This window comes from Silurus aristotelis, assembly GCF_946808225.1.
Source record: "Silurus aristotelis genome assembly, chromosome: 16".
Lineage (NCBI taxonomy): Eukaryota > Metazoa > Chordata > Actinopteri > Siluriformes > Siluridae > Silurus > Silurus aristotelis.
This window is the reverse complement of record NC_139589.1, coordinates 11,576,621-11,648,709: the sequence shown is the minus strand read 5'-3', so window position 1 is coordinate 11,648,709 and position 72,089 is coordinate 11,576,621. Positions and strand designations below refer to the sequence as shown.

The window sequence follows — 72,089 nt, the reverse complement described above, 5'->3', positions numbered from 1 at the left end:
GTTGCAAATTAGATTAGCGAGCAAGAAAGGCAGTAAAATTAGAATGATAATGGTTGATATGGCTGCCTGACAGGCATGACTATTCAAGGATCAATGGGGCACAGAATGAACGGTGAAGCCCACTGCGAGGCCGGGGACCCACGTCAGCCTGCAGATGTGCCTTTTGGAAGCACTTTAAATTAGTTTAATTTGGTAAATGGTAGGGATTTAGAAGCTCTTAGCTGGCCTGAAACAAGACAAGAATACATTGAAACATTTTGCCATTTATTTATTAGCATAAAATGGGATTGAGGTGATTTGCATTCCCTACAAGCCCAACCTTTTTATTCGACATTTTGTCTTGTTGGGTTTTTTTTTAATACATATTCAGAATTTTCATCCATTTCTCAGGCTTTACAATGAACCACTTTTCCCAATCTGCTTTTCATTCTGCTTAATCTATTTAAACTGGGGCTGATTTTATTCAAACTAATCTAGTCAAACACCAATTACAAGGTAATTTTGATTAAAAAGCTATGGTTGAGAAAAAGGCTAAGGGCAGTTCATTGCAACTGCCTGAGATTCTTTGTTTAGCTGCTGCTAGCTCATTTCTGTCCAAACTACTAAAGCTCACAGGAAATAATAAGCAGGGTGGTTTATTAGACATTGAGTTTAGACTGGACAAAAACCCACTAACATTTCTGAACACATAGTGACAGGGTGTGTGAAAACAGATTTTTTTTTCTCTCTATCCTTTGATTTGGAGCCCATTCTTCCTGTAATCTGACATCACTGAGTTAATAAGTTTACTCTCAGAGAAAACAAGCTAACTTAGGCTAATCTGGAAGTGAAAGAGAGGAAAAGATGGTGTGGGGGTCACAGGAAGTGACTTTTAACCGCTTTGCTGGTTCAGCCACTTAAGGAAAGCAAAGAGAAGGATTAGTGAGGTGCACAGTAAGAGGCTGGGGTGGGTGGGTGGCTTGCTCACATTTACCAAAGGCCTTTTTTGTGTGAAACCCGCAAACAAATAACAAAAATGTGTTTGCATGAATAAATACTAAAGAATATGAAACTTGTGGCATTGCTATCTCTTTGGGCATTTTGCTAATTTTGTAAATAAGATTCATTTGACCGAATGAGATTCATTTGACCGAATGGCAGGTAATAAATATGCTGATGCCTATTTACACAATTTTCTAAAATTAATAATATTTCTCAAAACTATGTCTTAGCATAATTGATATCACCTGAAAAGAATAAAATCAGTATTTAGGATGCTAGTAAGTGTTTATAAATTAATAGCAGTAAATGTTTTATTCAGCCAGTAAACATTGTTGCTGCAAATATTACATATTTACAGCCTTTCTAAAACCAAAAGAAGCTGTAAAAATTTTACTTTGTGAACAGACATCACGCTGAGATTTTTTAGTTAATAACCACCAATATTTATTTAAAATATTTTTTCCTCACTCCCTGCATGTGCCATTATTCAAGTGAATATTTTTTTTGGAAACCATTTGCTTGGGGTACAAATCAATGCATTTTAGACACTGGCCAAAGTTTTCCTAACACAAGGTATTTTATTATTTCTTAAGGGAATGGAAACTGGAGGTTATAACTGTATTACTGGTTAGCTATAGTAAATTAATCACACTTGCAAAAAAAAAACCAATTCAAATATTATATACTGTATGTTGTGGCTGACTGAATGAATTTTAATGTATCTACCTTTTAAATTGTTTCATTAAAACAAAATCAAAAATAAAATACACCACATATAGTGCATCAAGTGTCTGAAACTGAGCTGTGTGAAGGTGTTAATGGTGCCGTTGTGCTCAGGTAAAGTGAAAGACCAGCAGAAAGCTAATGAGGATCCTGCAGCCAGTGGATGCTCCATAATTAATCAGCTTTTCTCCTGTGATTATGGTGTCCATCTACAAGAGACACTGCTGTTAACACCTACAAGAGGAAAGACTTCAACTGGACACTGATTTGAAATGTTCAATTGATTGGTCGATTCTTGAGAGTATTACATTCCTCTAAGTAAAAAAGAGATCTTTTAATATAAATGTTAACAGGCCATGGATATAAGTAGAGCTATAATACTCTAAGTAGGTTTGTGGAGTGCTTTCTATCTACTCTTCCTTCCTCTCTCTCTCTTTTTCCTTTCCTCTAGATACTATTTGGCAAGGATGCATGTCCTCGATGGAGCCGGATCAATGGTAAAAAGTGGAATTAGTCATTCTAAATCATGTAGCCGTGGTCGAAGAGATGGCCTCCGAAAATCATTAGGCAATCATGTATTCTTATTGATTTATTCAAAATACCTGGAGGAAAAGCAGATTAAAGAGAGGCTAAAAGGAAGCTAATGCTGATTAAATGGCTCGGAGATGGGAGGTCCTCAGGGTGTGTTTTTGCCCTAATCAGTAGGAAACAATACTGGTGCAATAGCAGGTCCAAACCAGGTCTATTAAGGGCCCTTTACTTGGCATATTTATGTATTTCAAATACTGGGGAGCACATTAAAGCTAGTTCACTCACAGCACCTTCACCATCGAGCTGTAAACATCTGACAAAGTGAGGATGGAGTGAACGGTTCTGCAGCCCCTTGGGCGTCTTTGGGTGGTTTGCAACTTTAATACAAGACATTAGAGCAATGTTTGTAAGGATTGTATCAATCATCAGAAAAACTGTATTTTAATGATGACCATCACTAATTTTTAAATTATATGTTTATCATAGATAGATAGATAGATAGATAGATAGATAGATAGATAGATAGATAGATAGATAGATAGATAGATAGATAGATAGATAGATTACTCATAATGATAATGGCAATAATAATAATAATAATAATAATAATAATAATAATAATAATAATAATAATAATATTGACCTTTAATGACTAAAATGGGCTCTAAATTAAGCACAAAATTACTTAAATAATAATAATAATTATGTAATTTTTTTTTTTTTATCAATTTACTAGATAAATAGTTCATTCATTTGTGGAGAAAAAAAAAATCAGGAATTTCAAAATCCAAAGGCTTTTTTTTTTATTTTAGTGTTTTTAGTTTTATCCTGTGTATACACATAGTGTGTTATACCGAGTCAGAAACTTCCTCAGCATGTCTGTGTGCAGCACATTTACTGGTCAATGCTAAATTAAATGCTATATGCTTCCATTGCATGTTAGCCTTGTCCAGTGTAAAACTTAAAAGCTTTAGACAGCAGACATGTCTTGGCTGATGAACTACACTTTTAAAAGCACTGTAATCAAGATCACCTTAAGGTGCATGCTTAACCATTTACTATTTGAGGAAACACAGACCAATAAGGCCTGGGTTTATTTTTTACATTGTGGTAAAATTACACATTGTACAACACATTGCTGATTCCAATATTAATTCATTTGCCACATAGAAATGGTAATGATAGATTCTTTTCCACACAGATTAAATATTAACAGTCTAAATTGTGCTGTTCAGCAGGACTTTAATATGTGCATGTGTAATGAGGTGCGTTTTATTTACAGCTCAAACACAGTGGCTCCCGGTGAACCCCGCTTTGTTAAATCAGCCTCTTCTTAGTTAAATTTATTGCCATTTAAACATGACAAAAAGGCCATAGAGGTGGTCATTACAATAATCCATCATGTCTACAACTGCTGGCCTGCATGCTCCTAAATTCAATCTAAGAAGGGTCAACAGACTGATTTTTTTTTTCTCCCTAAATCATGCTGCTTTTCCTTCAGTTTTATCAGTTATAAAAAGGGTATTAAACTGTACCTTTTCTTTTCCCTAGGGTGAACACCCGTGTCTTTTACCTAGAAAGATTAAAACCTTTAATGATAAATGGTAATCCTAGTCCAACATTTCCTTCTTTTTAAGAGGTATTAAACAATTAGGGTGTGATCAAAGCTTTAATTAAATTTAAGAATAAATGATTATTATTATGATTATTGTTATTATTATTATTATTATTATTATTATTATTATTATTATTGTTGTTGTTGTTGATGATGCAATTTTCATTGCTTATTTAATTGTGTTTTTTTTGTTGTTGTTTGTGCATAAAGCTATATGTATTTCTCCAGACTATATGTTGTGTAAAACAATAAAATTTCCACTGAATGATTCCCTCATCTTTTTAGAACTGTAAGGAACCTGCAGATGGAGTAAATCAGCAGCTCTCACCCTCTCGCTTCATTGATTATCCACCTAGTAAAGAGCCCAGAGAGCTCAATTCTGCCATCGATGTGGGCTGCGGAGGCGGAGGAGAATCTCAGACCCCCATGAACGAGCTTTTTATTTTGTGTGTTTGTGCTGAAGGCGTATCGATTTCAGTGCGACTCGAGCAGTCGATCTCCAGCATAACCAGGCTGCATCAAATCCTGTTTTTAACGCACACACATTCAGTGACACAATGCTCGAGTTCCACCTCAGTTTTCTTCAAAGTTGAATTGACTTTTACGTGTGTTTTTCTCTGCCTATTCATCAGGGCTTGGTGTGTGAGCTGTGTGAGGTGTGGGAGGGAAACCAGATAAATGACAGCAGCTCGGTGATGAACTGAATTCTCTCACTAAACAAGAGTTTGACAAATGAAATAACTTTTAAAGATAAAAAAACATTATTAGGGAACAAACCAGGCTGTATTTATGTATGCAAGTGCTGGAACAGCTGGGCTACCATAAATACATTAACAAACAGGATTTACAGTTTATCTGTAGCATTTTATTAATTTGTTTTATTGCTACATTAATAGGGCATGCCAGAAAACAGTTCTGCTTTCTCAGCTTAAACAAAATCAAATAAAATTCTCCAAACTTTACTGAAGAGAAACGAAAAGTACTAATGACTGAAAAATATGCAGTTGCTGTAAATGCTATATTATGTAAACTTTTAGTTATTTTACCAACCTGAGTCTTGTGAGCTCATAGAAAATAACTTGAATTCCTGTACTGATATACTCGTTCTATATTAAAAGTAAAGGTGAAACATTTGTATATAACTGATTAGCATATATTTTTTTTTTCTTTCATGGCAGTAATAAAAATGTGCAATGATTACACACTCAACTGGGTGCTTGCATGTAAATATACATTTTGTTCATGTTTCATTTTGCCATGGAGCCAAAATTGATGTTTGCCTGCTAGGATTTTCTCATGTGTATTGTAGTCACATCACAAAATTGCTTTCATTCAATTATTTATTAGAAATTATTCATAATAAGACAGAAAGTAAAAGAAAAAAAAAAAAGATGTCAGTGGAAGTATTTCGCTCAGATGGAGTTGTGTGATTTGGAGCAATAGCCAAACAAATTTGAAGATGGGCCCATGCCAGAGAGAGACACTTGTTGACACACAGCTGTTTAAATATGGAACTGCTTCACCTCTAGTGCACTACTTTTACAATATGGTCTTGCTTGATTTGGTCTATGTTTAACTGTTTAACTGTGTAACTGTTTAACCATGCCAGCCACACCTGTTAAATCATAATTACTGTTATCACTGCTTCATTACAGAGAAATCCATAGAGGACTCTGCTCAGTTACTGATAATTAAGTTAAAACATTTGTATTGATGTGGAAAAATAATATAGGATGAGTTAAATCAGAATTACTGTTTTTAGCCCAAATCTTTAAATAACAGCATGTCTTTAAGTGGTTTAGTCCTTTTATACAACTGCATTTAGTAGCCAGGTAGGAGAGCATATAGTGTTGCTTCTATGTATGATTTGGAATAAAACAGTGGGATTTCTCAACTCTTATTGTAGATATTTATGTGGCATATAATTTTTTTGCGCTTATCTATACACTTACCATTAGCATAGCTTTTAAAGTTTGTCTATGCTACAGTTTATTATGGTCAGCAGTGTCTGGATACCTGACCTTCACAATCAAATGGGGGTCTGCCCCGATCTATTGCCACACATTTGGATTGACAGAATTGTCTCTAATGTCTATCATCCTGTATTATGATTTTACTTTACTGAAACTAAGAGGCCCAAACCTGTTCTACCCTATCAATGCCCCAGTGAGCAATGCAATGTTTATAAAGACATGTTTATGTATAAAAGACATGTATATGTTAAAAAGTTTTTGCAAGGATAGAGTATGAGTGGTACAAACAGAGCAAAGACCCACTGACTGAGATTAATTTACCTTAAATGCTTCACACCAGGTTTTCTTAGCCAACATTAGTGCCTTACTTTATTATTTCTCTTGTGACTGAACAGGTCCAAATCCTCACTGCCTTGTTCCACCATAACAGTAAAGTGGGCTTTACTTTGGAATAGAATGTTCAGCACATATGGGTGTGATTAGTCTATTTTATTAGCAAGATTATGAGAAACTGTGGCACATCTATAACACATGTCTTAAAGCATCTTTCTTCAGAGTTTGCACTCTCATTCTAATGAGTAAATAAGAAATATACATGAAAAGCCAGAAGAAACTTTATAAAAGATCAGATCAGCAGAATGACCCTAAAACAGCAGGAGCAACAATTATACAAAGAACAATAAGCAATAAACTGCATTCCTACAAATATGTCGCTTATTAATTCCCCTATTAATTTTGCATTATACTTTTGTTCATGTTTATGAAGAGAATGTCAAAAGACGTTACATGCGTAAATGTGAGATGTACATACAGTAAGCACATGAAGTATATGAAAACAAAATAAGACAAAAGGATGTGTATTTATGAGCAAAAAGCTGCTGCCAAATCATCCTCTCTTTTTTTATTCTTTAAGTAAAGATGATAAAATAAAGCAGCTTGTCATGTTATGATTTGCTACAAAGTGTTATAATTATGTTATGTCACAAAATGCATTACATTTGTTCTTAATGTTATGAAGTGCTAACACTGTAGACTGTAGACTCCTTTTATAAATGTTACATAAAGGTTTATATAGAAATAGGGTATAGAAAAGGGTATAGAAAACTGCACCATATTAACCATTCCACATATTTTTTATACATTTTTTAAAAAGTTTTGGTTGCTTTTTTAAACGGAAAGGTGAGTGTGGTAGTCCTGTAACTAAATGTTATGTGTAAACCAGACTCTGGAGTTTACCTTGCAACTGCAGCATATTTGCCTTTAGACAATTTGTCACACTATTGAACCCACAGCCTTGCAACAGATGCCTGATATGGGTTTTGTCTTGTGAGAAGCTACACATTTGTGTGTGTTGTTTGAGAGCCTGCTGGTCGATGCTTCCTGTGTGTGCCGAGTTAGGCGCCTCAATCGCTCTTATCTCCACCCTGTTCCTGCACCAGTGATTGAGTAGAACCTCCTCAGAAAGGGTCTTCTCTCACACTCACTTTCTTTCTCACACATACACATGCGCAAATATCCAGAGTAAACACTGTGTTTTGTGTATTGATGTACACTGTATTTTACAAGCATATTATAGCATAACAAAAATGATGCTATAATCCTATAAATAAAATGTATAGAAATAAAAACAGAGTTAAACCACAGTGTGTGTGTGTGTGTGTGTGTGTGTGTGTGTGTGTGTGTGTGTGTGTGTGTGTGTGTATATATATATATATATATATATATATATATATATATATATATATATATATATATATATATATATATATATATATATATTACAGCATTAGGATAAGTCTGAGATTCAGGCAAACAGTCTATAAGGACATGGAAATGAAGTAGCCTATGCCAACACACCAGCACTTTCTCTTTATCATGAATAAATATTAGCAGTTCTCACCATCCAACTTCTCACAAAAGTCCATGGCCAGTGTTGCATTCCTGCTTCCTGTTGCTACACCAAGTGTCTTGAGGCTATAAAAGCCCTGCAGCAGGGATTGAACCATTTTTATCAAAGGACAGGTTAGGTGGTAAATACAAAGTCATTAACCTCTGACCCTGATGCATTGGAGGCCCTAGGAAAATGCTGCCTCTCCATCTGATTGTTTGGGAAAGGAATTCCCAGGAGTCTCAGAGGTGTCAGACAAAAATGGTGTCATTTAATAGATTTCAGAGCCAGACCGACAGTGACAGTTGTTAACCTACACACATCTCCATTACTTATTTCTGATATACTGTGCAGAGCCAATGTGCTTTTTGAATACAAACTCTGATTTAAAGTAGAGATGTGATTTGATTGCATCTGTTGTTGTATTGTCTTCTGAAACACAGGCTATGAACAAATAAAAGTGACTTGCAGTATACAGCAGTAGAACATGTACTAACTCTGCATGTATTGTTAAATGATGACTTTCTTGAAAGTCACTGATTGTAGTCAACTGGTCAAATAAACGCTTTTTCTAGACAAAAGATCCGAACAATCTATAAAAGGTGTGAGAGGGACTATGCTTGACATTTCAGGCCAAAAATGTATTGGGTGGAAGGAAAACTTTGGGTGACAGGAATGCGGTTTCTGTACCAAATAGTGATGCTGTATGTCAGAATGCTCTATATGACACATCTGTTAAAATTGAGAATAAGTGCATGCTTGCTTGGCCTTTTCATTCTTCTTAGGAAGTAGACACAATGTTGTGCCTTCTTCACTAAGAACAAGGTGTTGAGGCAAATGATGTGCTTGCCCAGAACATTTGCTAACACTTTCCACTAGAGGACTGTGATTTGTTTAGGTTCTCTTTGCATAACTTTTGACGACATCAAATGACCTGGTGAGAGAGATTGTTGCCCTTGTAAATAACATACATACTTGATCAAAACATTAGTACGGAATAAATCGTAATGAATTGTTTTTATTGCTTTAAACTGGCAAACTCTATATAATAATCAGACAGACAGACAGACAGACAGGCAGGCAGGCAGGCAGGCAGGCAGGCAGACAGACAGACAGACAGACAGACAGACAGACAGACAGACAGACAGACAGACAGACAGACAGACAGACAGACAGACAGACAGACAGACAGACAGACAGACAGATAGATAGATAGATAGATAGATAGATAGATAGATAGATAGATAGAAAGATAGATAGATAGATAGATACTACTTTTTTATTTAATGGCCACTTTTAACATAATGAATGAAATAAAGGACTAGACCAGGGTAATGTGCTTATTTTATTTAGAGGAGAAAAATATCCTGCATGTTGGGAACAAAAGCAGCAGACAGGAGCGACACGCCATAGTAGAACATGTGGAGACAATAAGCAGCGTGTCTCTGAGATTGGCATTTAGACGTGACCCAAACAGCCAGACATTTCAGGAGCTGATTTGAAGCGGCGTCTCTGGTGCCACAGCAATGTCTCCTTCACGCTCGGCTCTAAATGGTTTCATGGTCGGAGGGAGTGTGTGGTTGGTTGTGTGTGTGTGTGTGTGTGTGTGTGTGTGTGTGTGTGTGTGTGTGTGTGTGTGTGTGTGTGTGTGTGTGTGGGAATAAACTTCACTCTCCAATCCCCTGGCCCATTTAAAGAGCAGATAAAAAGGTGCGGCGACAGGCAATGACATGTTACTCCTCCTTCTTTCGGCTGGTAAACAAAACGGCAAATATCCAGTGCATTTTTTGACACCCACTTTTCGCCTGCCACTCCACATAAAGAGCAGCGTCTGGATTTTCACATGTCCTGAATTTGCTGAGTGATGGACACAGTTTTTCCTTTTTTTCCATGAAAAGGAGCTAACACATGCTCGGAAAGTTATTAGACTAGAAAGGTATTAGGCTGAATTAATTTATTTCTTCTTCTTTTTTTTTTTTTTTTTAATTTGTTTACACTTTGTAATTGTTTTCCTCACGTTGATTTGCCCTTTGCTTTTCCAAGGTCATCTTCTCATATCAACAATACAATGTTGTTATATTGTTATTAATATGCTTGAGTGTATGCTGTGTGTGTTGACTGATCGGCTCTGTTGTTGTTTTGTTTTAAGTTTTAACAAGAAATTAATAAAAAACTTTCTTTTCGGCTTCTCCCGTTAGGGGTCGCCACAGCGGATCCTCCGCACGTTTGATTTGGCACATGTTTTACGCTGGATGCCCTTCCTAACGCAACCCTCCCCAATTTATCCGGGCTTGGGACCGGCACTAAGAGTGGCTGGGGATGGTTCCCTGACCGGGAATCGAACCCGGGTCGCAGCCGTGGGAGCGCTGCATCTTAACCACTAGACCACCAGGGGACCTTTAACAAGAAATTAATAAAAAATATAAATATAAATAAATAAATAAATAAATAAATAAATGGCTGAATGACAGAGTGAAATTTGCATATCCATTTAATCAATTTAATTAATATGCATATCAAAAATGTGTTAAATGAAAAATACAATAGAACAGAACAGAATAAAGTTTAAAAAATAAGAGTTATTAGGAAAAATTAAAAATTACCAAACAAAGATTGAAAAAGCTGCTCAGATGAGTATTGAAACATTTTGATTCAACCAGATAGAAGCCCAATTGACATGACAACTTCCAGATAACTACACCTGGTTCTCTTCTGATTCTCTCAGAATCTTCACAGACTGGCCTAGTTGTTGGGAACATTGTGGAACAGTGTTTTGTCAGTATGAACAACAGTGATCAGTGATTTGTCAATGTGATCCAAAGTTCACATTAAATGAGTCTGAAAGGTTAATAAATATGGTGACAAAGTCAAAGTTGTCAACACTGAACAAAAACACTGGGTCAACCAGTGGTGTGACTTTTCAGCCAATTATGTTATGATTCAAAATCATAGTTAGTAAAAGCCAAAATGTAAAAAAAAAAAAAAAAAGTCAAGTTGTTTGTGACTGGCTGATTGAAATGAATTCAATTCTCTGTTTACTGCAGAATCAGGACTTTTTCACAGCGCACCATTTAATGAGTCATTATTACACACACACACACACACACACACACACACACACACACACACACACACACACACACGATTTATTGCAGTCAACTGATGAAATTTCTTATTGCATTAAAGGAGCAGTAATCATTATAGAACATGATTAAATATGTCTCCATCTATTGACTTTGAACTGTTTATGCATTTCTGCATTTGTTTAGTCAATAGTGTGATGTAAATGATGTAATTAATTATAGATGTTGGTGTCGGCTCATTGATGAGAGAAACGCCTCCAGTGTGACGGATGTTAAAGGGGGGATCAGAGTTGTTCGGGGAATTCAGCTGTGCCCAGATCTATTTATTCATTTACATCACTCACTCGTTCCTCCTCCCTGTTTTTAACTGCTTGCCATCGCGACTGATAGACTTGTGTCAGTGCACTCGTCTCTTCGGTCTGAGAAACACTGACGATGGACAGATATGAGACACAGAGGAGTAAGCAGGTATCGCAGGGGACACAGCTCTCGTTTACAGCCACATAAATGTGAATGTCTTTCAAATGAAGCTCAAATGAGGCCAGACAAATGTTCTGATACGTTTTACTTTGCTAATCTTTTATACAACCATCAGGAAAAATTGACACTGAGAAAGAAAGAAAGAAAGAAAGAAAGAAAGAAAGAAAGAAAGAAAGAAAGAAAGAAAGAAAGAAAGAAAGAAAGAAAGAAAGAAAGAAAGAAAGAAAGAAAGAAAGAAAGAATCTAGAAAATGAAAAGAAGAAAAAGGAAAAATCGAGTCAGAGAGAGGAATGGGCTGAAAGAATAAAAGTTCAAAGTTCTTACTCAAGTCCGCAATTCCCACTGAATACGATTTAAAGCAAGATTGCTGATTGGTCGGCTGCTGTAATACCAATTATAACATCATCAGCTGGCAGTTAAACGTCAAAAGGTCTGTGTATTTTATACTTTAGTGTGAAAAACAGATACTAGTGATAAATACCCACAAAGAAATTTCTGAATAGATAAAAAAAAAAACAGCTCCAGAACGCACATATTAAAAGCAGAGTACAATTAGGACTGATCAATGAGCTGAACTCATCCTGCGCTCACTGTGCTGCATGGAGGATTAAGTGCTATTGGAAAATTGAGTTTGTCCACATGCACGAATATCACGTGTCTGTCCTCATCCATGACCAGCTCCTTCTCTAAAAGGTCGGCGTGTGGTCTCGCTGGGAGGTCAGAGGTCACACAGAGTGCCTCGTCAAGCTCAAGGGAAGTAATTTCCATTTTAATGTCACACTCCTAATCTGTCAGAGATGCAATGTACACGACATGAAGGCATTAAGCGAGCTACATCTATCACCCAGCCTGTGTGCTTTCACTGCTCTAATAGTAGCCGTGGCTTTCAGTATCTCACTGTCCATCACTTCGAGTGCTAGAACAGCTTAATGCTGAAGACTGTAGCTTTCACTGAATGTGTGGGCATCTCCATATCTTCATCCTTATCCTCATCCTAATCTTCTGTGCTTCTCTTCACTGGGGACTGAGGGAAGTAGTAAACCCATCCACTTAGCTATGTGTCAATTATCTGCTCGTTTGGGATTCTGCTAATAGATCCACATCCCACTGAGAAGCTCCTCCCTGTCTCTAATCCTTATTATCATCCTAACAAGAATGTGGAGCATATACGCACGTTAAATTTCATTCAGTATTTGTATAGATTTTATTAAAATACATACTGTCTTAATGCAGGTTTACAAGCAAGATATATATATATATATATATATATATATATATATATATATATATATATATATATATATATATATATATATATATATATATATATATATATATATACTGTTTGAGTTTAAATGCAGTTTTTAATAAATTGCCTATTCTCTCTTTTTTTTTGCCTTTTTCTCCCTTTTCTTCTTTTGACATTCTTACAACCTGGTTATGATCCACCAGCACGAAATGCGAATGCTTGGAATGTTTCCCCAGTCTTAAGATTTTGTTTAGGAGTATATATATATATATATATATATATATATATATATATATATATATATATATATATATATATATATATATATATATATATAGAGAGAGAGAGAGAGAGAGAGAGAGAGAGAGAGAGAGAGAGAGAGAGAGAGAACTAAAGCTATCTAAATAAATTAACATCTATAGCAAAGTCTGTACTACAGTGCACTTTGTCTTACATTTTGGAACTCGTAATAGTTGTTCCTCTGGGCAACCCCTAAAAATTCTATCCAAAAACAGTTCCAATAAGAAAACTAAAGAAAATGTGAATAGTGGTTGATGGTGTGACATGATTCCCATTCTGATACATCAAACATCTGTGTTTGCTGTGGTTTTTTGAGGGGGCATAACCAATGACATCTCATTAGTCATTACTTCACACAGCAAATCCTCAGGGCAGTCCCCCATAAATATTATCCAGAAAGAGTTCCTTGAAGGTAATACATCTTAATTATATGATGTAACAATTGTGTAATAACAAGTGTAATGAATGTAATAAAGTAAAAACTTTACTATTTTGGACAGGTTTAAGGGAAAAAAATGTGAAAATATGAGCCATAGGCTAGTTAAAAAAATCTTAAAACCATGAGTTACCCATAAATATGAAAAGAAGTCTTGGGAAAAGATTTTATATGCATATATTAAATAAATATGTACTATAACTATATATAGCATGTATTATGCTTCAAGTCCATACAGTTAAATAAAAAAAATTTATTTGAATTTTGAAAAGTGTTAGTTTAAAATAATGAGCACCAATCAGACATTTACCCAATTAACAATCTTTTTAAATTCTTTAAGGTTTTATATTTTATTTAATAAACAAGGTTTAAAAAATGTAAGAAGGATCTAAGGGTTCCCCAAAAAGGGCAATCAGAAAACTTAAGGGTTCTGTATTTCAAAAAGGTAACAGCATTTAAAGTACTGTCTTATAGTATATTAATACTCTTGGAGAAGGCACTTAAGGGTTTATAACTTTACAAGGGGGCATTATTTAAGACATCCTTGAAATTGAACTTTTCTGCTGTAAAGCACATCATGGGGTTCAAATGTAGTTATTTATTTGATCATTTGACAAGTAAGGTGATGAATTATATAATGTGATCAATTTGGCAAAAAATACTACTTGGAATTGTTTGCTATAGAGAAATACTTTTGTTGTAGGGTTTTGCATAGAAACTTTAGTGGTTCTTCCATAGGATCCTTAAGAGAGTATAGTACATGCTTTTAATATATCATCAGCCCACATTCACGTAAAGAACAAGAAAACAAATAAATTATCTAGCTGAAGTTAAATCTCCACTGCAGAAAACTAGCTGCAGCTTCATTTTGTCCACATCATTATTATATGTTATTATTGTGTTATTTTGTTCTGCACTGAGCGTAGTGGAGAACCACAGTGAGCATCTGGTTCTCGGTCAGGCTGTGCCTCTGTACACATCGTGTTCGGGTGAGTGCTCGCTCAGCCCCGCTGCGCACCATCATTTTTCCTGTCAGAATCGTAGGGGGAAGAATTTGCAGAGGAACCCCACTATGCAATGTTTATATTTCATAAACAAAATGATGTTTTTACCATAGGGCTGAGGCGGGCAGTTCCACTCACTGAATTCCCCCCAAATGCTCGACGCAGATTATTAATGCGCTCCAGTAACTGTTAATTTCACTTTGGGGGAATGATTTATGGGCAGGCAAAGAAGAGAGGCATAATCTAATTGAGATCAGAATAGCTGTTTCTCGCATATTCACAGGCACACCATCCAGATGGGGCACAATGATTAATGCCTAATGAGCAAATAATCCATGAAATGAATAATAAAAAAAACCACAATTCTTCAATAGCATGTCGCAATAGAGGAGGGATGAAAAGAAGAAGATCGCGATGGAAATGTTCCTGTCATTTTTTTCATCAAAGCTAAAACAGAGAAAGAGAGGACTCGGAGATTAGACTATTAGATTATTTACTTTGAAAAATCAAAACTGAAAGTTGTATTTGAAGGTGGAAATTCATAACCATTTAAATTGATTGATTGATTTGAATGTGTGTACATGCTTTAAAGCCTCTATAGTCAAACATAATACAAACCGAAACAAATTACTAACTAAAAAAAATACCAAGGCATTTTTACAGTTTCATAATTAATCAAGTAAGAAATAAAACACTCCTGTTGTGTTCGTATAGAAAAATAATCATGATGGGTGGGGTGATTAAGTGGAGTTACTGTTTACACCACAAAGATGATTGTATTCCAATAACTCTACACACATATTCCTCTAAAAACTAATTATTTTTGTACATCACAATTTTTTTTCTAGTTATAGTTACATTTGTAGAATGTATTTAAAAGGTTATTTAAAAGGTTTAAGCTCCTATAAAAGGTATAGAAGCTTAAAACTTTAGTTTCCTTAAAAAACTTGTATTACCAATAAACTACTTACCTACTATCAAAATAAGCTTTCTGATTGATACTGAAGACTTTTTCTAAATAGCTACATATTACGAAGTAGATCTTTTAACAAACATATCTTCCTAACAGAAAACCTTGCCATATCAACAATGCTCCTTTTTATTTATTTATCCAATAATAGACCAATATTTATAATTATGGTGCTAACAATTAAGCTTCTTTGAATTGTTACCTACATTAGATTCTTAGATACAGAAGTAAACTTAATTCAATATTACATATTTGCTTTTAGAAAGTTTTTGGCTGCTCTTTTTAAATGCATCCTGTAAATCATAATAATTCAAAGATTTTCTATATTAATTAGATATATTTTCATAATCACAGCTATACCAGGATTGACAGGATACACTGTTAAAAAATAGGAAAACATCTACAGTCCATGCTAATGCTCAACAAGATTTATATTATGGGCAAAGAGAATATTATTGCAATAGAAAGTTATATCTGAATAAAAATTATGGAGGTTTCACATTAAGATATTGATGCTAATGTCAGAAAGATTGATAAGATTAAATGCTGACACCTTTTTCCCCTTGAGTCGTTTCCAGTATTGATTTTTATATGATGGTTTCATCCTTAAGCGTTATAACACACCATGCAGCACCTTTCGTGTGCAGCTTTAACTGAGAGCCATTGGAAGCATTAGCTACTTCTTCTCCCGTTAATGCTTCATTAGTGAAATGGGCTGTTCCCATCATTCAACCACACAGCTAATGATTTGCGAGCTGAATTCGGTTAGAAATAGAAAAGTCTCTTTATACCGTTATAGCAAATTATTTATTTAAGCAACAGAACTGAAGCTGTGCTTAACATTTTGCAAACAGTATCACAGTATCATGGGGTTTATTCAGCTGGACAGCCAACTTGGTGTGGTGTGACATGTCTGAATCGGCTTCTTTCTTACCGCCTCAGTTTCCATGATTTCACAATCCACTTATATCTCTTACTTATTAATTGTAGGTCTACACTTCTTGCCAGATTTCCATTTAGCTAAATGTAAATCAAATCTAAACCTCCCACACCCCTTGCATAATCCATCATCCAAAAATTTATGGATAAATTGATAAATTGAGAGAGTAAAACTAGACTAGACATCTTTTAGAGGTAGTGTCACTGTTTCTTTGTAATATGATCTAATTCATGTTACAATATATTAGTGGGTGTGGCCAGCAGGTTTCATATATATATATATATATATATATATATATATATATATATATATATATATATATATATATATATATATATATATATATATACAGTGTGTGTGTGTGTGTGTGTATTCCATGTAGCAATAAAAAATGGATGCATGAATCAATGCATAAAACACCCAACAGCTATATAGTGATGGATTTTATGTGTATTACATATAGAAATATATAAACACAGTAATGAGAAAATATAAGTATTATTATACTTAACATTTTAACAAATATAAAGTCTTTTACTGGTGTCTTTTACTGGTGGTTTACCATTAGCTTTACTTGATCTCTTAATGCTGAAGTTTAGAAAAGACTAAATATGACTTGTTTTTTACTTATTGTACTGTTTTTTTTAAGCTGTTTTTCAAGTCTTGTTACTACAATTGCTTTGGAACAAATATGCATGCTAAAAATAGTTCCCTTTCAGGAACTTGAGCTGCGTCAAAATGCTTTGGGATTGCCTCACGATGCCCACGCTCTGAATCTCGTGTGAAATCCAGCCAATAAGCAAGTTGTGAGGTCATCGGCGGGCGACGCAGCGTAAACCAGGATGCTACAAAATAGCTGAGCGATGGCTTTTAATTTGTTCAAGTAAGAGCTTTGTGAGTGAATCTCTGCAACCATGGCTCAAAAACAAACAAACTTTGGCATGTGTGTCCCTCCTTGCCCCCGTTTCATTATGGGGGACACACACACACGAGCTTTGTGTTGTTTGTTTGGGAGTAGAGCATGCTCAATCGGCTCTCAAGATAGACAATTTTGCGTGCTGTAGCTGTATGGCTATACGCATACTCTACTCCTGGAGAACACTCTTTGAGGAGAGTAATCTCCCTCATGGCTCAGGTCCCACTCTCGCCAAAGCAAAGCGGCACCGAAGGTTGTGGGGCTCGCATGCCGACCTAGCAGAAGGCATGGAGACGGATGAGTCCTTTTCAGCCTCACCTGTAGGGCCGAGCTCCCGTTTCCTGAGGAAAGCACTCACTGATGATGGTCTAATGATATTAAGGAGTTACGTCGCGCTGCCGACTTAACCCTTAGGGCCACCAAGGATACTGCTCAGGCCGTAGGTTGGTGGGTATCAGCCTTAGTAACCACAGAAAGGCATCTGTGGCTCACCCTGTCAGAGATTTCCAACAGGGACAGGGCTTTTCTGCTAAATTCCCCGATAGCTACTTCTGGCCTTTTTGGCGACGCGGTTGACGTGGTCATAGATAGGTTTCAGTAGTCGGCAAAGCAGTCAGCCGCGTTAAAGCCAAACCTTCTTTGCCGCTCTCTTGGGGCTACTTGGTGCTCGCAAAGCCCAGAAACAGAGCCTTGTCCTCCCCTTCGGCCTAGCACTCTCACTCCACACCCTCACAAAGTGCATGAATGTGGCTCTAGCCCCGCTATGGCTTCAGGGCATCCGCATTCTGAACTATATCGACAACTGGTTGATATTAGCTCAATCAGAGCCTCAGGCGGTTCAGCATCGAGATGTTGTTCTCGCCTGCATGAAGGAGATGGCGGTAAGACTTTGGGGGAAACATTGTGCTTTCCCCATTGCAGAGAACCACCTTCTCTGGCATAGTATGAGACTCGACCGTGTTGCGGGCACAATTGTCTCCCGCCTGGATCGCAGCCATTCTCTCAGCAGTTGGGAGGGTAAGTTTCACTGTGAAGCAGTTCCAGAAGCTCATGGTGGCAGCGTCCAACGTGATTCCACTTGACCTCCTTCATATGAGACCCCTTCAGCGGTGGCTCAGAGACAGAGGGTTCTCCCGAGGGGGCAGCCCACTCCGTACTAGCAAGGTCTCGAGTCAAGGTCTTCGAACCTTAGATATATGGAAAGAACACACATTACTGTCTCAAGGCTCCGTCCTGGGAGCACCTTGTCATTGCGTAATGCTAATGGCGGATGCATCCCTCATGGGCATGAGTGGCCGCTCTGCCCAAGGTCGATGGAACGAGCTACATCGTTCATGGCACATAAACTGCCTGGAGATAATGACTGTGCTTATAGCACTCAAACACTTCCTCCGAGACCTGAGAGATCGCCACGTGCTAGTCCGTACGGACAACACGTCGGTGGTCTCATACATCAACCACCAGGGGGGTCTCAGAGGAGTTGCGTCAACAGGCCATGCTCCCTGCATTCCTGCAGTGTTTACCTTCTCTTTTTCAGTAGCTAATGTTGCTACCATCGCTCAACCATTTTGTAGCTTCATGGTTTACGTGGCGTCGCCCGCGATGATGTCACGATTTGCCTATTTGCCGGATTTCACACGTCATTCAGAGCGTGGACAACGCGGGGTGTTCCCAAAGCGTTTCGATGCAGCATCTTGTTCCCTCAGGGAACTAGGGTTACATACGTAACCTAGAGACGGTCTATTTGAGGCCTACTGCTGTACTCTTTATATATGCCGCCTCTGGATTATATTATATGTAAAAAAAGTATTAGCTTCCATTGCTATGCTGATTATACATAGTTGCAAAACCATATGAGCGAGAACAGCTTAACAATATTTTGGAGTGTGTAAAGGACATTATACAGTGGATGCTTGATAACCTTCTTCTGCTTAACTCTGATAAGACGAAAGTACATTTACTAGGTCCACATGCATTTAGAAGTAAACTTTCGTCTTACAATAGCATCTCTGGATAGTCTTTCCATCTCAGTGTGTACAGCAGTCAAAGACCTTGGTATAATTATTGACTCTGGTCTTTCCTTTGAGGCTCATGTGAATAACGTTACTAGGATAGCCATTTTTTTACTTTTATATTGCTAAAATAATAAATAAGATGTCGTAACAGGATGCAGAAAAACTAGTTCATGCTTTTATTACATTGAGATTAGACTACTTTAACGCTTTACTGTCTGGGTGTTTGAGTAAGTGCATAAATAAGCTTCAGTTAGTCCAAAATGCAGCAGCACCTACTTAGATCAAATGGTGTAGGCTACTTGTTAGTATCTCAAATAATGAAGACTACAGCAGGGAGCAGATCTTTTTCTTACAAAGTTGAGGCTGAAAACATATTTATTTAGAAAAGCCTTTTATCAGTAGGTTTTTCTTAGCTAAAGGAGCAGATCTGGAGGGATCATGGATATAAAGTGTTCAGTGAACTGGGGTATTTGTATGCTGTCGACCCCTCACTCTCACGCGTTCACTCAGGTTTGTCGACGGTGGTCTGGAGGGCCATCTCTTATACCAGAGAGTCATCATGTCTGTGTTACCTTCTGGCTCTCCAGTTGCCGGAGTCCCCAACTGCACAGTGTCTTTAACTTTTATACAACAATAAGGATAATAAATCCTTATACTTATCCTTATCCATATCTTTCTCTCCCTGTCATCCCTCTTTCTCTCTCTCTCTCTATCTCTATCTCTCTCTCTCGGTCAAGTTAAACATGCCCCTGAGGTATATTTTATACCAGTGACCACTGTTCCTGCCCCTCTCCTCTCCTCAAATCTGCCTGCTTTGTCCCGGCCTGCCTCTGGTTATTGTTCTCTTCAATTGGAGGTCACTCTGTGCAGCTGGGGATGTTTTACATCTATGGCCTGGGGATCCATGAAATCACGGAGTAACACAGAAGCTTTGAGGATGGAGTTACTGTAGACTCTACTCAATGTCAACAGTCTGCTACACTGATTCAGGACTACAGTTTGCATTTCATCACCATCACTGCATACCTCAACATCGTTTAGTTGTAATAAATGAACATTTTAGTGCCACCCATATGAGGATGGGTTCTCCATTGAGTCTGGTTCCCTTTCAAGGTTTCTTCCTTATACCATTTCAGGCAGTTTTTCTTTGCCACAGTCGCCACCAGCTTGCTCATTAGGGACAAACTAAAACATGAAGAACATTCTTATTCATTCTTTTTTTACACATTATCTATGTAAAGCTGCTTTGAGACAATGTCCATTGTTAAAAGCACTATACAAATAAAAAAAAAATTAATTGAATTGAATTTACATCTGTAATTTGAATAAATTTAAAAAAAGCGATAATAATAAAAAAAGAAACATGTTTAGGATAAAAATGACAGCATGAACATTGCTATATCAAATGAACACTTTTGTCAGTTAAAAGGGTAAGTAATGTCTCTTTTGAATATAATATAAATGTTTGGTAAAACAGATTCACAGTTAAATAATTTCAGAAAAGCATTTGAGAACATTTTTGGTGATATTTTGACTTTTTTTTTTTTTTTAACAAAGTCTTTAATGTTAAATCAGTAATCTGAAGTCTGCTATGATGGGGAATCTATTATGCTGTTATTGATGATGAGGATAAAAACATCTGTGCCCAAATAACATGGTATCATGCATCTCTCAGATTTTTGGCCACTTTTGCATGTGCCCAAAGTTCTAATTTTATAATATTTAGCAGCAAAAACTATAATTTGAAATATTGCATCTTCAAGACTTGTCTATATGTTTCATATAAATAAATATAAAAGTGGCTGCTTTATCAAATTACAAACAGATAAACAATATACTTCCGTATGTTTACATAAATATGATGTCTGCGTTTTTTGGAATGACTGCATCAATTTTAATTTCTTCCACACTAAACTTACTCTACAAGCATTTCTGAAGAATTTGGCTGAATGTAGCAGTTCACCTTACATCTACAATGCTGCTGATGCTACTTAAGAAAAGGTCAAATTTGTCAGAAATTGAATAACAAAGTTTTTTTTTATAAGTGATATTTAAATCTCAAGTTATAAGTTAGATTTTTCAAGTAAATAAATAAATAGGTTTCATTGTTAGATTTTCCAAACAATAACAAAAAAACAGTAACAGATATTTAATGAAATGATGGATGCATCATGGCCAATCCCAAAGAGTATGTTCTACAACTACAACTACAACTGTGGGGACAAATCTTGAAAAAAAAATATTATAATTTTTTTTTATTACATTTTATAGTTTCCAAAAATGTGTTTAATTAGTTAACAAAGTTAGGCTGACATTAATCTTTATTTACTTTCTTTTACATTTTTGGTAATTGTATAACATTGCTGTTTTCTGTAATATTGCACATTGGTTATAGATAGGTGCACATAAATTGCTTAATGCAATTTAAATTATCTAATCGTCTGACTTCTATATTTTCACCTTTAAATACTAACACACTTTTTTTTTTAGATGGATTCACAAGCATGTTTATTTTTCTTTTATTGTGCAAGAAAAGACAGATTGATCCACAAGCTCCTAATTCTATAATGGTTTGCTTTAAGATGGTCTGGCCTGCCTCCCTCTAACCCATTTTCATTATAATTTCTTCATCATTATATTATATATTTCCCATCTGGGCTTACTCAGCATGGTAATCAAATTACCATTCCTCAAATTCAGTCTTTGTCCTGTACTGCATTGCCCTCTTCATTTTCTGTGACTTCTATCAGGCCGGAGAATTAAGCTGAAAGCCATAAAGACAACTGCAATAAAACAATACCTGACGGCTTGGGTGGGACAGCATTTTTACATCCATCTGACTGATGTGACTGGTGCACAGATATGTAGGTTATTTACTATTAAAACTTTAGCATTTATACAGATACACAAATATCATCCATGTTAATTATAAACCGCTGTAGAAATGTGACCTCTGTGGCTTTTCTAACAAGTACAGCTGCATGAATGTAAATCTGTACAGGTGTTTATATAAAAAATATATGGTAAGTATATACTTAATTTTTTGGGCCAAATACAGAGATCGTTTCACTTTATAGCCACCCCAAAGCCATCATCAGGAAGGGTATGCAACCCCACTTATGAACCTAATCTTAACTTCAATCCTCTAAACTTTATACATATAAATTCATATGAATTTATTTATATGAATTGTTTTGATTTTGCATTACAGCATGTTGGCTAAATTACAGTAAAATACATTTAGAGTTACTATTACATATTTCTTACTTACTTACCTATGCCATACAAAAAAATTAAATGACCCTAATGTTTAGGTGTAACAAAAAGAACGTGCTTTAAATCATAGCATAATACATGCCATGAGAAACTAAGGCTGTTATGAAAGCTATATAGTATTAGCCTGGTCTTAACAAAAAATAATAATAATTGACTGCTGAGTGTATATCAAAAGAAATAAATAAGTTTAGTATTGTTGGATGGTCTAATTTTGATGATCTATTCTGAAATTTGAAGCATGTGTATCAAAATGCATGTAAACTGAAAATATCTAGTCAGATTATAATGTGGGAACATTTTTAGTCTGTAAAGTGACTTGTGATTTTTAAACAGCTACTACTGCTGTGAGACAAATGACTACAAATCTGTGACTTTTCTCTTTACAGCATAACAAAGAGACCCCATGGATCCTTTCTTCACACAATGGGACTCCCTGCAGACCAATCACACACTTACACACACAGACATATACACAAACCAGTTAATACTTCCTATTTATAGTTACTTTTATTGTTGTGAAACATCCTGAAAAGCAAGGTCTCACTTACATTACAGTGGCTATAAATGTTCATTCTCTGGCAAGCCATCTTTTTTAAAGTTAATAAGACAAAAAGCAGTTTGTTATGTTACCAAGAAACCACAAATCATTAAATTGTCAGACAAAATTGTTACAAAATGCTGACACTGGGGATTCTTTATATAAATGTAAAATAACCACTTCCTCATGTGGACCAGTTACAATAGAAACAGTATCATAATACATTAATATAAACCCTGTAATTGGCTGCACCTTTACTGTTAGATCTATGTTACCCAACACCCTGTGACTAATCACAACCCAGAATTCAACAGCACTGTGATGAAAAAGATAATAAATGACACTGAATTGCAAAGTGTTATTAGTGTTATTTAGCTAGATAAAGAAGAAATTGAACATTTACTAAGGTGAAATGTAAACTCTCATTCAGCACTGAAGAATTACTGTTTACACTCCCTTCCTGCTTGTGAACAGACACAACTTGTGAAGTACCAAAGGTGTGAGAGAGAAAGAGAGAGAGAGAGAGAGAGAGAGAGAGAGCGAGAGAGAGAGAGAGAGAGAGAGAGAGAGAAAGAGAGAGAGAGAGAGAGAGAGGGAGAGAGAGAGAGAGAGAGAGAGAGAGATAGGAAAGAGCAAGGTTTAAGGCAGGAGAGCATGATTTATGGCTGGTCTTAGCAGAGAATGCTCTTTTATGTACCTAATCCTGCCTGGGAAAGTTGGTATACATGATAGAAAGTTGTCAGGTCCATGTAGATAGGGTGAACAAAACAAGGCTAGGATTGTGTGTTTTCCCCGCTGTCAATTTGCTCCCAGGCTATAATGCTGTTTTCCCATGCTCGCCAAGGCCCGGACGTTTGCTCAGCCATCTCGCAATTGGATGTTAATGCCTGTTTAGTTATGTCACCCCAAACTGTGGACGACTAGCTGAGGCTCCTCTGTCTCACTCCTCCTAAGCCTGAACAGTTTCCAATGGGGTATTTAGACAGGGAAGTTAACAAGAGGTCAGCAGGGAATGGTTTTGTGATCTGCTGTTTCTTACATTGTATGTGGGAATTTAACCAGTTACTAAATCACATTGCTTTCTGGTGTACCTTTCATGCAATAGACCATCAGGATTATGCTATGCTTAAGGGTAGTAATGCAAAAATGGTATAGAGAAGACATTAAGTGTCATTTTAAAAGTGTCTTTTTTTTTATCAAAAACAAATCCTGGCCAATCTAAAAAACTATGACTTGTCTATAATGTTTGTATTCAGAGCAGTTACACAAACATGTTTCTTATTCCATGCTGATTTAAAGCCAGCATTCAGAGAATAACTCCAGGTCAATACTGATCTTCTATGAATGTATAGCAGTGTGTGACAAGAATAGACCTCCAGTTATAATAGGTCTATGCATCTCCCCAACCCTTAGACACTAAGACGACGGCTCTCTGGAGGCTCGGCTCTTGACCCTGGTTGGTGTCTCAGAGCGCCGTAATCACCCTCATTTCTGAGGGAATCGAATCCAGTGTAAACAATGAGCTCGATGCCTCATACGGATGCTTGTCACACACACCGAGACTCTTTCACCCTGATGGGAGGCCCCTCCAAAGCCACACAGGGTTTCCAATAGAAAGCGATTTCTCTATTCTGTCCGTTCATTAACAGAGTGACTTCGGATGCACTTTGTGTTGGATTTTGGCCACCTGTCCACTAGGTTGAAATATAAGATCAATAAATTCTGAGAGACTTAGTCTACTCTATGGATATTTAAGGAATAAACTGAGGAAAAATTATAATATCCTGCATTCAATGTCAGAATCATTTTGTGAAGTCAAAAGCATTTTAAGCCTATTAAATATCATGCGTAAAAAATACCAATAAAAATCATATAAAGTTGTAATAAATAAAAAAATATAAATAAAAAATGTGAAAAATGTAAATGGTTTTTGTGTTAAAATGAACAAAAGGGTATATTTTTAAAATAGATTTATATATGAATAAAAACAAAAGACACACAACTTTGCCTTTGACCTTGCATTCTACAAGAGTGGTGAGTGGTGGCTCCAGTGGTTAAGGCGCTGGATTACTGATCGGAAGGTCGGGGGTTCAAGCCCTGGTATTGCCAAGCTGCCACTCTTGGGCCCTTGAGCAAGGCCCTTAACCCTCTGTGTGCTCCAGGGGCGCCGTATCATGGCCGACCCTGCGCTCTGACCCCAGCTTCCAAGCAAGCTGGGATATGCGAAGAACTACATTTCACTGTGCTGTAATTTATATGTGACAAATAAAGGCTATTCTATTCTATTCTGGCTATTCCATTACAAGCAAGCAACATCAGTTTCGACCGCTTTCCTGTTCGCTTTATTGACTGACCTCAGACCAGTGCTGTACGTCCATTGTGCTAAATGGCTTTTCATTTTTTATTGGCAGGCCAGCAACTGAGGTGTTTTACAGCCACTCTTTAAAGTTTAACAGCTCAGGGCCTCCATGCTGTGTTAAATGCACACTTATAAAATCAAACAAAAATGAAATAAAAATCAAAGTGAGATGGGAAACCCTCCAACAAAAAAAAAAAAGTAACACCTCACACACATTAACCCTGAGGAATTAATTAGTAATGATGGGGGTGGTGGTGTTATGTTTTGTGAAACGTGTTTATGAAAAGGATTGTGGTTAAAGGCTGCAAGGCTATAAGCAATCAGAGCATATAAATTCAATCTACATAAAAATAAAAAACTATAAAAGGGTGCGAGGTCCATAACATTCTAAGGGATTTTTCAAATCCAACAGAAATCCAAAATGCATATGATTCAATGTCCAAGAGCATTTTGACTTTACTAAAATCCCCATTTATTATTGATCAAATCACAAATGAATACTTACTCATGATATAATAAAGTTTTTGAGTGAAAAACTGAATGGAAAAAATCTAATGCATTCTTATAATCCCAGAATGTACTGTGATATGTAGCACACAAATAATCCTACCTAAATGCCATCAAATATATAAAATATATGAAATACCACTAATGTATTGCATATTTTGATTAGATTTTCAGACTAACACAAATAATACAAATATAGCAAAATAACACAACTAGTGTTTTATCAAGTGCTTCAGTTACATATTTGCTTTATAGTAAACACAGATTACTATCAGACTGCTGTCAGATATAATGCAGATCATATAATTGTGTCTAAAGTAAAGGCATGTTAGAAATTTAGTGCACAAAATATATCATTTGAATCAGCAATTCGGCTCCAGATTACAGTGCTATTTATCTAATTTAAGGGAGCATTTACAGAGAAATTGTACAGACAGGTAGTTTAATAACTATATCATATCAGTTTATATCCAAAGTTCTCCTTCTGGTTCAAGTATAATCATATTAACCTGAACTCTGAACATCTACAACATTCCAATGAGATACTTAAACAATTTGATAATTCAGGTATACATCAATTTAATGAATATTTTGTTTAACTCAGTCATTTAATTTCAATGAAGATTAAAAACAAATAAGACTAGCCAATCAATGAAGATAAAAGTAATGACTCACAATGAAAGGTGGAAAAATGTATGTGTGTATGTGTGTATGTGATTACTGACATGCTGCAATGGCTAAGCTTTATTAGGGGATGATTTAGAGCATACAGCATTTAGGATGTGATCTTTCACCATTTAGTTGTCATTTTCAGCTTTAGTGATTTTTGCCTTTTATGGAATTTTGCAGGTGTGATTAAATGTAAATCAGTTTTGTCCTGAATGCACTTGTAATTTATTGCACTCTCTAATAGTCATTTAACATTTTTACATTTATGTAACTGAATAAATGCCAACTAGCCCTCTGACTTGATGTATAGTCTTTATTGTTTGGTGAAATATTTCATGCTGTGTCATGGCTGCACCTGTTGAGTCATACGCACTGATTAAATACGCAGCAAAAGAACTATGTCAGAGAGCGATTTAATCAGTGCTCCTCCTGATTAAAATATTTCCTCTTTTAAAAGAATTTCATCCTGTTACGTGTACGCTTGGCTAATTTGAGAATTAAATTAAAGGCCCGGTGATGTTGATGGTGAACGACCTCAGGTGCAACATTCGACCTTTGACTTTTGACAGAAGGACACATCTGGGATGCTGAGACACATGATGAGACGGAGACAAGAGAGCCAAGAGGTCAGAGCAATGCACTTATGCCCTGCCTCCTTTGTTATTCTGCCTCAGTCTGCAAGGGGCCATGTCCTTTGATTTGGCATTCAGATCAATAGATTTTCAAAGATTGACTTCATAAGTAGGTCATAAGAAGCATTTCAGATATTAGCGCTGGCTAGAAAGTGGCTTCTCCAGAGTTCATGCTCTGGCCTCTCACTTAAACTCTCACCCGTGCAATAAAACACAGAAAAAATATGCATGAATCATCCAAATTCAATAAATGGCCATAGAAAAAAGAGAGATGAGGTGGATGAAAGCCCTGCTGAAGAAAGAAACAAACCAATACTTTTACAGACTTACAAATAGCATACAGGATGATATCAAACTTTAGTCAAAATGCATTAAACTGTGTATATTTCAGTCTTCTAGTCACACAGATGTGCTGCTGTGATTGTAGACATAGTGGAGGTTCTTTCTCTTATAAACAAAAGCCCTGTATTACAAAACAGAATGACATTTATAGAAAAATATATATATTACAACAGGAATCACTTTTTTCAATGTAGCACAGTGAATTATAACCCAGCCCCTTTACATCAAATTTCGAGCTCCTAGGAGTAATTGTACTTCTAGGAGGAAATGGTGTATTTAGTTATTTAAAGTGTTATATACAATGAAATATAAACAGTGCCTGTCAAACAATATACAGTGCCTGTCAAGGTTTGGAAACACCTAGTCTTTTATAGATCCTTAAGACTCATGCATGCTCCTTTTGTTTATATGTAACAATCACTGGAATGACTGGAATTATGGGAAGAAAGTTCTATGGACAGAGGAGTACAAATTTAACTAACATAAGCGTACATACTTACGTAATCAGAGTACAGGAGAGTGCTAACAGACAAAGGCAAAGTATTCCAGCTGAATGTCTGCCAAGATTGTGTAAAACTGTTTTTCATGGAAAGGGAGAATTTTATTTATCAAAATATTAATTTACATTTGTATATTTATATATTTGTTTGGTCAAAAAGACCTAATTTGTTGAATATAAACAAAAAAAACGTGCACATGTTTCAAAAATCATAAAGGACATTGTACATCATATATTATAATGAGATAATTATATTGCAAAAAATTTAGTTTTTTATTTAAAATTTGTCATAATTCCTTAACAGATAAAACCACTTAAAGGAAATAAATAAATGTTGATAAAATAAGATAAAAATATAGCTTTAAATTTGTAAGATTGACACGAAACATTGTCAATGTAATAATCAGTGCAATGAAGAGGAGTTTCTGTTGATAACAGCATTTCCAGAAGTGCGTTATTTCTCTTTTGCAAAAGCAATTTGTCAATCTGCTGTTATAAAGAACCAAAGAACAAAATTAATTTAGAATAATAGAAATCATCATGTAAATTAATTGTGCCCGATATTTCCACTTCTTATAAAAGCATCTGGGGCTTTTTTTTTTATTGTTTTGGGGCTTTATTTAATTGTGTTGTTATAATGTGATTTAAACAATATGGGGGGCGCTCTATAATGCTAAAAAAATAGCTATAAGAGAATATTTTTATTATGATAGATTCTCCAAATTATTGGAAATGTAATTATTTGTGACACCAACAGAAAAATTGTCATACACATTACAAAAAAATATCTATTTTAGAAGGTTTATGTTTAATAGCTTTTAATTTTGCTAATTTTAAGGCTGTTACCTTTAATGTACTAGTTATCCAGTAAAACCCCTTCAGTGGCCAGTGGCAGTGTGTGTGTGTGTGTGTGTGTGTGTGTGTGTGTGTGTGTGTGTGTGTGTGTGTGTGTGTGTGTGTGTGTGTGTGTGTGTGTGTGTGTGTGTGTGTGTGTGTGTGTGTCTCCCTCACTATTGAGTGAGCTGTCACTCTATTATGGAGTGATGAGCTGGGGACAGACTCCTCCATTCCACCACCCCAGTCCTAAAGCACATTTGGGTAATATTCCGGGGCGGCCCCTGTTTATCATGTGATGCATTCGTGGGTGGGTGCGGTACATTATGTACATAATTCACTGCTCAGATTTGTCAAAACATGGGTTTGTATGAGAGCTAATGATCCGTGGGAAATTAACGATGCTATAAAAAAGAAAAATCCACCGTTTGTGTTGGTCTGACAGGATCCATTCGCCCTGATAATGCACTAAACGAAGGAGAATCTCGGCAGGAGGGTAATCAGAGCTCCAAAAACACATAAAACAAACACTGAATAGAACACAGAGCTAAACATTGAGCCAAACATGACATGGAATGTTTTTCTGAGATAGTGAACACTTCTCACCTGTTCATTCTAAACCTCCTAACAGTTACTTTGATATTTTACATTGACTAATTAGTAAAATGCCCACTGTATTTTTATGGTATGCAATACTGCACCAGTTAAAGAAAGCTTATAGAAAGTTACACTGAAGTTCGGTTGGCACTAATACAAAACAGAAAATCAAATAACTGGATTTTTTTTGTGTGTGTCAGTTGGAACAATGTTATGCTTATTAAGTTATTGACAGTGTTTTAGCATGAAAGCAGCCGTATGTAAATTTTTTGGCAGTGGGGATTTAGGAAAATCTGTGGTAGAAAGGTTATTACTATATGCAAGTTGCACACGGCTTCAGGGAGTGTTTTATCGCATTCGTATTGTCATCTTTTTTTTTTTGCTAATAATATCCTCCAAAATAATATCATTCAAAACAAGGCCCAAATATCCATTGAGAGAAAAGGTGCCTAGAAAATCCCATACAGTGTTTGTCAAAACTTTGGAAACACCTAGTCTTTTACTGTTTGTAACAGACATGTGCATGTTCCATTTGTTTATATGCAACAACATTTACTTTGACTTAACAAATATATAAATGCACAGATGTAAAACAATTTTTGTTGAAAAATTCTCCCTTGGCATTAATAACAGCTTTACACACTATTGTCATTGGACAGTTAGTTTTAAATACTTTGCTTGTAAAACTTGACAAAGGTGTTTGCTATTTTGATATTTCTTTCTGGCCATAAGATCCAGTGCATCCCAGTGCAGTTCAACAGGTTTTAGGGCTTAAAGGGCTTGCTATGCTTCAGGTCATTGCTTTGTTGTAAGGTGATGTTTGTCCTATTACAGAATTGCATGGTGTTAAATTATGGAGTAGTAGGTGGTTTTGGTTCAATATTTCTTTTACTCTTACTTCCAGTCATTTACTGTCCAATTCTTATGTAGTTTTGCCTTTTATCTAATTTTGTTGCTTATAAAGACGAGGTACATGCAAAAAAGATAAAAGACTAAGTGTTTCTAGTTTTCTGTATATTTAAGTATATTAAAAAAAATATATATAAGTATATAATTAAGATAATTAAGATTATTATTTCATTTCATTTTCATTTCATCTTCTCCCGCTTATCCGTAATTCGTAATCCGTAACTTCTCCGTGTCCAGGGATCGGGCTGTCAAGGCCCCTGCCTTCGACTGCTGCCCAATCCTCTCAGCACCCGTCCCTTACAGTCCCTCCTGCAGGTGGTGAGCCCACGGGAAGGCAAGATTATTATTATTATTATTATTATTATTATTATTATTATTATTATTATTATTATTATTATTATTATTTGCAGTCATAGTAATAGCATTGTATTTTATTATCGTGTATATATTCAAACACGGCAGAATTTATAAATATTTTTCTTGTTCTGTTTTTTATTACATAAACGTAAACAGTCTGACGTAAACACTAAAAAAACACATTTTATGTATGCTGACATACATTACTTACTTCTTGCATTGTAAAATATAGTTTCCTATATTTGTTTTTAAACTGCTGTATAATACTATATAAAATTTAATCGCAGAGTAATCTTGGCAAGTTTTACCAAACAATACATAGTTGAAATTAGAGCAACATTAACAGCACAAATATAAAGTGACTATTTAAAAGGGTTAAGCAGATAATTAAGTATTTTTGGGGTCCAAAAACTGTTGTTAACATCCTGTTAAAAAACATTCTGTTGTAGGGCTCAAAAATCCCTTTAGAGGTCTAAACATTGTAGGACTAAACAGTTTATATGTAGATTTTTTCAAGTAGACTTTTTAAAATTTTATATTGTACAATAAATTAATAATGACAATGTAAAAGAAACACTGGGAGAAAGGTTCAGTATGAAACCATTAATGTTTGTAACATTTTCTCTGCAGTTCTGTAAAGAGGTTTTTTTTTCCAAAGAACTTGCTTGAATGTGTGTTTTTCTTTTCTTGAAACTCATAACAGCGCTGAAACTTTTTGTCCTCAAAAAGCCATACGTCGATAACAGGCTTTACATCCTCTAACACACACATACACACACGCTGACATCACTATCATTGAAAGATCATAGTCAACATACCCAGTGCACCACTTTAATTTCATTAAAAGATACAATATATTCAGAGTGCACTTTATCACCTTTTTATTGTCTCTTTAATTCATTGCTCTGCTCCTCTCCGTGCCAGTCACAACTTCTCAGCTGCTCTGCGTCCTGCTGTGTGCTACAGGCCTAAATGAATGTATAATAAGGCTTTGATTTGGGTGGAAGGCCAGGCCACTATACAGCAAGCCAGAGACAAATCTATTACTCCACTGCCATTCTCTTAAGTGTTTGCACCCCGCCATGACCCTGCCACTTTATCTGTTGGTTTTTATTTTCAGAGTGCATGCTGTCCATATGTTACTCTAATAGTTGCTATAATTCTTAGCCGATAGAACTCGTGCTTTAATGGTCCTGAATAAAAAACAGAGGAGACAAGAATGCATTTTAATAAAAAACCCCCCTTTAGGCAATAAACTAATGGGCTGACACTGATGTATTTGCATAGAGATGAATTATACAGGGCCGCCTTGACGTGACTTTTAAAATATGATTGAGGAGGTTATTATTGCTGCACTCTGATACATGTTAACAGGTTATTTTAGCATGGCTTTTGTTAATAAAATTCCAGACAAAAGGCTGGCGATGACGAGAGTGTTTTTTTTTTCAACATGGTTACAGTCATCTACTGACGGTGTCCATTTTGTCATAATTTCTTCAACCTGATGCCCTGCAGACCATGGCTCTAAATGATCTTGATTAAAAAAATTCACTGATTCTATTTCTATCATTTTAATGCATTTAAAAAAAATTGCTTGCACTATTTTAGCTTTGAATCTAAATGTAGTCAATCAGTCAAAACATATTTGATGTGTGAGCAAGTTAGTCTATCTCCCTCAAATAGTCCTTGTACATATTTACTTACCACAATTATTTTAATTATTTAATCTGCAAAGTGTAACCACATTTTCTACCTCTAAATTGGTATTGATTATTTTTTAATCACTGTAGAATTGCAGGGATCACTATAGAATTAGTAGAATTATCAATAATTTCACGTCATTGTTCATGCTCCCGTCAGCATACCCTAGAACTACAGTAAGAGGGAAATGTCGTTTGAGTAACCAGTATCCTTTCTATCAGTCATAACACCTATATTCAGTGTTCTCCACAAAATCATTAGCTTTATGGTTCCTCCAACCATCAGGGGCAGTGCTATAACTGAATACTGTCTATCAACAGCTGGTCACCTAGAACCGTGGCTTATATCATCAACACAAAATTACATGGTGACCAAATGACACCATGAAGTAGATTAGAAATATCTAACATCTCATTTTACTTTTAATATTAGTTTTTACCATTAGAGCTACAAGTAAACCTGTCCTACATAGAAAGCAATAGACTTATATTAATTATATAGTCTGATAATCATGAATTTTACTAGTATTATAGTAGTAATAGGCCACTTATGATGCTTACATTGTAGTAGAGTATGGTATCTCTGCTAAGTCTTTCAGGGAATCCTGTCATGTTAGACAGTTTAAGCTTTAGGAGATTGGGAGGCCCTCATAAGTCTCTGTTCAAAATGTGGTCATTAATGTTTTGCACAAACCTGCATATACACTATATGGTCAAATGTATACTGTATGGACAGAAGACTGTGGATGCCTGACAATTTGTACGCACTTTTTTAACACCACATTTTCTTCATACTTGCTGTTAAAATAACCTCTACTCTCATGGAAAGATGTTCCACTAGATTTTGGAGAGTCATAGTTGAGATCTGTGATGTCAGGTACTGAAATAGTGTGAAGAAGCCTGGGGTGCAATCAGTGTTCCAATTCATCCCAAAGTTCTTCAGTAAGGTAGAGGTCAGAGCTCTAGAGCTGGTAACTCAAGATCTTTCAGTCCAACCCATGCAAACCACATTTTCATGAAGCATTGTCATGCCTCACCCAAAGACATCCTATACAGTTGTGTGGCTCCAGCATTGTGGTAACAATATAGTTAAGAATCCCATATGGCTGGAAAAGGTCAGGTGTCTCAATACTTTGCCTATTTAATGTATGTGTATACCTTACCATCATATACATTGCAGTTGTTGAACATTCCTTTCCAAAGTCAATCTCTACTGCTACAACAGTATTCAGTTTTTTTTAGAAACATTTTGGAGCATGGCTTTGAGATTTTCCAACTTTTTGTAAATTATTATAAAAACAATTATTGTCAGCTGAGGTGAGAAGGCCTCCACAGAATCAGCATTCCAGTTCATCATTTGAAGTCTGGCCCTAGATCTAGTTAAAAGGAAATCATAATATTACAACATATGGTATCTGACAAAAGAAAGTACACCCATCACATTACAGCAACCATTGTATTATATGTTCTCAAGGGACAAAACTATAACATGTTAATTTTGAAATGCTTTAGAGTAGTCAATGTGCAGCTTGTATAGCAGTACAGATTTACTGTCCTTTAAAAAACTCTACATACAGCCATTATTGTCAAAATAACTGGCAACAAAAGAGAGTACACCTTAATTGAACATGTGAAAACTGTTTCCAAAGTGTCTATGTTTTGTGTGAGCACCGTTGTTATCTAGCACTGCCTTAATCCTCCTGGGCATGGAATTCACCAGAGCTGCACAGGTTGTTGCTGGGATCTTCTTTCACACCTCCATAATGACATCACAGAGCTGCTGGATGTAAGACACATGGCAATTCTCCACCTTCTGCTTAAGGATGCCCCACTGGTGGTCAATATGGTGCAGGTCTGGAGACATTTTTGTCCACTTTCAGCTTCCTCAGTAAGACAGTTGTCATCTTGGCAGTGTGGTTGGGGTCGTTATTATGTTGGAAAACTGCAGTTCAGCCCAGTTTCTGAAGGGAGGGGCATCATGTTCTGCTTCAGAAATTCATAGTACATGTTGGAATCCATGTTTGACTCAACAAACCACAGCTCCCCAGTACCAGCAGCACTCATGCAGCCCCACACCATGATGCTACCACCACCATGCTTGACTGTAGGCAAGACACATTTTTCTTGGTACTCCTCACCAAGGCATCACCACACATGCTGGAAACTATCTGAGCCAAACAAGTTTATCTTAATTCATGCTCTTGGACAGGTTGTCTTCAGCAAACTGTTTGTAGGCTTTATTGTGAGCCAGCTTCAGAAGAGGCTTCCTTCTGGGATGACGGCCATACAAACAACTTGTTGCACTGTGCGACATACGGTCTGGCCACTGCCAAGCTGACCTACTGCTTCTGCAACCACTAAACCAATGCTGGCAGCACTCATGCGTCTGTTTTTTTAAGGCAGCTTCTGCACCTGACAGCGTGAGAACTCAAGTTCTTTGTTTGACCGATGCGAGGCCTGCTCCGAATGGAACTGATCTTGGACAACCTGTAGGACCCCAGCCACTGTACTGTAACTCAGTTTCAGGGTAACAGTTTGAGAATTGCCTATTTCTTTGTGTGATGGTCAGATATCTACATACCTTTGACTATATACTGTACAAGTGGGAGAGGGCATTTCTCTATCAAAACACGAGAAGCCATTTGTGCTCTTAGGAAGCCTTACTGGAGTTTACAACATTTCTGTTCATTCAGCAACTTTTCAGTCATTGTAGTCTATTGCATAATAAAACCCATGGCTTCTTCTCTTTCTGTGCAAAATTGCAGAGCAGTCTGTCCTTATAAGAATGCTCTTGGTGGTGATTTTCAGAAGTGCAGGCCCCACCATCCACAGTACAGAGTGATTTAATTTTCAGCACCTCATTCCAGAAAGGGTTGTATTCAGAATAAAGTTCATGCCAACTCTATTATTTAGTAAATAGGGTATCATTCTTCAGTGGGGCATAAAGTGTTCCAAGAGAAACATAAAAAGAATACAATGGAGACAAAGCACTTTTAAGTTGCTGTGACCCAGCTTGTCACAGGGTCAGCCACTGAGGTCTTGTTTGCCCTAAGAAGGAACTAAATCGGGGTCTTTAATTGTATCTGAAAAGTGCCAATATGGCTGCAGCCTTTCATTACAGCCAAATTTAAGTATGACTTGCTAAGTGACATGAGACTAAGGTGAATTAAGTACAAATTGGAAATCAGGTGTGGCTCCTACATGTTTGGAATGAAAGTCTGCATTAATTTTCTTTTTGGGCCTTCTACATGGCTAAACTATATAATAAAAACTATAATCATTTTCCTCTGTTTCTCTCATTGATTAAGTGAGTGTTCAACTTGGAGTCTTCCCAATAAATATTTGTTGACTCAGATGGACAATGGAAAACTATCTCAAACCCTCTATTAGAATCTAGTATCTAGATGTCATATTGTACTTTTGTCTGTCCCACACCCCCGTATTTAGACAGAGGATAATCCAGTAAGTGATAAATGTCAACCCCATTGGCCTGTACATTGGTCAGGAATCAGGTCACATGGGCTTTAGTATCTACTTCGCATTGGCAGTACACGCAACATGCATTACCATTTAACTTTTAGTTTTTTTGGCAAAGTAATTGAAAACATTAGGTTATTGTTTTATAACCATGTTTTGTGCATTTCTGATTATTACCAATGTTCTGTGTCACTTAACATTAAACCAAGATTTTGGCTGAACTTGACTAAAAGGTTACAAAGGGAGTGTCAGCCATTACTATTCTATTTTGTCATATGGTTACCATATGAACACACAAAGAAGACACCCAGTTGTTGGAACACCCCTCATAAAAACATTTCAGTGTTTTGTGATGTTAAATTTAGTTAAGATTGTAGATAAAAGGAAATTCCATTGTGTCCTAAATAATAATGCCTGTCTGACATCAGTGCAGAACTAGATATTTACAGCAAAGATTCTGAATCACACACACTTTCAATACTTGTTAGCAGCAAAAACGTTTTGCCAATTTACAGTTGAGGTAAATTATCTCTGTAATCTTTTCTCTGAATTCGTTTTCACTGAAATGTGTTTTTTAAGATGAAATTAGTAATAGCAATTGAGCTTGGTGACTTTATAAAAAATACATATTATTACTTAAAGCTACAAATCCATCAGTGGATCTTAATGGAAAGCATTTCAAATCCACCTCAGTGTCTCGTTCACAATTGTTAGTCTTTACACCAGTTTTGCAAAAGCCTCCAGAAGACTTGTGAAGTGGGACAGAGCCAAGAACAAATGTTTATGCCAGAATCTGTCTGACACTTTTGCTTCAGCATGGGCCTAATTTTACTGTTTACTTGTATACAATAAAACTAAAACAAAATAGGTTACTTTTTTAATGCGTGTCTTGGTGGTAATTTACAACAACTGTATTGTGCATCCTGATCTCTCTGTAAGCTACTAGGTGGGTTCAATTTGACAGGGTAAAGAGAGTATCATTAGAGAAGATTACAAGAGATAATCTTCCAGAATGTGTTCATCCCACCATGGGTGCTCCAAGTATAAGCATACAGAGATAAGAGCTTTAGACATCACTGCAAATATTCCCTGCAGACCAATCACACAAACACACACACACACACACACACACACACACACACACACACACACACACACACACACACACATATACACACACACACATATATACACACACACACACACACACACACACACACACACACACACACACACACACACACACACATACACACACACACACACACACACACACACACGCACGCACATACACACACATACACACAAACCGACTCCAGCACATGTGATTGACAACCTCATCACCTGCATTTCACCCTTAGCTCCATTTCTACCCACATCGCCGCCTCCCCACGACCTGCTGCATACACAAATGATTAACCAACTCGTTCATTTGCTTAACAGATTAGGTGAACGGTCTTTAATTAAGTTCATACAGCTTTTCCTCATGCTGATTATTATTTAACTCATCAGGGGCAAATGCATAACATTAAAGTACATGCTGCATTTAGAACTGTGTATAAATAATTAAAGCAAAATAATTTGAGAATTATTCGGTTATGGTGGATGCCAATTTTCACAATTGCATTGTTATTAATGACAGTTTTTACAGCAGTAACTGTGCAATTTGTTGCTTTGGCTAGTCACATTTGATGTTTAAATCAGTCACATTTTAATGTTTCCATTTGTAGATTTAACATTTTTTTTAAATGGAATATATTTTAGAGGAATTGTGTTTGCAAAAGAAATTCAGTAAGATGCATTTATAAGCATGCAATTAGCAAAATAGAGATAAAATATGGCATGCTATGTAACTGTATCATTAACAGGTAACTGTGATGCTGAGCACAAACACATTTGTAAAAAGAAAAACGTCCCACAGCTTGATAACCCGATTATGAATTTTTCAGTTTTACAGTTGGCACCATAGACCTGTGACAATGAATTTGTGTAATATTAAAAACATTGTAATGATGAGAATAACTAGGGGTGGGGAATGTAAAAAGCTAATGTTTTGATGAACATGCTTGCAAAAGATACAGTACTTAGTATCATGTTTGGGTAAACGAGAACGAATATGTAAAAAAATAAAAAAATAAAAAGAGAGAGAGAGATGAAGCCATGCTTTTATAGGATTATAAGAAACATTGGCATAGTGTGATGTGGCCTAATGAAAAGTTATGTACTCCTAAAAGAGCACTTTCTGTAATGTTTTATTCGTCTTATAGCAAAGAAACATCCAGACAATGCATAAATCATACTTTTTAAATATTCATATTTATTGTACAAACATTAGCCCTTGTTATTACTCCCTGTCACACCCTCACTAGCCTCTCTGTTTTCTATCTCTGGAAGAAATATTAAGCTTTTGTATTATAATGGCATCCCCAGGTCTAAGAGCATCTACAAACAAACAAAAACTGTAGTAAGGCTTTACAGTATATTAAGTTATAAAATGATGTTCCTGTGAGTTTACGTCTGGTTCAATTAGTTCATGTTAGGGGAAAGTTAGAAGGATGCCAGGTCTTTTTTTTATACAATTTTATATCTATATATTTTTCCAAAAAAACATTATATTATATGCATCAGTAGCTACAGGCGATTACCATAAATAAACCATGATCTTCATTTTAGATTTAATTTAGATTTAATTTTTGTTTAAATGTGTTACTTGGTGTGAATAAACTGTTCAAACTTTAACCAGGTTTAATGACGTTTCGTTAAAAAATAATTGTTTAATAATATTTTTGAAGATTATTATAGATTTTGCATTGCTCAATACTGTTTTGACATAGTTTGATTTTGATTTTAAGTTTGATTTTAAACTGGTTTTGCTGGTGCAAATCTGGCAACCCGGCTGTCTTACAAACATCCAAGTCTATAATGCTTAATTTGAGACAGAGCCGTCTCTCTTTAGTGATGTGAGCCAAACCACCTGCAGCTGAAACCGAGTATGAGAATGAGAAATGGAGAAGAATCGGACTGCTGGGAAAACATTTCTTCCCTGATATGGCTGGCGAGGTTTTAGTAATAGAGGATCCCCAGGCGCTCTTTATCAGAAGTCTGCAAACGCGTGTGAAGGAGATAAGACTGCAGGCATATGTAGTAAAGCCAGGATTCATTTGCTGGCTCTGTGGCCTCCTGTGACACATAGCCTTGCGTAATCTCTTGTAGTACACGTTCAACTGAAAGCACATCAATGGGCTCTTTATGCCAAACACACACATTAGCCGCTTCACTAAATGCCAAACGATATCTCGGAGAAGTGCCGGAGAAATAAATGTGAGAACAGGCCTACAGCTGATTCATGGTCATCTTCAGAGGAAGCACGGTGCTGCTTTATTGTCGTAAACCATTAATCTAATATATCCCACCTGCAGCCTAATTAATAATGCTGTTTACGCACGGACTTGGACACGACGCACAACACTATGTGATTGCAAAACAACATGCGAGTTGTTCTGCGGCGTGCATGGACTCTAGACACAATAAGCTTTTTTTTTCGACTAATTAACCTCACGTCCAACAAGTGTGTGATGGAAAAATGAAGCTAAACCTGGAGCGCATGGCCATCTGCAGCACCATGACCGCGCAGGCACCCAGCAGATGCTAGCACCAGTCCCTAAAGTGTGCAAGCCATGTTCAAATGTTCATCACACCTGGATCACCCTGGAGCATCGCCGTCCCTGCCTTCTGACAAACTGTCCTGTCAATGGCTTTGTGCGCATGCGCACTTCACATTTGCGCGTCTAAATATACGTCTTCGTATATTTTAATACTGGAGGCATTTTTCACCGCCTGCTATACATAAATTAAGTGCAGAAATGTGTTTGCTTTTTTTTTTATGTTTACAGCAATGCAGTACAAAATGCACAAAAAAGGATTTTAGGAGGAACGTTAAACGCCGTTGTAGGGTACATGACATCTTTTTAAACTACAGGGCAAATCTTTCCTAATTTATCATAACAACAGTCAAGCAGCTGCTGCTTGTGTTTTTCAGATGTGTCCTTTTCAAGATGATTGAGATCCACCAGTTTAGAAAGCCCATTAATAAAACCGATTGTACTCCACAAACTCATTAATAACGCACTACGCTTGGTAGCCTTCTTTACTGCCCAACATGCTTATTATCAACATTGGAAAGCAATGCAATACTAATGTAGAAGAACGTTAGAAGAGTGAAGAATGAAAGTGGGAAACCGTCCATGTTTTCTAGTCAAGACTTCATCCTCCCTCAGCTATAGCGCAAGATTCATATAGAGTCGAAAAGCTTTCATTTGTGCCAGGGATCCATTTAAACCCGTGGATTCAATTCAAAATGAGAGCTGATGTGTTCATCAGAAATTGAAAAGTAGCATCTAATAGAATGACAATCAGAAAAGCACCCAGACCCAAAGTGACTCATTAGGTTGAGCATGCTATTCATGGAAGACTCAGAAATATAATGCTTTGTTTGATATATTCAAGGTAATATGGTATATAATGATCAATATTTTATTGTTGTAAAAAAATACATAAATAGTATTTCCTAATTTACTATAATAGCAGTGGAAGTAGTGATTATCAAAGGGAAACTATGAGGTCTTTCCATCACTACATTAACAGCACCAAATGATAAAGTCCCGGCTCCAATGTTAATGAGCATGCTAATATAGATATTAGAGTTTGAAGCAATCAAAGATTAATTATAGCAGATAAGAGTTCATTAACTACTCACTCAAAGTCATTTGATACCTTATTTAAATCAGGTCATTGGCCTACACGTGTATCCAAATAAGGACTCATTAAAATTTCAACACTTCGGACTAAATATTTACATTCACACAGCTCCAAATTATGATAGTCAACAAGTTAATAAACATTACAGGAACTAGATATCTAATTTACGACTCAACTAAATAATGTCGAGTGTGATGTTCAAAAGTTGAAAACAGAGAAAGAAACCACAGATTTAAAAAAAAATACATTTAGACATAAATTAAATAAAGTAGCTGTTCAAAAAATGAGAGCACATCTGTAGTTTCTGTGAGTGCCTTATTTCTGTACTTTGTTGAAATAAGTATTAATAATATTTCAAGTGATGTTGAGTGTGATGTAACGGTGAAATTGCTTATAATGCTTATAAAAAAAAGTCTTCCATCTAAACCCAAAAAGTTAAAAAGGTGACGTCGGATGTATATGACTACCCCGCGTACTCTCAGCATACTAAAGTCTACCTACTAATCTAAAATATTATATATATATATATATATATATATATATATATATATATATATATATATATATATATATATATATATATATATATATATATAAACATATTATTTTTTTGCAAAGAAAAGGTTCAACACATTAGAAATCCGATCATGAAACAAAGTACAGTCCAGTCCAAGTTGTAAAACTATTTAACTGCAATCTTAATATCTTTATCTTAATATTTGTAACTAACATCTCGGTTCATCCAAACGTTCTGCACTTCTTTCACTTACATATTCCTCAACTGAATATCATTCTGTAACCCAGAACAAATCGCTTGACTGGTTTCCAGTTTTAAACAACACGCAGATGTAATCATGCGAGACAGATGAGACACCCCGCTTATTCCGGCATAAACTGTAAAACATCTCTCAATACTTATTCATCTGTCATCTGTCACCTGGTACCTGTTATAGTCACTGCATACATTAACAAAAAAAACCCACATTGTAAATATTGTAATTAATGTTATCAACACACTCTATAGGTTATTACACTACTAGTTATTATTATTATTATTATTATTATTATTATTATTATTATTATTATTATTATTATTATATCGAATAATATAAACAAAAAAGCCATATGTCTATAAAAAATTCTTAATACATGGCTTTAATACTTTGCTTTAAATATGTGATACTTTGTTCTGACTTTTGTTTTTTATATTCAGAAGTTTCATGGATTCCCACAAAGACATATGCGAATAAAAGTTTTACCATCATAACAATAAAATCAAGGTACATAATAATAATATTCACTTTTTTTATTAAATAAAAGTGCAATATCACACGAATATGCAAAGCGCATTTCCCGCATCCATCACCGTTACAAACGTAAAATTGTATAAATTAAGTGTGGAGAAAAAAAATGAAACATCCTATTATTGTGAGACGAACACTAGAGGTTATTTTTACAAATATAGTTTCATTGTTAAACCGTGTTATTTATTTACACAAAACTTAACTTAAACTGCAAAAACTGTCTGTCAGGTGTTTTGGGCCTATTGGGGGCAGAAACTGGGTTACACTGATTTATAATGAAATGCTATTTGGAAGAAAGAAAAAAAAAAGGAAAGAACGAAAAGCTTGTGTAAAATGTAAAATGAGACGCTTATTCCGGTGTGGGGATGCAAACAGAACATAATCGAGATTAGAAAAAAGAGCCTATAGCGTTTACTATACAAAAAAAGATATTTTACACATAAATATTCACAGTAATATAATTTCTCTTCAATACAACTCACGCTGTTGTTTTACATAAAGGTCCGCTTGCAGTGTGTGACGCGCTCGTTTCCTTCGGCAGTGCATGAGATTATTATTCTTTTTTCTTTTTTTTCTGCTTCCTTATTTCCTTGCGAAAAAAACACACACAGACATTTCACAACTGAATGAAAACACGCAGTTATTTTTTGTGTGTAATTCTGCAGTGGAGAGGCAACCCGGATCCTCCTGCCCAGACATTTACGAGCTGTCGGTGTCTCCTGCGTGCATTATGAGCCCGGGGGTCGGTTTGTGTTTTTTCAGCAGCTGCGTGATTTTTTCGTCGTCCGAGTTGGGATCTAAAGGCTTGTTGTAATCGTCGTCGTCGTCTTCGTTTTCCGACGCTCCTTTCAGCCGCTCGGTCTCTGAGTCTTGTTTTTTCTTGGCTGATGCCATTTCAGCCGCGTGCCTCTTCCGCCACTTCGTTCTCCGGTTTTGAAACCACACCTGAAATAAAGAATATAAATGCAAATTTGTATACATATAAGCCGAGCAAATATGCATGCAATTATGCTGTATAATACTTTATACAACTAAAAAATAATGCATGTTTTTACCATTGTCTATATATTACTATGATTGTAACAGTATAATTGTTTAAACAAGAATAGTGTGTATGCGATTTATTTATTTAAACGCAGTAATATTTATACAGTTTGGTATGAAGTACATTCAATTAAACAAATTTTATATACGTTTTCTTAAATGTGGGAAATAGTCTAATTTAATTCTACTTCACATTTTGTTTAAAAAAATATTTGAAGCAAAAAAATAGCAAATACAAAATATATTATTCCACGTAGATTACAAAATAATAATAATAATAATAATAATAATAATAATAATAATAATAATAATTTGTATATTTTTTTTTCATTAATTTTTATTATTATTATTATTATTATTATTATTGTTGTTGTTGTTGTTGTTGTGGTAGTGGTGGTGGTGTTAGACAAAATCCTGATTATTGACAAATTAATTTAAATCATTTATTCATTAATAATAATAATAATAATAATAATAATAATAATAATAATAATAATAAATAGCTGATTAATCATTGGAAGGTTTGAATGTAACACTCACGATCTTGCTGTGCTAATTATCCTGAATACAACTTTTTACCCACAAGGTTTAAAAAGTATAAAAATGTGTGTGTGTCTTTAGCTTCTTACTGTGAGAGTTTGTGTTTCTTACCTTCACTTGGCTCTCTGTCATGCCCAGGGAGTATGCCAGGCGCGCTCTCTCCGGTCCCGCTAAATACTTGGTCTGTTCAAAAGTCTTTTCCAGCGCGAAAATTTGCTGACCGGAAAACGTTGGTCTTGTGTGCTTCCTTTTTCCGTCCTTATCCAGCAGCACCGAGTTTTGATCTTAGGAGAACAAATAGACTGCATTTTAACTACAGGATCACATAACAAAAATAATGTAGAAATGAAAGTTCATTAAAAAAAAGAATTTGCTATTAAAATTACTCAATTACATTTAAATCTAGACTTATAAACACCACATCCATGAACATTTCTACCACCACTGGTGTATACAGTATTTAAACCCAAATAGATGTAATGAGCTGTAAGAAGGAATTTAGCACTGTAGGTAAATTGGGGTACATTTTAATAACAGACAATTTCCCTTCGTAGCATTAAAGCACATGCAGCATTTAAACCCAACAAGACACTATTAAATATAAATTTAAAATAGGAGTGAACTTAGTGGTGTGAAGGATAAAAAAAAAATCATGGATGCAAGTTGCAAATACAGGTTTTTCTGTTTGAAATGAACACAGATTTTAGATGTGCATGCAAATATTTGCAGTGAATAATATGCATAATGGGTATATTGAAGAACAAATAAAAAAATATTTTTAAGAAGAAGAAGAAGAACGTATACTTACGAGGCGAACACGCAAATCTGGCATCTCTCCAGTGTGGGCTTTGCACCACTCCCGGCCAGAATATAGGAGTCCTGCCGGGCAGCTCTGCCAGAGGTTTGGGGTACCGGGCCACGGCCACAGCGGCTGCGCTCGGGCTGAAGTAAAGCCCCGGAGGAGGAGGTGGACTCAGACTACTGAAGCGAGGCAGACCAGAGAGCAGACCGGCTGGAGAGGACGTTGCTCCAGTAGAAAACACCGACGGCCGACCGAGGATGTCGTTTATGCCATGTGGGGTGGCTGAGGCCCCGCACTGCTGCGATCCCAGAGCCGAGAGTACAGCCGTTGATGTTTTGATCCCCGGGGAAGACACCGGGACCCCGCCCGGGTTGGGAGAGGTCGAGGTAGGGGAAGTAGACGACGCCGGGCCGGTAGATGGTAAGGGGTAAGCCGGGTACAGAGGTGTCTTCATTTCGGTCATGCTGTGCAGAGCAGATAAAGGCGAAGTGTTCAGCAGGAAAGCGCCCTGACGAGGTCCGTCCATTTGCCCCACAGCTAACATAACCGAGCAACTACAGCTCAAAACTGTCTCACAATGTGCAATTACGAAGAGAGTGGTAAAAACAAAATTTCGTTACTAATAAAAAAAATTGAGGTTATTTACTGTTTATAAAATCTCCTACAAAACAAAAAGAGAAGCCTATTATGCAGCAAAGCGCACGAAATTGCAAAATCGCGCATAAAAAGCATCGCATTAACAAAAGTAAGATTATGTTGGATTGTGGGGTTTTTTTTCTCGTTAAAAAATCCGAGTTATTCAGCTTGCTGTGTTATAGCCATCTCCTCCCAGGCGAAATCCAGTCGCTGAGTTAAAATCATTGCAAATGTTCAAGCTTTGGCATTCTCTTTGAATCAAGAGGAAGACAGAAAAAGAGAGAGAGAGAGAAAGAAAGAGAGACGAATCGACGGCTATAGGCTGCTATTTAGTGCTGCTTTGAAATCTTCTATAAATAAAACGTCAGTCTTTCTTGGTAGTTCACATATGAAGACCTGGAAGATAATAAAACATTTTCATCGACCTGCTGTCCTTTTGCTGAAAAAGTCCAAACTTTGAGCGTGTCATTCGGAAAGTAGAAAGGCTCGTACCCTGCTGTGATTGGCTAAACCCGATAATGACGTCATGGCTGTCACAGACGGGGGGGAAAAAAGTGCCGGACTGAATTTGGGAGTCTGTTTTCATTGGCGCTCTCTGTCACCGCTTTACATTTGCACATTAAAAGAGCTGCCACCCGCTATTAAATACTTATATACCTTTAAAAAATGAACAAAAACAACCTAGTTCATTTGAGATCTATTTTTTTCTCTCTCTAAATAATAGGACATCAGCCAGGCGGACTAAATCTTCTTGGGTTTTTTATTTCGAATTTATTTATTCAGAGTTTTTTTTTCCACTTGACACAAAGGTCTAATTAATCCGCAATTGACAGTGTTTTTTTGTTTTTTTTGTACCAGTACATGACTATTACATTCAAAGCAGACCAATATATAATATATATATATATATATATATATATATATATATATATATATATATATATATATATATATATATATATATATATATATAATTTGAAGTTAATTTCCCCCCAAATGATTACAATTTTTTCGAGACTTAATGAAGGTGAAGGCATGGCTTATGGGATGATATAGCTGCATATAGAGAAATGTAAAAAGAAAATATTTTCCTCGAAAGAAAAGAATAACAGTAAATGTATAATAAATGTATAATATAAAATGGAAAAATTGATGACTAAAGCGTTATGACAGAGTCTGCAAGCACCATTTGTTCTTTGGAAGAAGGTAATTTTTTTTATTATATTTTAAAATTATTAGAATCAATTAATTAATAAATGCAGTTACTAGAATAAATATACATTACGCTTATATTGAAATAAATTATTTTATATTAGGTATAGCTAGTCTGACAGACAAAAAGAATGTTTCAATAATGCTTTCGTGTCAGTCATTGTGATTTTTCCAGTGGGACTGTTTCCCTTTCTGTGTCCTGCGGTTTGTTTCGGAATGATTTCTTTCCATGATTTCAGGATTCGCAGCGAATTTGCAGCACAAACGCATATTTTTAGAGACAGTCTAACGTCATGAATAATAAAGGTGTAAAATAAATAAATCCAGAGACAAGCAGTCATCATTCAGTCGACAGCAGCATGTAAATACAGAGCAGATTCGGATCTTATGACATGACACGCATATCCATAAAGCAATCAATATTTCAATATTTTATTTGAATAAAATACCTTGCTTTACAACAATCATATTAAGAACTTTATTAGAATACCTGCTATCTACCCTAACTATCCTTACAAAGACATTTGACATGAGAATATTAATAGGAAAAGAGGACGGCATAATACACTACCACTGCACTTCAATGTATCTGTACATAAACGATCAACGACCATTATAAGAGAACCAGAGCGCCACATAGGGCGTAGAAGCTATAAATGCATTGCCCTTGTAGTGCATAAATACAGGGAACAGGGAAATATTTGGGATTTAGCCTTTATAGACTAGTCCAACTCTTAACTTTAACGACACCTACTGGTGAACCAGCTTAACTGCTCATTCTAGAACATGTAATAATGCCTGTGCAACAAGATTACTGAGAGTCTACCGCAGGTACCAGACCATAGCAACACCACAGCACCTTTAACATGCAGTCTAACGAGAACATTAACGATCGCATTACACACACCAAAAAAAATTTTCCTTTTACATTTCACGAACAATCAATCTGGAAATAAATAAAACAATTGGTAATCATTCTAGTTTAAAATTAGATGATTTTTATAACCAGAAGGGAATAACCCCTAAATGGGAGGTTAATGCACCTAGGTTGTGTCAGTATTTAAAGACTTTCTTCTTCCGGCTTCTCCCATTAGGGGTCGCCACAGCAGATCCATACCCCCGTCTTCTACATCTACCTCATTTAAACCAACTACCTGCACGTCTTCCCTTACCACATCAATAAACCTCCTCCTTGGCCTTTATTTCCTCCTTCCTGGCGGCTCCAACCTCAGCATTCTCCAATCGATATATTACCCTACATTAAAACGCTACATATACGGTTACACATACACGCGCCACTTTCATGTCAGAATTACAGCGCCGCCTGGTGGTAAAACCATCTGTGCACATGTGGGATTATTGAAATACTATTTTAAATCAAGATTACAATTGGTTTTAGAGCACAGAAACCATGTGCACAACAAGCTTTTATGTTAAAAGCAATAATGTATGTAGTTTCTCCACTTTGTGTACAACATATCCCAGAAGGTTTTTGACCTTTACCCAATCAATTTTCAACAACCTTTTTCTTTTTAAATCAGCAGTCAATTTGTATCTTAAGAATCAATAGCTTTCTAGATCAGAGAAACCATTTCAAAAGTACATTCTTTAAATTAAATGCAGTAGAGATTAAGTATTTTAACATGCATCTCTGCCTTTAGTTTTGATTTTGCAAAACAACATCAGGATTTAAAGTAATTCAAGAAACTACAGCCATTTTAGTGACTGAATTTCCTTAATGAAATGGCAGCTATTAAAAATTGACTATTAATGCCATGTTACTGTAACAGATCTGCATATAAAGGGTGATTAAATACCAAATTATATTTAGCTAGATCACATGATTAAATGTTGATATTTAAGATTTCCATTATCCAATTTTTCATGATAAATATAAAAAAAAAGCTATGGTTAAGTACAAGTAAATTATATCTGCAAAATGCACTGTTGTGTAAAAGACCCTCCAAACACAAAACAGAAAATAATTCACACACATCAGACCACTTCTTGTTCAAATGTTGGAATTTATTTACATTTACTCCCGAGCCATGAGTTTCTGCTTCTTCAGCTTCTTTTGAGAAACCTACAAACAATTAGAAAACAGTCAATTCATTATCAAATCAAGTATCAGAAAATCAGCACCCTTATGCAGCTGTTACATGTTAACGTGGTAACAGGAGCCCATAACTGGAGTAGAAGGCTGCTCAGAAAAACATTTGATTCTTTTCATCATTAATCCAAAGGTGTCCTAAGAAGTCATCATTGCAGCCCAACAGGGGAAAAGAAAAATAAAAGCATATTAAAAATAAGTAAATAAGTACCTTTTTCTTCTGAGTGACCTCCTCCTCTGGTTTGGGGACAATCTGCTCCTTCTCAGTGAGGATCATCTCAATGTGGCAGGGAGAGCTCATGTAGGGGTTGATGCGTCCATGGGCACGATAGGTACGCCTGCGCATCTTGGGGGCTTTGTTCACCTGAATATGCTCAATTACCAGTGAGTCCACATCCAAACCCTAGGTGATTTAAAAAAATTATAAATTATTCATTTAAAGAGTCAGCTTTATTACATTGGTTGAGTTTTACTGAGCAGCTCAATATGACCAGTAGACCAAGTATTTAGGTAGCATTACTGTACTGGGGAAAAAAAGAGCTTCTCGCTTAGTTGTAGAGAAACCAGTGCAATTAATGAAACAACGTTTGTAAAGAAAAAAAAAAATTATTCTGTTCTGCAAAATGCCTTTGATTTTGAACTATTTAGATAGAAACTGAGTGGTTTAATAGTGATCCAAATAAGGGGGGGGGGGGGTTGTCTTACATGTAGTCTGACACCCCCCCAGAAAACATTTGACTTTGTTTCTGCCTAATTATTTGCAATATGAAAGGAAGCCATCATACAAAATATTTTATTACATAATACAATTTGTACTATGTCCTTAGGCAGTCCCAAATTCTGCAATCGTTAGGTACAATATGCCCATGTGTCTTTCTTTGACTTCAGTCAAAAAGAGTAACAATATAAATTAATTATCAGCTGTTAACATCAAAGTTGCATGTTTTGAAAAAATATTCCAAGTCATGTCTGTGTAATCAAATACCTTCAGTTCAGCGTTGCTCTCTGCGTTCTTCAGCATGTGGAGGAGGAACTCTGCGCTTTTCTTAGGCCAACGTCCCTGAGTCCAGTCATGCTGCTTGGCCTAAGAGGGTTAAAAACAAGCATTGAGAGCTCTGCAAATAGATTTTAGATATTTCTTTCCCAAAACATTGTAGGTTGCTCAGATTAATATAGCTGTTTTCATGGTGAATTCCAAAGGTGTCCTAAGATGGTCATCATTGCAACCCAACCACATTTAACATTTAAAAATAAACAAAACATGCACACTGAGGACAATTCAACCTGATTTAAATTAATCAATGTTTTGGGCGTGAACAAAATAGTGTATTTAATTGTTTTAACAGTTAATAAAATAACTAAAGAACCAATGACATTGATTCAAAGTAATTACCCCAAATAAACAAAGCATCCATACATTTTTGTGCACAAGCTTCTAAAACCTGATCATCTCATCTCACATTAATGCATACAGAAACTGTATATGCAGATTGCTTCTTGTTCATGCAACAAAAAACAATCTGCATATACAGTTTATTTGTTTAGTTTAATTTTTTTTCCCAAACTGAAATTAATCTGATAGTGACTACTGCATCTAACTTGTTTATAATATCCTTAAATCCTAAACTCATACTAGTCCAGAACCCTAAATAACATGTATTTAACTGAGTATATAAATGTCTACTGTTCAAATTAACACGTTACTTTAAATGACTTTCAAAGAAAATCAAGACAAGTAAATTAGTAGCCACTATTAATATCAGACAAATAAAGATTAGAGCAGGACTGCTTATTTCCCCAAACTCCTCACAAACCAAACAGGTGAATATAATGATATTGATGGGAAGGTGGGATCTGTTCTTAAGACACTGGATCGAAAGGTCAGAAGTTCAAATCCCAGCACCACCAAGCTGCCACTGCTGGGCCACTGAGTAAGACCCTTAATGCCTAACTGCTAAGTTCAAAGTCGCTCTGGAAAAGTCTGGTAAATGCCATAAATGTGCATGATACTGTACAGAAGAGAGTTAGGTACAATTATGGCTAATTTTATACATTTATCAATTTACACTGTACACAAAATAGGTGAGGGAAAAAACAAGAAACACCACAGCTTACCTGGGCACAGCGACCGACGCCACCATTGTAACGACGGAAGGGAACACACTGGTGTTTGACCACAACATCCTTCAGGTATTTGGTGGCTTTGCGAATGTGCATGCCTTTGATGGCTTGAGCCGTCTCACGTGTGTTCTAGGAAAAAACAAGACGTGTCAAACCAAAATGGAAAACTTAAACAAACCACATTCCACAGAGAAACACAGCTGCTCAGAATTTGTTCAGTTCTTTTCATCATTAATCCAAAGGTGTCCTAAGAAGTCATCACAGCAGCTGGTGGACAAATTTTCAATGACTGATGAGTAACAAAGTATATGCTAAGTTTTGAATAAAAAAAGTTAAATAACAGCTGGCTTATATATTTATGAACATTTAACCAGAGGTCCCAACTGGTTCTAGACAGTGTGACATCAAATTCAAAGGCTCCATCTCAAATTTTAACCCAGTGCATACTTGGTAATATACTGAATTTTGTGTACCATGCTCATAAGTGTAATGACAATTTTACACAAATATCATGGCCTACATGTCTGAAACAACTTGCATCTGTGCTTTCTTGCACTTGATTCATTTACTAAAATAAAAAAATATACACTGTCAGCAACTATTACAAATACACAAATAATCCAAACTGATTTACAAAAGAACAAACAAAACCACAAAAGTCAGTTTAAATTTAACCTTAAAAGCCAGAGGCCCTCTTCCATTTGACAAATGTACACATTCCTAAACACTGCAAAATAGATCAATTTATTTATTTATTTAGCAAAGGAAACCCCCAGAACATCACAAACAATACATATTATCTTAAGTGGCCCCATTTGCACACTACCAGGTCCTGATGCCACCTGATGCCATTAAAACACAATTGCAGTAAAGTTGTACCTTGAAGTGGACACGAAGGTTGGAGCCCCGTGCCTTGCATGCTGTCGGGTAAAAGAAATAAGTGGATTATAATACATTCATTTTTACCAAGCAAAAAAAAAATACAAAATAAAAAAAAACTTGACACTCACACTTAGTCGGGTTCTCAGGGTCGAGTGAGTAGCGGACCATTTCTGCAGGTCTGTAGACAAAATTAAATAAAATACTTTAGTCATTCATTTAGTGGATCGCAGATATTTTCTAACAGGGAAAACACAAGGTTGCTCAGATTGATAAGTTGGTTTCATATTTATTTCCAAAGGTGTCCTAAGATGGTCATCACCGCAACCTGTAATACTTCAATGGATGCAAAGGAACCAAACCTGTTTTAAAGGATAACTAACATTAAAAAAAAGAAACATTTACTACAACTATTAGATAATCATAATAAAAAAAAATTCCCTTTTTTCCACTATACTTAACTACTACAATGGGATAACATTCATAACAGCTGAATATCATCTCCCACAGTCATTCAAACGAATTAAAGACAACAGTTTGCACTACAGGTCCAGGGCTAAATTAAAGTACTTAAAGCAGTGACATGTTTATACTCAGACCACCGATTTCACCAACTACAGGCTGATCATTTCAATGCTAGTTTACATTAAGTCAGCATGTAAGTCAGCCTGGGGCTCTCGAAAGAACAAAATTCCATGTAATATCTTTATGGTTGAGAAGACTTCGTTTAAACTTAAGAGAATAGTAACATTAATATACAAACTATATATATAACTTTATCGCCTGCTCCCAAACCTTTGCTAATCGTGACTGTGGCCAATATGGCAGCACCGAAACACCGGAGAAACCTACGACCATTTCTTAAAATAAATCTCTCAATATACAAGTTCATAATTACAAATCTTATCAAAAATATACCAAATATACACACAGGTGTGCAAATTCAAACTTAAAACTTCAGGATGATAAAGATATTGAGTGGATAATCTTATACTTCGGGATGACAGCCATCTTTAAGGCACTTACGTTCTCGGGCCGCAGAAGGGAAGAGGAAGTGCAAGGCATGTTGGGAAATCAAATCAGTTCAGTCTTCTTCGGCGCATGTGACTGGGCGTTTGAACGTGCTTTAAACGCGACAGCGGCACTCAGCGGTCAGATTCTGTCATGACTCATACTACCCAAAACTTGTATTGCTTTTTAGATTTTTATATACAGTAAATACATATATTAGACCACATAGAAAATGTGCGATTTATGTTTTTGTTTTAAAATAATAATAATAAAAAAAGCTTTAGAACTTTCAATTATCTACAACAAAAATAGTAATTGTTCCATAGCTTAAATATTTTAGAGTTTCTATGTTTTAATCTTTTAGTGTTATTTCAAGTACTCTGTTTATGGATGGTTTGTTGAAAATAAAAATAGCCTTTGTTCTGAGAAGAAAATGAAATGTCTATTTTACCAGTACTGGGAAAGCAGTACCATTTACCTGAGGAAATGTTCACAAACAGATAATTTTACAGATATATTTTTTCTTAGGGCTGGACTAACACACACACACACACACACACACACACACACACACACACACACACATGAACAAACTTATTAACAATTCAATTCGATGTTTCTATGTACAGTATTTATTGATATATTGGACAATTCAGAATGCACTAAAGCACAAATATTCTGTACTGGTCAATGCTGCAGTGTGTCTGTGTTCACTGTGTCTCCCATTCCACTGACTTATAGTTTTTTCTTTTCATGATTACATGAAAACCATATTACGAAAAAGGATATTTTTGTTTTGTAAAAGAAAACAGAATGCAATGAGTTACAAATCACATAAATCAATATTCTATTCACAATAAAAAAATAATAAAAAAATAATAATATATCAAATGTTAAAACTGAGAACATTTATACCATTTTAAAGCAAAAAAATATTGTCATTTTGAACTTGATGGCTGCAACAGGTTTCAAAGAAGTTGTGACAGGGCTTTACCACTATGTAGCATCATGTCTTCTGTCTATATACATCTGGGAACCTCTTCTTCTTCTTCTTTCGGCTGCTCCCATTAGGGGTCGCCACAGCGGATCATCCGTCTCCATACCACCCTGTCCTCTACATCTGCCTCTTTCACACCAACTACCTGCATGTCTTTCCCCACCACATCCATGAACCTCCTCCTTGGCCTTCATGTTTTCCTTCTTCATGGTGACTCCATCCTCAGCATTCTCCTACCAATATAATTCATGTCCCTCCTTTGCACATGTCCAAACCATTTCAATCTCGCCTCCCTCACCTTGTCACCAAAACATTCTACATGTCCCTCTAATAAACTTATTTCTAATCTTGTTCATCCTCTTCACTCCCAACGAAAACCTTAACATCTTCAGCTTTGCTACCTCCAGCTCCATCTCCTGTCTTTTACTCAATGCCACTGTCTCTAATCCATACAACATCGCAGGTCTCACCACAGTCCTATAAACTTTCCCATTCATTCTTGCAGATACCCTACTATCACAAATCACTCCTGTCACTCTTCTCCACCCACTCCACCCTGCCTGCACTCTTTTCTTTACTTCTCTAACACACTCTCCATTACTCTGCACTGTTGACCCCAGGTACCTGAACTCCACCACCTTTTCCATCTCTTCTCCCTGCAACCGCATCACTCCACTGCCCTCCCTCTCATTCAAACACACGTACTCTGTCTTACTCCTACTGACTCTCATTCTCCTTCTCTCCAACGCATATCTCCACCTCTCCAGGCTCTTCTCAACCTGCTCGCTACTCTCACCACAAATCACAATATCATCCGCACACATCATAGTCCAGGGAGACTCCTGTCTGACCTCATCCGTCAACCTGTCCATTACCACTGCAAACAGGAAAGGGCTCAGGGCCGATCCTTGATGTAGTCCAACCTTCACCCTGAACCAGTCTGTCGTACCTACTGCACACTTCACTGCCGTCACACTGTCCTCATACATGTCCTGCACCACCCTCACATACTTCTCTGACACACCTGATTTCCTTATACAATACCACAACTCCTCTCTTGGCACTCTGTCGTACGCTTTCTCTAAATCCACAAATACACAATGCAATTCCTTTTGTCATTCTCTATACTTCTCCATCAACATTCTCAAAGCAAATAAGGCATCTGTGGCGCTCTTCCTCGGCATGAAACCATACTGTTGCTCACAGATGGTCACCTCTTCTCTAAGCCTGGCTTCCACTACTCTTTCCCATAACTTCATGGTGTGACTGATCAACTTAATTCCCCTGTAGTTACTGCAAGACTGCATAAATGCTTAAAGATCGGTACCAGCACACTTCTTCTCCATTCCTCAGGCATCTTCTCACCTTCCAAAATCCTGTTAAACAACCTGGTCAAAAACTCCACTGCCATCTCTCCTAAACATCTCCACGCTTCTACCGGTATGTCATCTGGTCCACTCTTCATCCTCTTAATCGCTGCTCTCACTTTCTCCTTACTAATCCTATCTACATCCTGCTTCACCAACTCCACATCGTCCAACCTCCTCTCTCTCTAATTTTCCTCATTCATCAGCTGCTCAAAATACTCCCTCCACCTTCTCAACACACTCTCCTCACTAGTCAACACATTTCCCTCTCCATCCTTTACTGCTCTAACTTGCAGTACATCCTTCCCAGCTCGGTCCCTCTGTCTGGCCAATCGGTATAAATCCTTTTCTCCTTCCTTAGTGTCCAACCTCTTATACAGCTCCTCATATGCCTTTTCTTTGGCTTTCGCCACATCCCTCTTTACCTGCTGCCGCATCTCCTTGTACTCCTGCCTACTTTTCTCATGTTTTGCCAACCTCTTTCTCCTTATGCTCTCCTGCACTTCCTCATTCCACCACCATGTCTCCTTGTCTTGCTTTCTATTTCCAGATATCACACCAAGTACTTTTCTAGCTGCCTCCCTCATCACTCCGGCAGTAGTTGCCCAATCATCCAACACCTCTTCAACACCACCGAGCCTCTGTCTGACCTCTTCCCTGAACCTCACACTACACTCATCCTCTTTAAGTTTCCACCATCTTATTCTTCTTTCAGTCCTCACTCTCCTCCTCTTCTTCTTCGCCTCCAAAACCATCCTACAGTCCACCATCCGATGCTGTCTAGCTACACTGTCCCCTGCCAACACCTTACAGTCTCCAATCTCCTTCAGGTTACATCTCCTGCATAGCACATAGTCCACCTGTGTGCACCTTCCTCCACTCTTATACGTCACCCTATGATCCTCCTTCTTCTTAAAATAAGTGTTCACCACTGGCATTTCCATCCTTTTAGCAAAATCTACCACCATCTGCCCTTCCACATTCCTCTCCTTAAAACCAAACCTACCCATCACCTCCTCATCACCTCTGTTCCCTTCACCTACATGCCCTTTAAAGTCTGCCCCAATCACCAATCGTTCTTTCCTAGGTACACCATCTACCACTTCATCTAATTCACTCCAGAATTTTTCCTTCTCCTCCATCTCACAGCCAACTTGTGGAGCATAGGCACTGATGACATTTATCATCATCCCTTCAACTTCCACCTTCACGATCATCACCCTATCAGAAACGCTCTTCACCTCCACTACACTCTTACTGTACTCTTCCTTCAGAATCACCCCTACACCATTTCTCTTTCCATCCACACCATGATAAAACAGTTTAAACCCACCTCCAATGCTCCTGGCCTTACTCCCTTTCCACTTGGTCTCCTGAACACACAGCATATCTACATTTCTCCTCTCCATCATATCAGCTACCTCTCTCCCTTTACCCGTCATAGTACCAACATTTAAAGTACCAACCCGAACTTCTACTCTCCTACACTGCTCCTTTTCCTGCCGTCTCTGTAGACGTCTTCCTCCTCTCCTTCTCCTCCTTCGGCCAACAGTAGCCCAATTTCCACCGGTACCCTGTCGGCTAACGATACCTGTGGCGGTCGTTGTTAACCCGGGCCTAGACCGATCCGGTATGAAATTCTCATTTGTGATCCGCATATTTGATTTGGCACATGTTTTTACGCTGGATGCCCTTCCTAACGCAACCCTCCCCATTTACCCGGGCTTGGGACTGGCACTAAGAGTGCACTGGCTTGTGCATCCATAATGGCTGGGTTATATACATCTGGGAACTGTGGAGACCAATTGCTAATGTTTGAAATGTTGTTCCATTTGTGTCTAATACAGGATTCTAGCTGCACAACAGTTCTGTGTGTCCTTTGTTGTATTTTTCTTTGCATGATGCACCAAATGATTTCAACTGGTGAAAAGTCTAAACTGCAGGCAAGCCAGTTCAGCACCCGGACTCTTCTACTACGAGTAAAGCTATTGTAATACATGCATTAATTAAGGTGTCTTTTCATGGTGTTCAAAATTTTGATTTGATTGACCCCAGAAAACTTTTCCACTTTGCCTCAGTACAGTATATTTTAAATTAGCTTTAGCCCAAAGAAGATGGTGGCATTTCTGGATTCTGTTCACACATGCAGTGCTGCCTGAGAGCCTAAAGATCACGGGAATCCAAATTAGATTTTTTACACCCTTTTCCCTTGTGCACAGAGATCTCTGGAGATTCTTTGAGACTTTTGATGAGATTATGTACTGTCATTGATGATATATTCATCTGTTTTGTAATTTTATGTTGAGAAACATTATTCTGGAATTGTTCCACAACATGTAGACACATTCTTTTACAGATTAATTATTTTGTTTCACTTTGTACTGTAACATATAATGTTGGAATGACAAAAAAGTCGACTTGGCTGATTTCACTTCCACTGAGAGCTCGCTTCTTGAAGTCAAGCAGCACAAGAATTGACAAGCGCAGCTGACCAGTCAGCTTTTCCGCAATGCACACACATCACTGCATCCTGTACATTGAATTGGGTTTTAAGCTGAACCACACAATCATTAATGATTATATTGACACTATTAACATTTAATATAATCATTAATGATTATATTAAATGTTAATAGTGTCAATAGTGGATCTGTAAAGCAGAGATAGAGCTGGTTAAAAGATAACAGTCTCTGATCAGCATTACTCTATTTGGTTGTGTTTAGGTCTTGGGAGATTCTTAGACATTTGAATGACTCCTCACTGACTCTATGATTGTTGATTTCCACAGGCAATTATAAGGATGTGGGTTCTTGTGAAAATTTGGGGGGGTATTGAACCACACAATAGAAAAGTGTATGGTCACCTTTCTATTACAGCAAGTCTCATTATTATTATTCACTGTTATACAAAGAGTACAGGAGAGCTGAGAGAACACATATTGTGGAGTATATTGTGGAGTGTGTGGCTCTGACTAGCTAAGTCCCAGGTTCACAATCTGTCCCAAACAGAGATGTTCTGGCACAATCTAATAATGTCCACACATATGACTCTGGCAAAGGAGTCTAGAGGGTCCAGATAAATGAGGACACAGTATAGCTTCAGGTTGACTAGGGTGTAATGTGGTCTATAAGCAAAAACTGCACTGGGTAAAGAAGGGAGTCAGTGGCGGACAAGTAGATTTAGTAGTTCTTAGGTTGTCAAAAATAAGATACATGTAATGCCTAGGGTATTAATATGACTTCGACACCCAGATTTTTGTTTTGCTTTTCCTAACACACTAATCAGTATTTTGTCCACTCAAATCCACACATCCCTACTTGACTTGAAGGTACTTGAAAGTACATCTTGAGTTTGAAATTTGTGCATTGCTATATTTTTTTTTATTTTATACAAAAATCTTTATTTTAATTTTATTTTTCTATATTTTTTTTTTAATCTTTATGACAACTCTAGGAATTGGCCCACTGGTTTCTGACAGTGTCACATTTTAGTTTTGTATGATTTATTTCAGGGGTTTTCAACCGGTGGTCCGTGGCGGCATTGCATGTGGTCCGTGACAGCCTACATAATTTCACTATTAAAATCACTTTTTTTCCATAATTTATTTTTCCAAACATTTCCAGAATATTTGCACATTAGTGGGAAAATTAAATTTAATGAAAATATCTAAAATATTCAAACTGACACAGGATAGGCTAGCTTTGCACCTATCGGGCCTATGCTTTGCTAACGTTGTGTTTTGCGTCATATACGTACACATTCATCTCAGAGTTAAGAAAACACATTATTCAGGTTTTTTTGAATAGACGCTTAATAGTTTTGGTGAATTGAAATTTCATTGAGATGCCAACAGACTCTGTCAGGAGGCATATGTATGATACACAACCCCTTATGAAGTTCTGGATAAGTTGCCAGACAGAATTTCCAGAGCTTACAGTGAAAGCATTGAGGTGTCTTTCACCCTTTCCAACTACATACCTTTGTGGGAGCGGTTTTTCCACACTGGCATATCTAAAGAACAAGTACAGGGCAAGGCTAAAAACCAGAGAATGATATGAGGCTGTCACTATGTACCACTATATCACCACGAATAAACAGACTGTGTGGAAGTCACCACGCCCAGAAATCCCACTAACAGGTAAGGAGTCCCCCCCCCCAAAACACAATATTGGGCCGGGGATTACTTGTTAGTCAGAATGGTGGTCCCTGGCACAGAACCAGTTGAAAACCCCTGATTTATTTGATCAATTTTGTAGTTTCCTTAATTTGCAGCTAGATGGCAGCAAATGACACAAAACTAAAACATTAAAAAATGTATTTTAGGTGCATTATATTTAAATTTGGTAGAGCATAATTAGTCTTTAGGATGATTTCTATTATATAGAAAATATCTAACTACTACACATGAGCCTCATTATATTTAAATGTTTAAACCATTTGTGTACTACATTTAAACCTTTGTGGTTTTAGTTTTTGCTTCCTAGCTAAAAATATCAGAAACCATAAGAAATTTCTAGTGGATCCTATAAAGTTTTAAATAGTTTCTGCTTGTCTGTAATGGTGGTTTAATAGGATGTCAATTCAAGTAGGCTTTATTGTCATTCCAACCATATACAGTGCAGTACACAGTGAAATGAAACAAAATTCCCTCAGGACCAATGTGGTACACCAGACAACATAAATTTACAAAAAAGGAACACAGGACTACACAACATTTAAAACTAACAGCATAAAGTGCACATGTCCAAAATTTAGTGCACACGACAAAGGACAACATATGGAGACAGTAAACACAGTGACTGTCAATACAGTAGACATGGCCACATTGTAGCACCAACCAGTAGGGTACAGAAGGTTGGTGGTACAGGATGTGTTACCTCTAATTGTTTCTTTTGGCTTATTGCATCGTTAAGCTAATCAGTTGAATCATATGTTTATAATTAGAATAGTGAGAGGTGTATGAGTCAGCCTGACAATCAGGTCCTGTCTGCATGTTATATAAATTGCAATGCAAAGTAATGTTCTTTCATTTAGATGTAGAATATAATTTGTAGACATTTCCAACTGCAAAAAGAAAAGCAAATGCTCATGATATCACAGATTCCTTTAGAAAAAAAATAGCAAAATGAGCTGTTCAGAAGATGTAAGCAGTTCTGCAAGTCATCCTGGATAAAGGCATCTCACAAATGCCATAAATGTAAATGTAAAAGTAATTACTCTTGTTTCAAAGCTGAGACAATGATCTGATTTACAAAATAGAGAAGTTTATGAAAATAATACTTCAGTTATGATTTGTTAGATATTTTGTGATTACACAATCTAACCACTAGATGGCAACAAAGTACACACTCAATACGACCCGTTTAAGTAAGATATTTGTCATATAGGCCTATATGTCAAGGGAATCATTAGACTTTGGGGTGGGCTTAAATTGTAGGTTTTCACGTGACTACCGCATTAATAATGAATTACATTAGATACTTTATTCATATTACTATAAAAAATTTATATATTAGATATTTGTTTATGCATCTTAAAGTGATTAAATTTCACTTTGCTTATTGCCATGATCTCCCACCGAAAAAAAAATTATAATATGACTAATATTATGGATCATGTGCCTAAGTCAGCCATATAGCTCATTTAATGCCCTCAACCAATTCAAACAAACTTTATATATCACTAGGCCTAGTCAAAATAATTGAATTCCTTGAATTGTGGACACACATGGTGTGTTTGTGTGTGTGTGTGTGTGTGTGTGTGTGTGTGTGTGTGTGTGTGTGTGTGTGTGTGTGTGTGTGTGTCAACATCTCTATTTAACTGAAATGCTTCAAATACAGATAATTAAGTGGTCTTAAGGGGCCTGGGAATTTTTTGACTGATGCTGCATGTTGCAGGGTTGCCATTAGACTTTGATGACAGCAGCAGAAACATCCGGGTAACAGAGCACTCTTGAGGGAGGAAAGCTATCTGGCGAGAGTTTAGAAATTCTCTCAGAGTGCTCCCAGAGGGGGTACAATCTGCGTAACACAGCTTTTCTCCTGTCAAGAGAAAGAACGAATGATGCGAACTGTCTGCTTTTCTCTGCATCAAGTGCTGATGGCATAACCCTGGCTCGCTGAATCAGTCGCACACAGCAAAGTCTCCTGTTTCTCACCACTTCCTGCATCCTAAGAACCACCGTACACCCTTCCAAATCTCCATCACACTGGTCTATTTCTTTTTACAAATCAGTTGTCAAGTGTGCACATCTCCGACCAGTTAAACACGGATACACAACTTGTCCTACTCATCCTTACCTTAACGAAAGGTATGTGTTCATGTTGCAGTATTGAACGGCTCTCTGGAAAATCTGCTGACAGATGACTTACAGGCCCCGGCAAGAACAAGCCCTGGGACAGCTTGAGCACCGATCGCTGATCAATGTGCATTTTTTTTTTTCAAGAACAAGCATTACATTACTTGAGGATATGTTCTGTGTAGCAAAAGCACATTGATCTTTTAAAACAGCACACACTTGCATGAGGTATGTGCATTATACTGCTGAGCTTTTTGGAGCTCCATTACATTTGCCTTTTGAATGATATCTAGGTAAATGTATAAGCCAGGATTTTTGCAGCTTTGCAGAATTTCCTGCTTGGACTTGGCACATCTTGGTTTTCAGCTAATGGATTAGTCTTTGGACTTCCATTTAATCCATTTAACTATCGATGGTTAAAAAGGTTTATCATACATTTCCACTCTTGAAGGCTTTATCCTTAATGCCATTTAGCATTCTGGCCAACTCCTTAACATTGACACACAGATGAAGCATGCAGTTGAGGAATGTTTTATATGAGAGTGCTATTAAAGTGAGTGATGCAGATGCTGAGTCAGCACCATGGTCGTTTCTCATGTATGTTACCAGGTGATGGAGTTACGACTGACTGCAATAAGTGAGGAATGATTTACTGATTTACTTTTACAGAAGCAAGCTGTGTGACCTGGCAGAGTGAAAGTCATGCTGAGTAACAGCATCTCTCTCCATGCATTTGTCTGCCTTTCTGTCTGCATGTCAGCCTGTCAGTCTGTTGGTGGCTGCAGTGCTGCATTGAGTCCTGCCTGTAAAGTGCTTTTGCTCTGTTCCTATAGCCCCTCCCCCTCATCTTCCTCCTCCTCTTCTTCACTGCAGAAAAGCAAAGACAGGGGCATGAGGAGGAGTAGGAGTGCTTTGGAAAGACAGAGAGACTGCAGCACTGCAGAAGCTGGGCGTTGGCTTGAAATTAATGAGAGAAAAAGAGAAGGGACACGAGTAGAAATGTTAGACTAGGTGAGCAGGGTGTGGATGATTGGGTGTGTTGGAGGCAATAAGACATTATTGGAGCAGAAAGCCAACACAATAAACTCAAGCTCATATGCAGAGCAAGAAAAGTCAGAGTTAAATGTTTACCTTACAAAACCAAAGTATCAGTCATACCAGCCAGCATGATAAGTAAGAGATAGTGCTTGCTTTATATTCAGACTGGTATGGACTGTTGTAAAAATAAAGATTCACATCTTGAATAAAATCACTTTTGTGTCTAATAATTTAATATGATTGACAATTAGATAAGCAATAGCTAACTATATTAACTATTAGTATTAATATATTAGTGATGGCAGCAATGAATTTTTTATATCTATGCATATTTATAGATTCATAGACAAATGTTTGAAAGCTAGATCAACTTAGTAACTAAGCTAACCAAAAACCAATGTTGAAAATATATGAAGTAATTCATAAATCTATTCAGTCATATATTAACGACAACTTTGTAATAAATAAGTGCAATGTAGTTGATTCCTGTGATGAACTAGCAAGGTATACAAATACGATTTCCTATACACAATATACACAAGTCCTTTGTGCTATGGCAGGTCTGAGCTGAGTTTCTGTTCCCTCAGTTCTTGGCCTAATTTCTTGTTTGCAGCTCTGTGTAAGTTTGTTAACATGTTTAAACCTGGTTTACTCTGGCTTTCATACTGTGACCTTGTTTTTTTCTGTATCAATATGTCCATATGAACTGATTGTTTCAAGCTTGACTCTTGCAAAGGACTTGTGAATATGATGTTTTAAAACAAAATAAAAATGTTTTTTACATCTGTGTTCCATCATAATTTCGATCTAAACAGTGGCAATAATAATGGTTTTTGACAAGACAGCACAATATTAATGACAGTGCTAATTATTCAAATAAAAAAAAAATCTTCTTGTTCTTCTTGTTTATTCACAGGTGTGTGAATACAGATGTGTGAGTGTGTACACAGATGTGTGTGTATAGAGATGTATATGACTGTATGCAGATGTGTGTGTGTGTATGACTGTTTACAGATGTGTTTGTATACATATGTGTGCTTATAGATGTGTGCAAATGTGTGTGTGTGTGTGCTACTCCATTATTGCTCAATATTTAGCACATAATACAATGGAACATCCCCTCAAAAATTGTTTGTGTTTAAACATGTTCGTAACTCAAAACAGGTAGTACTGTATTTCTAGTAGGTTTCAAATTTCCAAACTAAGTGTAGACTTTATAAAAGATCACCTATTGTTAGACCTTTAAGTAAATGATTGGGATCTGTTTCACTTTCCCGCAATGATCCAGGATTTGTTTCAATATTTAAATGTCAGGCAAGCTTTTTGGAGAAATCAATGTAATATGGGCCTTTGTAGTACAGGGTTCCTATGTCCCAAATATATTATGAAAATGTAAAGCAATTTTTCTTTTGCATTATTTCCCTTTACAATGTTGTTTTAAGCAATTAAATGACACTTAAGCATTTAAGCATTTTAGCAATTAAAACATTAAACCCATGACTCCTCAAGTGTTGCACACATTGAAAAAGATATGTACTGGTGTAAAATTTGCATATTGCTACAAAAGATTTGGAAATATTGGGAATAAGTTATATCATCAAAAGACCTGAATTTCATGATTATATTACACATTTACAGTTATTAGTTGTATTACTCAGGTACGGCTTAGTTGTTATTCTTACTTAGTTCTATCATAATAATTGTCTTAAAATTAATTGGTTTGCTTTTATTTTACTTACCTTGAACTTTCAGAGAAAAAATATTCGTACAATTAGTTTCTTTCTGTGCCCTAATTTTGAGACTATATTTAAAAGCGAATACCCTACTCTAACTCCATTAAGATATATTAGCTTGTGTGCATGAAAGCGTGACCTTAAATAATTAATTGGCGAAGCAGCAGTTAAATATTAAAGATGATTTATTATTTAAGATTATGATATATTTAAGGTTATTGCATCATGTATATATATTATATATAAAATTAATTTTGGCATACTAGCAAACTATATATTTTAAACTATATTAGAATTGGAATAGTTCAATTTGCCTCTTTTTGTTGTTTTTTATTTGCAGTTATGGAGCTACTGTAGTTGTCTGATGATGTTTATATATATTCATATTATATATGTATTCATATTAGATATAATAATTAATATATATTTAATAGCATATAGTTACATATATAGTTTTAACAATATATAGTTACATAATAATATATAGTTACAGTTACTGTAGAATATTAAAAAGTGGCTGCATCTTGCATTTGCTGGAGAGAAGTGAGAAAGGGATGAAAAGTGATTGTTTGTTATGCAGCTTTATACACTGTCACATTGTCAATACATTTTGATATTTATAATCATATAAATATATATTAATACAATTGATGTAACAAAACAGTGGTGAATAAAAATCTCTTAGGGAGGACTGATGTCCCTGTCTCTCCTCTGTATTGGCCTCTGTGTGGTGTTTAAGCACTGTGCCGTTTTCGACATGTGATTGCTGAGCTTTAGGAGATTGCTTTAAAACCTTGATGAATAGGCGTCCCTGAAAAACCTAGTGTCCCTCTGCAGCATGGTGAAGGAGAGTGTATGGTCACCCACTGAACATGGCTATTATTTAATAATTCATATTTAACACTGCACAGCAATTAATAATGTCAGAAAGCCCTATGAAAAAAAAATGATGAAAATAAAATATCACTAAATAATAAGTGAAATTCTAGAAAATAAAGTATCCTAGTTTTTTCATTTTTTATTTTTAACAATGTTAATGTTTTGTGAAAGGTGACAAAAAAGTTTTGAAAAAAGAAATATAGTAAACATGCTTTGCATTAAAATTATATTGACACCCTTGGAAACATTTAACAAGAACTCTAGATATTTTTTTTAGAAAATGTTCAGATAATTCACAGAATTATCAAAACTTACAGAATATTACATAGAACGTACACAGTACAACGTACAGAATAACGCACAGAATATCACAGATTTGTAAACAACACAGTTTTAAATAAAAATATCTTCGTTAGAATATATGTGTGCCACAATTATTGCGTTTCTATGTATTCATATGAGTAAAATATATTAATACACTCCCATTGATATTTATGCATGTTTTGAATACCCAGCTGTCTAGGAACAGGCAATTATTCAACCATGACTTCCTGTTTAACAGGGATATAAATATGAGGTAGCACATTGGCCAGATTCCCTTAGTCATTCATCACAATGACCAAAAAATATAGATTGTTGAGCTTTACAATATAGCAAGTGGCAATAAGAGACGAGCAAAAACATTTCAAATGGCCATTTTAAATGAGAGCAAAGGTTATGAATCAACATGGAATGACATGTGTGTCTATAATGTTTTATCAAACTGTGAAGAGGATGGTGAAAGAGGCCAAAAAAAAATATTTAAATAGCACTGGAGAATTGCAGAATTTTGTTACGTCTTAAGGTCCAAAAATCTCCAAAACTACAGTCTGACATCACCTACATCACCACAATGGGTTTGGAAGGGTTTCAAGAAAAAGCCTCTATTCTCATCCAAACACTCCTGGTATTTTAAATTGGATTAGGTTTAATATGATGGTGGTTCTTTGGGGCTGGTTTTCTGCAGACTGACCTTGACATTTTGTTAGGATACAAGGCATTATGGACTATTTTAAATATCAACAGATATTATATAAACACATGACTGAGAGAAAACTTAAAATTTTAGGACAGGTTCTTTAGGCAGGACAATGATCCAAAACATACATCAAAATCAACACTGTGGCTACTCACTCCGTTCTGAAAATAATATTTGTTTTGCACATGCATAAAAATGCTAACTAATCCATAGTCCTAGCATTAGGACTAACCAGGAAGTGGCTATCGGCTAATGTTAGCACCAAAGATTCTTTAGCATTTTTTGTCCAGCTTCAAGAATTTCTCTTGAAAATAAAAAATGTAAACTGTTGATGTTCACAAATGTTAATAATAATAAACTGCGTTAATAAAAAAAATTACAAGCTATTTTATGTTTTGCACTTCTTCCCCTAACCGTAAAGAAATTTAATATATACAACTATTTGATTTACTTTAGAGTACTTTTGGTAATTCTCAACAATCTTAAATAGTTAAACAATTAAGACAATTTTTCGCAGCCTTTTTCATCATAGTTTCTATTCTTGCCAATATAAGTATAGATCACTGTAGTTCTATAGTATACAATTTTAACATTATATTATATATTATAATGAAAGCTGTTATCACATTTAAAATTGAACTGTATGTTATTAATGATTCTTATGCTTATATATTTGATATACTGTAGGTGTTGTTTTATTTTATTTAGGTGTGAGTTTACAAATTATACATGGATTTTGTAAATATAATGCCAAACTGATAGCTATTAGCTTCTGTTAGCAATGTTTAGACTTGTAGCTTCAAAACAAAAACTAAAGAAAAAGAAGACAGAGAGTCATTACTTATCATAACAATACATTAAACCTGTAATGTAATGTAATAATTAATGCAGATCACGTATATGAATTCTAAGTGCAACCAGTCCTGACTCCCTCCCCCTCCCCCTCACACACACACACACACACACACACACACACACACACACACACACACACACACACACACACACACACACACACACACAAAAAACACAAACACTTTCCAAGGTCACTATAGTTTCTAAAGCTGGCCACTATGACAGCTGAACAATAATGCTTCTAAATGAGGAAAACGCAAACACAATATGATAAACTAAGTGCATTTATAGTGATAAAGCCAAATCAAAACTCTCGCTGGATCAGCACTAATTGAGTCAGCACTTTAGCAAGGGGATGGGGGGGCAGCCCTTGTGGTTTTACTGCCCAACAGAGGGCAGCGTTATCTCTGCTTCAGTGTAACAGTGCACCATCAAAATAAAAGACACACACACACACACACACACACACACACACACACACACACACACACACACACACACACACACACACACAGAAAGAGATTGGAGCTCCGCAGTGCAGAAACTCGCCTGCACTGTTATCAATTACACCTCCATCGTAGATCAGCAGGCCGGCGTGCAGACACAGCACATTTGACCAGGCCTAGAAACACAGGGTGTGGAGCAGTGAGCTGCAGCTACTTGAGTCCTGGGGGTAATAAAATTAGCAAACCCTGCAGCTCAATAACACATACACACACACACGCACGCACACACGCACGCACGCACGCACGCACGCACGCACACACACACACACACACACAAACACACACACACAATTTCATTCTCTATCTCACTTTCTCTCACTCAATTGTTCTCTTACACACACACACACACACACACACACACACACACACACACACACACACACACACACACACACACACACACACACACACACTTAACAATCACTCATAAACACAAACATGTAAACATGGACAGTGCGCTCAGATGGTGACCTTAGTCTTCCCAAAAATGTTGTGACATTTCATCACATAAATTGAGTTACACTTACCAAGCTAGTCAACTAACCAACCATAGACAGTAAAAAAATGAAAATTAAAAAAATGAAAGATAGCAAAAGCCATGATATCAAATCCAGTCCCCTGTCTGACTGCAAACCACCCATTTTTAAGACGTAATGAATAGCCTATGTGGGAATTATTCCATTATAGCTCGCATAGCTAAAATTAGAAACACTGCCATTTTGGATCATCTGCACTGCAGTATGGGGGACTGCCCATTTAGAGGTCAAGGCAGCTGTGCTACACATCAACAATATATATTCATATAAATGTTGAACTTAAAGCCTTCATTTCTTTTGCCATTTTATTTCAGGTTCCTATATTTTTTAAGGACCCTGTGGTCCTAGTGCCCTAGATTCTCAATATCCCATATACCCAGTGTCTTATGTTTCCTATTTCACAAAGTGTTGTGTTCCCTTTGTCCTATATTCATAATGTTTCATGATCCTAGTGCCTTATTTCCCTAGTTCCCTATGTTCCAAGATTCCAAATCAATATGTATCCTGGGTCCTATGCTTTCATTGGTCCATGATTGCAGTAACATATGTGCCAAGAGGCTTTAGGCTGTTACTTCTTCTAAATTAATAAAAAATAAATAATACACTTCTGGCCCTGAAGAAACAGATGTATGACAGCTGCTGCCAAAAGATATTGCAAAGATGTTACAGTCATCCAAAGCGAGAACTCACAGCTCACAGCATGGTGATAAACTCGAGAGGAAAACTAAGATAAGAAAGGTAAAGCAGAAGACACATGGCAAATACTGCTAGCAACTGTGCAAATGTTTCTCTTCTAATGGTTCTGCATCTAATCACATTAAATCATCTGAGTTTAAGGATACATACACACACATAATATTACTGCAGGTGAAAGCCTACACATTATGTAACCAAGCACAGACCAACGCACACACACACATGTGTGTGCATGCACATGCGCGCATGCACACACACACACACACACACACACACACACACACACACACACACACACACATGAATGTATGACGCACCTCTGGGGACTTGTGGGATGGTTATTAGCGATTTCTTTTTTTTTTTTTTTTTTTTACCAATATCAGGCATTATCATTAGATTACAATTTTGTTTTTTATCAAGGTGTTTTAGTGTGCTTCACCAATTTTTGACAACAGCTCTCAAGTCTTTTTAACTGTTTAAAGTGACCCTTCAGGAATCAGAGAGATATAAAAAAAAACTAATGAGTGCAAAAGAGAGTGTAGTGTATGAGCTTGAGAGGTTCTGCAAAGAAGAATGGGAGAAACTGGCATCATACTCAAAATAGACTTAAGGCTATTGAGCAAAGGCTGTAAATACTTATGTACATGTGATTTTTTTTTTTCTTTTTTTTATATTTAATACATTTGCAAAGATTTAAAGCAAACTTCATTTATGTTGTCGTTATGGGGTATTTTTTGTAAAATTTTAAGCAAAATAAAGAATTTAATCCATTTAGGAATAAGGCTGTAACATAAAATGTGGAAAAAGTGAAGCGCTTTGAATTATTTCCGGATGCACTGTATTTATATAGGCCACCAACAGATTTGTTGTTTTAGCAACGTTTGACAACAGAATTTGAAGCACATCTTTAAATCTTTCAAGGAGACTGGAAATCTTCTGGTATATTATACAAGGCTTCTTTCACCACTTCCCAGAGTTCTTCTTTAGATTAAGGTAGACTTTTATTTATTTCTCTGTCCATGTGATTTCATACTTTCTCTATAATATTCAGGCTTGGACTCTTTTGAGGACAGTTAATGACTGTTTTACCATCTTTTCTTTTAAAGTTTTTATCAGTTTTTCTCTCCAAATATGATTTAACTGCAGTAGCAGTTTGCGATCATTATCCTGCTGAGAAAGACATTCCTATTTAGGCATTTTCCAGAATGAATGGAATGATTAATGTAAACCTGTCTGTATATTACAGCATACATGATATCATCAAATTGGACAATAATACTGACACCACTGGCAGAAATGCAGCCCCAAATCAGGACAGACCCTCCAAGATGTTACCTTGAAGGCCGAAGCACTGATCTTCATTTAAATTTTTGTGAGTTTTAGCATATCTTCAACTTACAAAACCCTGCTATATAATATATAAAAATATTATAATTGATAGTAAGCCTTATTAGCAAGCATACAATTAATTAAACTCATACATGTGTTTGTAATGCTCAAGTATGTCTTGAACAAACCTGATGTAATAGACCTTATTTACAGTAGTCAATATGACTTGAAATTGCACACACATATGCACACACACACACACAGTGGGGGCACATTACAGAGTCTGCGGCAACACAGTGTAATTACAGCACTTACAGTGTTGTACATATCCTTGCTTTTCTGCATTACACTTAATGCAGGTTTATCAGGCAGTCTCAGATTACAATGTTTGTCAGGTATCACCACACACACTCAGTGTAAATGTGATTCATTCACTCAGATTACAGGAAAACAGCAAGCATCATTACATTATAGCAAGCTCCCTAATTATTTGTGTGTTTGTGTGTGTGTGTGTGTGTGTGTGTGTGTGTGTGTGTGTGTGTGTGTGTGTGTGTGTGTGTGTGTGTGTATATATATATATATATATATATATATATATGCATGCTAGGGGTGCACCGTTTTCGTTATAGGGCTTTCGATTCGGTCCACACATACATGGAATCCTTTTTACAGTACATGCGGAATAGATGGTTAAAATCTAAGTTCCCCCAGGAACATATTAAATGTTGGACCACATGTTTGTTTAGTCTCTGCCTCGCACTTTGAGAGCATTTTTTTATTACTGTTATTATTATTATTATCATTAAACTTAAAAACATACACAACAATGCCAGGGGTATTAAAAGAAAGTATACTCAGCGCAGTGTCCCTGTGGCTACTCACCCCGTATTGGAGAAAAGATTTGTTTTGTGCAGGTATGAAAACGCTAAAGAATCCATAGCACTAACATTAAAGCTATGTATTCTTTAGTGTTTTATCAAATTAGATTACATTCAACTTTATTGTTATTGTGCAAGATACATGTACATCTTCAAGTACATGTCCAGCTTTAAGAATTTTTTTTTAAAGTAGAAAATCCTGACAATTCCTCATATCAAGGGAGTGAATTAATGAAGGATGGAATAAATCAAGATATTGTTTAAAGTATGCTGACATAAGTAATCAATTAAATACTAAACATAAAACACACACACTTAGCGTACATGTCTTTATTACCCAAATGGGGTCTAACAATGTAAACTAATTAAATTTTTCCTTTAATTTAATTTAATTTAGTTACATTTGTGGCAATTTAATTGATAACTCAATTTAATAGAATAAAGTGTATTGCATAAATTTGATTTATACTACTTTAGCTTTATTAAATATTCAAAAATATTATTTTATATAATTTAATCAAGCAGGCATTTTATTTTTGATTATAAAATTGTTTTAAAAATGTAAAGTGTTCAAATGTTGCTCACAAATGTTAGCAATAAAAAACTGCAGAAAAAAACAACAAGCAATTTTATTTTTTGCATTTCTTCCCCTAACCATACTGAAATTGAAAAATGTCATCCCATCTAGTTTACACATAGTTGGACCATCATTTACTTTCCCAAACACACTTCTGGGTAGTTCTGCATTAGAATACTTGTCCTCCACAATCACCCGATTTAAATAAAGATGAGATTGTTTGAGATTTGTTGGACCAGAGATTAAAGGAAAAGCAGCCAACAAGTACTCAACACCTCTAGGAACTCATAAAGATTGTTGGAAAATCATTCCAGATTACTTATAAGGCTGGCTGAGAGAAAGACAAGACTGTGCAAAGCTGTCTTTAAAACCAATGATGGCTATTTTTGCGAGAAAAAAAAAATCAACCTTTAAAAATATAATTAAATATATGAATACATGCATATATATATATATATATATATATATATATATATATATATATATATATATATATATATATATATATATATATATATATATATATATAGATATATTCTTTTATCTTTTAACCTCTATAGGCAATTTGCAATGGTGAGGTCTTTAGAGCAACAGATAAACATACTGTACTTACTTAAGTTTTTTGACAGAAGTGCAATGCTAGTTGTGCTTTTTATTAAGTAATACAGTGATTGACAAATCCCGACACAGATCATGCAGCATGTTAGAATTTATCTCCATTTTTCAAAGACTCTTGGATTTTGAAAAAGAATAATCTTAACAAGAAACCTTGTACTAGACCTAAAAGTTTTTAAAGTTTCAAAATCCATGTTACTAATTATGAATTACAGCTGTTTATCTTTAAATGATTTAATTTATTGAAATCTTAGAATTAGTCACTCCTTAGAATTGATTGGAATTCATATTGTTTACAAATCTCAACATGGTTTTAATAATTATTTAAGTTATGAATTGTTCAGATTCACTTCTGAATTTCTGAACCTCAATAATTATCTTCTGGGGAGACTAACCTCAAGTTTAGGAAGATTGTTCAAACAACCTAGGAAAAACAAAAGTTTACTAATCAAATCTTTGTGGATAGAGTTAAAGGGGCTCTTTTTTTATCCTTTGGGCTTTTTTTTTTTAACTAAGGAATCAGTGTTAAAACGAATTTGGTCTGTAGGCC

The 72,089-nt window shown here is 36.1% G+C and overlaps 2 protein-coding genes across 3 annotated transcripts; both read right to left on the bottom strand.

Moving 5' to 3' along the window:
• Positions 1-41,851: 41,851 nt before the first annotated feature.
• Positions 41,852-47,512, bottom strand: nkx6.1 (NK6 homeobox 1). 2 transcript variants are annotated; one of them, XM_083563807.1, is made up of 4 exons: positions 47,269-47,512; positions 44,255-44,712; positions 43,558-43,730; positions 41,852-42,807 (listed from the first exon to the last, which is right to left on the bottom strand). In XM_083563807.1, exons 1-4 carry the CDS (start codon positions 47,271-47,273, stop codon positions 42,562-42,564), a joined length of 882 nt encoding a protein of 293 aa, XP_083419933.1. In that variant the 5' UTR covers positions 47,274-47,512; the 3' UTR covers positions 41,852-42,561. The 2 variants fall into 2 exon arrangements, with proteins under 2 accessions (XP_083419933.1, XP_083419932.1); XM_083563806.1 differs by lacking the exon at positions 47,269-47,512 and having other exon boundaries at positions 44,255-45,709.
• Positions 47,513-48,100: 588 nt separating this feature from the next.
• rpl17 (ribosomal protein L17) lies at positions 48,101-52,325 on the bottom strand. The gene is made up of 7 exons (XM_083563809.1): positions 52,233-52,325; positions 51,338-51,387; positions 51,207-51,247; positions 50,322-50,456; positions 49,192-49,290; positions 48,418-48,609; positions 48,101-48,179 (listed from the first exon to the last, which is right to left on the bottom strand). Exons 2-7 carry the CDS (start codon positions 51,375-51,377, stop codon positions 48,132-48,134), a joined length of 555 nt encoding a protein of 184 aa, XP_083419935.1. The 5' UTR covers positions 51,378-51,387; positions 52,233-52,325; the 3' UTR covers positions 48,101-48,131.
• Between the last annotated feature and the right edge of the window lie 19,764 nt (positions 52,326-72,089).

Bases quoted from the DNA above. Each gene is read 5' to 3' on its own strand.
- rpl17 (XM_083563809.1), bottom strand. From the start codon at position 51,377: ATGGTCCGCTACTCACTCGACCCTGAGAACCCGACTAAGT. The intron at 51,248-51,337 runs GTGAGTGTCAAG...TTTACCCGACAG, and splicing joins CCCTGAGAACCCGACTAAGT to CATGCAAGGCACGGGGCTCC. The intron at 50,457-51,206 runs GTACAACTTTAC...GTTTTTTCCTAG, and splicing joins ACCTTCGTGTCCACTTCAAG to AACACACGTGAGACGGCTCA.
- nkx6.1 (XM_083563806.1), bottom strand. From the start codon at position 44,792: ATGTTAGCTGTGGGGCAAATGGACGGACCTCGTCAGGGCGCTTTCCTG. The intron at 43,731-44,254 runs GTAAGTATACGT...TGTTCTCCTAAG, and splicing joins CAGATTTGCGTGTTCGCCTC to ATCAAAACTCGGTGCTGCTG. The intron at 42,808-43,557 runs GTAAGAAACACA...TCTTTATTTCAG, and splicing joins TGACAGAGAGCCAAGTGAAG to GTGTGGTTTCAAAACCGGAG.